The sequence below is a fragment of the Manis pentadactyla genome, chromosome 1 (genome assembly GCF_030020395.1).
Source record: "Manis pentadactyla isolate mManPen7 chromosome 1, mManPen7.hap1, whole genome shotgun sequence".
Lineage (NCBI taxonomy): Eukaryota > Metazoa > Chordata > Mammalia > Pholidota > Manidae > Manis > Manis pentadactyla.
In genome coordinates, this window is record NC_080019.1 from 29,256,875 (window position 1) to 29,328,963 (window position 72,089).

The window sequence follows — 72,089 nt, forward strand, 5'->3', positions numbered from 1 at the left end:
AGAATGAACCACATGATTATTGAGATCTCCTGTAATCATGAGGGGAAACAATTCTAGGTTGGATTGAGGCCCCATGTTTTGGGGAGAAAGAGGGTTTATGTGTGTGTGTATCTATGTAAAAGGGGAACTTACTCAAAATTTTTCTGAATTAAAATCCCTTCCTTTAAGTGAAAAGCTTCTTTGATTCTTTAAATGACCTTCCCATCTGCTTCTCGTGCACTATAGTTTATGCATGTGAATAATGCTTAAAGCCAGACCTCCTTCCAGGATACCCAATCGGTGGACAGTCCTTGTTTTTTCTTCTTGTAACTCTGCAAGTAGTACCAGTCACTGAAGTGTCTTACAGTTAAGTGTCACTTCCTCAGAAAGGCCTTCCTTGAGCTCATACATAGACCACGAGAGACAGTATTTCCCCTTTTGGAACGTCTTTGTTCATATCTGTGCCCCTAGCTACTCTGGGGTTACATGAAGGTAGAACTCTGTCTCGGTCGCTGCTGCATTCCCAGAACTAGCGGTCTGGACCAGTGCTGCCCAGGAGAACTTCATATAATTACCCACAGGCTCTACAGTGTGCACATGTGCTAAGAGCACTTGTAAAGTGTGTGGTACAAATGAACTATTGAACCTGTCGTCCAAATTTAAATTTAAATAGCCATATGCAGTTAATGGCTACTTATTAGACAGTGGAGGATTAGAACAGTGTTTCTCGAAATCTAAATCAAGATGTCAGGAATCTGCATTTAAACCCATTTCCCAGGTAATTTTTACTGGCAGTAAAATTTGACAACTGTTAATCTAGAATATAATTCTTAAGACTGGCTTCACATTGGAATCACCTGGAGGAGGTTTTAGAAGAAAATCATTCCTGAGCCATTCCACAGAGATTCTATCTCTATCAGTCTGGTGTGGGGTCCAGATATTAATTAGCCTTTAATAACAAAACAAAAAACTCCCAGGACGATTATAAATTGCAATCAAGCCTTCTAGGCCTAGAACATATGTTCTCATGGTTCTTAGTACTTATTAGATAAATATGCACACAAATGGTCTGGGTGCATTTATAAAGAATTAGTGATTACAAGTGAAATCTTGTGATGTCACAAAAGATGTTAGTGACATTGGTGGGTCCGTGAAAAAAAGAATTCAGCTCCAGGTAATCTTTTATAATTGTGTGAAATTCCTTGACCTTTTGTGTCACCCAAAAACGGTTATAGATGATACCGAGTTATGTGACATGTAAAAGATGACATGCTCAGAGTTCCCTGAACAATCACCTCTTAAACTACATAATCTAAAAAACAAATGAACAAATAAACAAAACCCAGAAGCAGGTTCATAAATACAGAGAACAAACGTAGTTGCCAGTGAGGAAGGGGATGGGAGCTGCGAAAAATTGTGAAGGGAATCAAATTTCCAGTTATAAAATAAATAAATCACAGGGACGAAAAGTACAGTATGTGGACAATACAGTAATACTGTAATAACTTTGTGTGGTGACAGTAACTACACTTAGGGTGGTGAGCACTTCCTAATACATGTAATTGTCCAACCACAATGTTGAACACCTGAAACTATCATATTATGTCACCTGCACTTCGATTTAAAAAGAAAATTAAAACGTCTTTCTAGTTGACTGGTTGGTGATAAAAGCGCTTATGACCCCTCGTCAGAGCCAGTGAGTCACCTGACCATGCATTCCTGCTGAGCAGCTGCAAGAAGGTGTTTCCTAACCTGTTGCCTTGGGCGAGCCGAGCCCTTCCTTTTCCCGCGGGGAGCGGCGGTATTGTCCCCGCAGGAGGTAGGACTGGCCCGGCCACCAGGTCAAGCCCCGGGAGCCGACCTCTGGGTCAGGGGTGCTAGAACCCCTCCTCCGCTCCCGCGCGCTGCATAGGCACTGTCCCCGCCGGAAGTAAAGGCTGGCCCGGCCTCCTGGGCTGCCGCGGGAATAAGGCTGTGCAGGCTCCGCGCTGCGCGGAGGAGGCGGATCGCGGGGCTGCCGAGCGGGACTGGGTTTCAGACTCCAGCCCTGAGCGCAGTGAGTACAGCGACTCAGAGGAAACCCGAGGAGCTTTGCAGGGGAATCTGGCATGATTAAAAAGCAAAATCGAGGGTCAGAAGAAGTATGTGCAGGCACTGCTAACTGTAGCCAAGACACTGGCACAGCTTGCCAGGAGATTTGAGGAAATTAACCCGAAATTGAAACTGAAATCTTAGATGAAGTAGAACAACAAGCAGCATTGACCAGCACATACCAAGTACTAAGAAAAGGGTCTGCAGAGAAGTTTACACTGATAGGAGAGATTTAGAGGACAAAATATTTAGTAGTAAGTGGAATAAAAGTACCAAAATAAAAATGAATGTAGCTTAAGTACGTATCAGTGGACACTTTAAGTAAACATTAAAAATCACCTTTTATTTATAAATAGTTTGGCACTTATTAATTCAACAGGTTTGCACTAAAAATAATTGGCAGTAATGTGCTAGGTAAGGTGATATTACCTTTCTTTTCCACAAAAATTTCATTGATTTAGAAAGAGGTAGTAAATTTGTCCTTAGAGATAGAGTATTGCCAATCTTTATTGAAATGCTTTCTGAAATGTACCAGAGCTGTAGGCTATAAATTCATTTGTCTTCAAGTAACGACTTTAACCAGCACTGGTTAATGTTCATTCAACAGTCAAAATGCAGTTCATGCCCTGGAATTCGCTCTTCTGCTTATTTCAATTGGGGTGATATCTGAGAAGGTTAGGTCTGTCAGTATTCTTTAATAGAGCCATCTTTTCACTAAAATAATTTGCCACCTCTGAAAGTTAGGTATTGTCTTATCAATGTGCTTATAAAGGTTTTATTTCCCTTTGCTTATTTTAATTAAAATGGAAAAAAAAAACAGTTTCTTAGCCAGAACCCAATCCTGTGTTCTTCTAGTCCCATGACAGCCTTCCCAGACATACCCTGGTCCTCTAGTCTGTTGCAGCTCTACTGTCTTAGCAGCAAACTACCTGCCTGACCCTTGAGCAGTTGCCCATGTCAGCCATCATGTGACTAAAACTCTCTTTGCACCTCACAGCAGGACATTATTAGTGCTATTATTATTATTATTGAAGTAGTGTTACTGTGTCAGTGTTTAAATGTGCCTTACTGCCTCTTCCACGGCTGCAAGAAGTTATCACTATAACATTAAATTTGGAGAAAAAAAAAAAGACTGGGTTATCCTAAATTCCATTCCAGAGGATTTAGATAGTGAAGTGAAGTGAAGGCCAGTGTGCAAAACGTGATTTCAAAATGGCATTGTGGGAAGACTTTGGTTACCTCCTGTGATAAAATGAGTCATGTTAATTTTTACTCATGTAGCTTGTACAACTGAACAGGTAAATTATGTTCAATAGACTTTTTCAAATATTATCTAATGACAAATGTCTGGTTCTTAGCTTTTAGTGGTTTTGTCCTTTACTTCATAGCAAACCAGAACTTTTTAATAAGCTTAGCAGTGACCTCCAATAGTGATGTGAGGTGCAAAGAGAGTTTTAGTCACACAGTGGCTTACATGGGCTACTGCTCAAGGGTCAGGCAGGTAGATTGCTGCTATGACAGTAGAGCTGCAACAGACTAGAGGACCAGGACAGTGATGGAAATGCTTTGTAACCTACACTGTCCAGTATGGTAGCAATGTGTCCAGTATGGTAGTGTGTGGCTACTGAGCACTCGAAATGTGGTCAGCTTGGCTAAGGAAGTGAATTTTTTTTCTTTCACTTTTAATTAACTTTAATGAAAACTGAGTTATCCATATGCGCCTAGTAGCTACTGGGTTGCACAGAGAGCTTACTAGCTGCCTCGCATTGTCCTGCTGGCCAGCTGATAGTATTGTGCAACACACCACTGCTGACCTACTTCTGGAGATTCCATTGAGAAAATTTTTAAGAATCTAGATCTTAAGAGATTTAGGAGGTCCTTGAAGAGATCTTTAGGATATTTTTCTATCTGTTTGGTTTTTAGTGTATGTCATTGTTGAATCACTATGTTGTACACCTGAAACTAAACTTCAATTTTAACAAGTCATAAAGATTATAGGATTTCATGAACTATTTAAACTATTCACACCCTGTGGAAGTACTACTGATAAAGAAAAGTGTTTTTACTGCTAGGGGATCTTAACTGTGTAGCAGGAATACAACCTAAATGTGCCCTTAAGCTCATGTAAAAAATGCTCTTGCTTGTGAGGCACTGATAGTTCTGAAAGCATTTGCACAAACTCTGTCCTTTGATTGTCACAACAACCCACTGAAAGGAATCCTAGTTCATAATTCTTTCCATTATACCAGTAGACCCACAAAGGAGAATTTTTTTAGAAAATAATAAAAATTGTATCCAAACCTTGGAAGAAGTTAAGTTTGTCTTCAAGCTCTGAAGACAAAGTTTGTTTGTTTTATTGAATTTTAGATTAGTGATCAAAAGGTACTTATTGATAAAATAAATGGAAAAAAGAAAGAATGAATGACCATGGAGTGTGAACATAGTACATAATTTCATGATGTCCTGACTTTTTATTTGTAAGAAGGACTCAGCATACTTTTGAAAACATAAATATCAAGTATTAATGACAATTTGCTCACAGATTCACAACTTCTTAATGGCTCCATTTTTCTTCTTTTATTTCAGAAGCTCTTGAAAAGTACATTAAGTCTAAAGTGAACCAATTCACTGTCAGGCAGTACTGGAACCATGAGCAGTAACGGGACAGACCTCACCATTGGCTTCTTCTCCTCTTCTGTAGCTGTCCTTTTGTATGGCTCAAACTTTGTACCACTTAAAAAATATGACACTGGTGATGGTAAGAATTTTTTCCTTCATTATTAACCTTAAATTATTTTCAATGTGAAGTACTCTTTTTTGATGGCTACAAAAATGACTTTTACTGTACCTGGTGCCAAGTGAATAGAGCATAAAAATAAATCCTTTGATAATGTCCATGCCAGTTTATCTGAGAGACATTCAGTGTAGGATAACCTTAAGATTGTGTTTCATGGTAAAGCTAGGCTAGGAACTGTCAGAAAGATTTTTAGCCAAATTCATTATGTTTACAAAAGAAGGTAGTCAATTCTACTGAGAACACTTGTTTTGAAAACACAAATTCCTGATATGACTGATACAATAGAAAACAATGTGGGCATAACACGAATTTTATGTTTGCTGATGTGCAGTTTTGGCTCTGATAAAACACTAAGTGAACATAGAAAACTGCGCCTAGATGAATAAAGATGCATAATAATACACAAAACATTCTTTAATATTCTCAAATCAAAGTGTCATATTTATTGTAACATTTGTGAATTTCTTGACCAGGTAAAACTGTACTACCACTTTTATTAGTACCTTCAAAAAATACATTATTGATGAAGTTTTTGAGTATTGTATTCTTAGCGCCATTTTCCTCATAAGATCTGCAGTTTTGTTGCATGATTTTGCATAATGCAGTGATTTTTTAGGAATGTATATGTCACATTGTAGTAGGTCTGTGATGTGAATTTTAAGGGGGAAGAGGCAACAGTTTTCATGTGTTTTGTTTTTGTTTTTGTTTTTTCATCAACATGTCTTCATATTACAGGCAGGAAAAGGAATTGAAGATGTTTTCATGCATACCTGTTGGAAAGCAATTATTGAACCAATTCCTTATGTTTTGATTACTTAGACAACTATATTACAATTCTTTTCTCCTCCAGGACCTTTCTTCTCTTTTCCTTTACAGTTAGTGTGGGAATAGAAAATACTAAAAGAAGAACAAAATACATACTAGGAGGTATGGGACTCAGCTTTTAGATGTTTACAAATGTGTGATCCTAGGCAAGTCTTATCAGATCTTTTGTTCCTAGTTTTTCATTTGTAAAATAAAAAACCTGTAAAACGAAGTCCCTTTTCATGACTATGATTCTACATTTTTGTCTTAGATGCTAATGGCCATTTTGTTTCTTCTCCTCCACCATGAGATTGACTAAAAATATACAAAAATCTCCCAGAGTTAGAGTCAGAAGTGCTACAATGAGTTATAAGTGCCTTAATTTTTCTTCCAACGTCAGCTTTTTCTTTATCCTTTTTATCCCTAAATCCTTGGTGATACAGCAGACTTAGAAATGTACAGATACACCTCATATCACCATGTGATCATCAGATAACTGGCAAATGGCAACCCAGAACATAGAAAGGAGAGTAGAATGCTCTAGACCTAGAATGACTTAGAATGCTCATTCTCATTCTCAGGTTTGCAATGCCTGGCTCATCATAGGTGTTCCTCTCTAACTAGCTGTATGAGGTCTGCATGTGGCCATAAATGACTTTATTTTTATTGGAAACATGGTATAAATGATCTCCAAAGGTTTAAGTCATTGTTGCACTATTCTGCAGTTCTTAATGTCATGTTTTTTTCGTGAGGGATGGCACTGACTGTGGCATCTGAATAAAAATATGTAGACTTGCTCTTGCCAGTAGTCTTTGGTAGAAAATTCTTGATTTGTCTGATAGGTGGGACTAAGTGAGAATGCACTGTGTTTAGTAAGCTTTGGAGTCAAACAACCTGGGTTTAAGTTCCAGTTCCAGAAACTGTTCACTGTTTGGACAAGAAGCTTCATCACAGATTAATTTTTCTCTACCTTTGAACTAGGGTTAGTATTGTAAAAATTATACTGACTGTGTTAAGTGCCTGGCATGTAGACATCCAGTAGATTGTGGCCATTCCCATAATAATTAAGTCATTCTGAACCACTGACATCGGTTTCTTTTATTTCCAGGAATGTTTCTCCAGTGGGTACTTTGTGCTTCCATATGGCTGGTTGCCTTGGTGGTCAATCTGATATTACGCTGTCCTAAGTTTTGGCCTTTTGCGATGGTTGGAGGCTGCATTTGGGCAACAGGTAATGTCTGATATAATTTACTCTTTAATTGTTTAAGACTATGGTCAAATTAACTCTGGTTCATAGTAGAAGGAAATAGACAAACAGTGACTTTAAATACTCCATCAAAGATACTAGAAATTAACAATTTAGTTTCTTTCCTTCAGATGCTCTATAAATATTTTTGAAGTATTTTCCAACTTTTCCTCTTAACAGTTACAGTTTCTTTCTTAATCCCTGATAGAAAATTATTATGGTAAAAATGTTTCAGTTGCTGTCTCTCTGTTCAAGCATAACTCCTGTATGAGTTTACATGTTCTTCTGGCATTCCTTCCTCTGGCATGTTTATCAAAAAATAATTTATTAGATAGTAGTCTCACTAATATAATTTTTAGAATTTGTCCTTTAAAGTAGGCAAGCAGACACATTATCATTTCAAAATCACTAGCAAAAAAACAAAAGCAAACAAAAATCCTCCCTCGGTTGCCTTATCAATACCTGAAATATAACTAATTCACAATTTATACCTTTGCTTGGCCAATCAGAAATGTTTTCCTTCATTAATATAAATACATTCCAGGAGAGTTTTTGTCTCTTTAGCAAAGAGAATTCTAAATATCAAGGCTCTTTAGAGGCAGTTTGACTAAAAGCAGATAAATTTTAAAATGTTAAAAATGTATTAGGTACCCATTTAATTTGAATCTCCTAAGAATTAAATGATCAAGTGAAATTCATGAATTAGGGGACAAAAGAGTTAACTTCAAATTTCCACCAGAATTTAAATCATTATACCTCACTTATACCCTTGTATGATTATGTTTATCATTCCTAACAGGGAGGGGGAACAGAGAAAGCATCTGTTCACCTGCAGATCTTTGTAACCACCATAGTATTTATGTTCACACAGCAGATTCCACTGGGATTCAGTGGGGGCAGAGGGTAATTCGAGAAGTGTTGCAGATGTAGATGCTACATCTAGATCATAGTAATTGATTGGACACAGGGAGTAGAGGAAAGGGAGAAGCCAAGGATGATGTGGGGATTTTATTGTGGGTGATTGCAAAGGCGGTGGTATCATCCACACATCTAAAGAGAATAGGGAAAGGAACACATCTGAAAGGGAAAGTGATGAGTTCTGCGTGTGACCCTCTCTGAAGTTCCCACAGTGGGGACATCTGGTTGGAGGTCTCTTATTGACAGTTTGGAGCATCCTACTAACCTCTGGAGAAGGAACAGGCTGGAGCTTTAGCACTGGGAGCTTGTGTCTCTAGTTGACAGCTGCAATCATGAAATTTAGGTAAAGTAGTCAAAGAAGAATATAGCATGAAGAGGAATGTGTTAAAGGGAAAATATGCAGGGGACACCTGAATCCAGATGGCATAACAAGAAAGGGTAGGCAGTGAAAGACCATAAGAGAGAGACAGGAGGGAATTAGGAGATAAAGGCATCCTGGAAGCCACAAGGGGAAACCTTTCAAGAGATTGTGGGACTGAGGCCAAACGACCAAGAGCTTGAAAACTGTAAAAACTAGTCATGCATTTGACCCTGAGTGACCCTCCAGGGGCACAAAACAATAAATGCAGGAATCCAAAGGCTACTCAATGAGCACCGAAGAGCAAAGTCTGGGGCCAGACTGAAGCCAAAGATCTCTTCCAGTGGATGGCCCTGGTTTGAGTCTGACAGCCACTGCTAATTTTATCATTGACCACTTCTGCAAAAAGACCTAGAACAGAGACCTACATTAAGGAAGAAGAGCATTGGTGCAATTAGGCAAGGAGCTAATTTAACATTTTTCTTTGTAGGATTTTGCATTAAGCCTAGTTTTTTTTGAAATCATAATCATAAGTTTAATGCCAAAAAGTGTGATTGTTTTACTTTAAAAATGAGGAATTATGCTTTACTAAATTTTTCCAAATCCCATAAGCTTCAGTTGAAGTTAAAATGAGAATAAATTCAATTTATAAATGCATTTTTTTTGTATTGGAAATAATATATTTCTTCTGTATGTTACATCTGCAGGGAACATTGCTGTTGTCCCAATTATCAAAACCATTGGTTTAGGCCTTGGAGTCTTAATCTGGGGATCATTTAATACCTTAACAGGCTGGGCAAGCTCAAGGTAACACAAAGAGAATTATTTCAACTAAGATTCTCTGCACTTACGCTCTGTGTAAGACACGCGTTAGGGGCTGGGCTAGCTGAGAGGAATGACATAGTTCTGATCCTCACACAGATCACAGCTGGCATGATGTACACATAAAATATGCACCTTTAATTATCGTTGGCCCTAAATTCTAATGACTCATCTAGATACCTGGTCAAGATACAGTAAAGAATTACCTGTAGGGAATAGAAGTAGGGAGAAAGGGGAACTGATGTTTATTTTCCATTTTTTTTGTGTGACAGTTTGCTGGACACGTTACATGCATCATTCTCATCTCATTTTACAAATACATGAAGTAAGCAATTTCTTATCAGAGGGCTGATAGACAAAGAAGTTGAATACTTGCTGAATGTCAGAAAGCTAATAAGCCAGGCTTCAAATCTGGGTCCTCTGCTTCTATATTCTTCCTTCTAGAGGCTGAGGCAGGATCAGAAAACCACCACCCAGCTTTCCAGTCATCTTTATGAATAAAGTTTTATTGGAACACAACCGAATCCATCCGTTTAAGCATGGTCTATGGCTGCTTTTACACTACAATGGCAGACTTGAGTAGTTGTAAGAGACCATCTGACCCACAAAGCCTAAATATTTACTGTCTGGCCCTTTAAGGAAACATTTGCCAACCCCAGCTTCAGATATGGGCTGTCCTATGTGGCGGTCACAAGCCACATGTAGCCAGTTAAATTGAAATTGAAATTAATTAAATTCTGATAAAATTAAGCATTCAGTTCCACAACTGCACTAGCTGTATACCAAGTACACGGTAGCCATATAGGGCTAGCAACTCCCCTATTCTCACAGAAGTCCTGTTGGGTTGTGCCGCCTTCAGTACGCAAATTAGCAATCAAGTCAGGTTTGGGAAAATGAGAAGGAAGGATGTTACCCTTACCTTACTTTCTGGAAGTCTCTTACCTCTTAAAACATTATAACAACCTCAATAATAACAAAACAAACTAACCTCCAATCCACTCTTTCCTGTCCTTCCCACTTCCCCCCACTCTCCACCTGCTTTTCACAGGTGCTCTTTCCTTTTTCTTTTTCTCTTGCCCTGGGTGGTTTACAGTGATTGCTGGCAATGATCACTACAATGTCAAGGCATGAAGAAAATAAGTTTAAGGTAATGCCAAAAATAGTGATCCTTAGCCAAATGGTTTCTAAAAATTTGTTTCAGTACTGCACAAAATTGCAGGCAACTCATTAGTATTCAGTTCGCTGCTTAATCTATTGTCTCTTCTTTCTTTCTGAGTCTTAATAAAGGGACACTCACAAGTACTTTTCATGTTAACACACTAATCTTCATTATAAACCTATAAGGTAGGTATCTTTATTATCCCCATTTTAAACGTGGGAAATTGAGGCACAGTGAAGATAGTTACCTTATCTGCGTCACAGCTAGTAAGTGAGGGACCTCGGATTTGAACCCAAGAATCTGACCCTGAGTCCATATAGTTAAACACTATGATGAACACATTTTCAACAATATCTACTTTAATGTAACATTCTCAATTTTCAGGTATGGCTGGTTTGGAACAGATGCAGAAGAAGTATCAACACCGCTGCTAAATTACTTTGGAGCCGGGCTGTCAGTAGTAAGGTGCACAGCCATTTCTAACAATTTAGCTCTGCCAAACATTTGGAATACTTTGCAAAGATCTTGATATGTTTACATTTTTATATCTACATTGCATAAAATTGACATGATTTTTCCTCAGATTCTTCATTTGTGTGGACAGGCTTGGCTTCAGAGCCCTGGGTCAGGAGCCCCAGCTTTAGTTCGCAAAAGATGTGAGTCCCTGAGAAAACTGTTTAGCTGCTTTGAAATGCACTTTATGATCGGTCATATTTAGAAAAACCTAACAGACAGCTCATAAATTAGAATCAGATGGCACATTCAAGTATTTTCAAACTAAAAGTGCTGTATAAATAAATGGTCTGCTGGCTTCCTGATGGCCCTGGAATAGCCACTGGGTCTCTCTCCTTCTTACTGCTCACTTACTCTTTGTCACCTGGTTTCCACTTCCCTGTCACCTCATTCAACTCTTCCTAACCCCATTAGATAATCGTTCTCTCACCCATGAAGACACACACCCATTTAAATACCTATTTTTGGGTGTATCTGTGTCTAGTATGCACAATGTGGATAAGGATGAAAATGACTTTGAATCTCTATATGGCAGTGGCCAATCAATAAAACTCTTTACAGGAATTGGGTCATGTTAAATGCAGTCCCTTTTCTTCTCTAGACTTCATTTATATTCCCTGTGAGGGTTTCACATAATGGATAACACTGCCTGGAAAGATTTTAGGACTTTTTTTATTTTTCACGGAAAGAACACCATATTTCTCATTCTCCTGCAGTGATGGCTTTTCCCCAGCCACATTCAGGAACAATCTCTTTGTCATTGAAATGTTGCCTTAGAGAGTGGTTCCTGGCCAATTGGAGAAGAAATAACATAGATTATTCTAAAATAGTGGATTCCCGACAGTTTTGGTTAGAGGCAATTTTTGTATTTTGTACAATACACAAGGCATTGTAGTTTTGAATAGCTCTCTCAAAAACAATTTCTTTACACCCAAAATTGTACTGTAGCATGCCTTAGTTTTGGCTTCATGGTAATTTGAGGCATTTTATTCAATCCATCAGGCATTGTTTTTCAAAATATTTCTTCTTTAGAAATGGCAAATTCTCTAAAATTGCAAATTGTTCTATTGCTTCTTCCTCTGTAACCTTAGGAAAATCACTTAACTTCTCCAAGCTTTGGTTTCATCATCTGAGGATAAAGTGTGGATAATAATTGCACCAGTCTCAGAAGATATTTTGAGGATTAAATGAAATGAAATAGGTTAAGTGCTATGTATAGTGCTAGGTACCTGGCTACCACGCTGTATGTTGGGTAATTTTCATTATAATAATCATTATTTCTGTGAATAACTATTTCATTTTCAATTACTGTCTTCCCTTTAGGCATGAGTTGTCCTACTCTGCTACACTAGGCAGCGCCCCCAGGGAATCATGAAGCTTGGTCTGGGGCAGGGAAATGCAATGATCTCTCCCTGTAGTGCACCCAAGCTCCCCTCTGCGTTTCGCTACTGTAACATTTCATTTCATTCCTTTAACTCAATTGAACCAGTTTCCTTGAAGGACATTCATTGAATAAGCTTGGAGTTTCATGGTCAGTATAAGGAAACTTGGTCTATGGTTACATTGGTTTAGAATGTTGCTTTTCTTTTTAAAATTGAAATTATTGCTCCAGTTTTTAAAGGATTGCTTAGATGGTTCTAGCTTTGTGTTTTCGCTATATAATATCTAAAGTAAGTATCAGTCGGTCTCTACCACCAAAACCACTCTAGGTATTTTAGACAGCAGAGGATCTAACCCAGAGAGTTGTAAACGAAAGTGTCCTAGGGCCAGTGGAGCCAAAGGAGGAAGGTGGCATCACGGAGAGCTGGGGACCACACCCGGCTGGCGCTGCTGAGGCAGCCGCCCTGCCCTGGGCCCTGCTGCTGCTCTTCTCCCAAAGCGAAGGGCTTCTCCCACCTTTTAGTCTTACTCATATGCTTCCTGTTGGCAAAAGCTAGCTGCCAATCCAGTTTGGGGCATGATTTTCAGTTGTCTAGGCCCCAAGGTTCAGGAGAGAATATGTAAGGGTGGAGGGGGAGCTGACACCAAAAACAGCCAGAGCACTCTTAAACGTGGTTCATAAAGGGTGAACTTCCTTTTCAATTAAGAAAATACTTCGCATTGTCCTTGAGTCTGCCCTCTGCTCTTCCCTCTTCTCAAGTAATGTATCTGCTATCAAATCAGGTTGTCACTCTTAAGAACCTCTGAAGGCTCCTATTAGATTCAGAATAAATCTGTCTCCTTATTCTGGCATGTTCTGCACTGTTATAGGTTCCTGGCACATGTCCCTCCCTGCACTGTCAATCACTGACCCAGGATTATTCACCACACCGGATACCAGACTTCCCTCAGTCTAAAAGGCCCTTTCCTTGCTTGGCCTCCTTGGGCACCCTTAAATATCAGTTGAGATATTTCCACCTCATGTGATGTTTTCTTGCACTTATTTTTCCTCATTAAAATGAACCACCCCTAACTTCCTTGTGCTTCTCTTATCAACAATCTCAGGGTCTGTTTCATGTCATTCATACCAAACCCTTTATCCTTGAACTATGAGATCCCAAAGGACAAGGTCTGTTATTTCTTTTGTATAACATGTCTCCCACCGTCACTCTTAAACTTTGCTACATAGTACCTGACACACAATAGATGCTCAATAAATGCTTGCTGAATTCCATTGTCAGTGTAAACACACAGATGGATTTTGCCAATAGTAAGATGTGTAGTAATACAAATCTAGGGAAATTGCAAAGGTTGGAAATGCAGAGAAGCCCCTTTGGGTATAAGATACTGATTTTCTTTTTTCTAAATTTCCCATGCTTTTGAGAGCCTTTATCCATAGACTTTATTGTGCAGCTTTGTGTTTGACACAGTGTACCAAGTCTGTAGCCACAAAGGCTTTGTGATCTTTTAGGTTTTATGTTCATATACTAAAATAAATCTTACTACCTTGTCCTCACTTAATGCCACCACACCCCCTTTGGACAAACTGATACGGGATTCTTTTTTCTGACTCAACCTATTTTGTGACTAGCTCTAGTTACATGGGCTCAAAACATCTGCTTTCTCAGTCTTGATTTCTTTCTCATGCTCAGTGCTCGCCTCTCCTATCCAATTTGTAGTTACAGCTATTCCCTGACATGTTCTGAGATTTCACCACGTGACAAAAATTTCACTGAGAATTTCATAGGCATTATTATTATTTAATTCTCATTACAGCTCTGTGTAAAGTGGGTATATTCCCATTCCTTCAATTGAAAAAGTAGAGAATCAGAGAGGTTAAGTAATTTGCTGGAGGGCCGTACAGTTGTTTGCAGAAACACTCAAGGAATTTAGCTCTCTCCTTCAGGTGTTTCTAACAAATCTTCCTGGTTGTTATTAGAAAAACATTATGGTCTATACAAAGTAAAGGGTTTTCATTGTAACGTCGAGAAGAAAATGCAATCACCATGTCTAATGTTAGCTTTGCAGTTAACATATATAAGTACACACACATACTTATTTAATTAAGATATGCAGATATAATTAGGTCTTATACATTCAATTATACTGAGTGTTAAGTATTTTGTGGGCCTTGAAGGAGACATAAGATGCAGCTCCTATCTTCTGTTGAATTAGAACATCTTCAGAGAAAAAAATTTCCTTGGACTTGCAGCAAATGTTCTGGATTGCGTGATGATTATTCTGTGTTGTGGGAATTCAGAAAAGGTAAAGATTGGGTGAGGACTGGCCACGGGTTGGGGATGTTGTCTTCCCACATTCAGCACTTAAACTTTTCTTTGGTTTGAATAAGAAAAGAAAAGTATATAGAGTGTCCAGCTAAGGAAGAAACACAAGCAAAGCAGGTCATGACAGATGGAGATGGAGGAGAGTCCAGAGCAGGGCCTAGTCAGAGTTAGAAGACCATGCAGGGAACGTGCTGAGAATGACAGGGTAGAGCAGAATGCAAGCAGCACAGAAACAAAAAGGAAAGTTAAATTTCCTATGGAAGGGAATATGGAGGCATTCAAGTTTTCAAAGCAAGTAACAGACTAAATGAAGGACGCTAACAAGGAAAATTTTAATTTTTACACAAAGATAGTGTATCATATGCACCATGCTGCCCTTAGTTACCTACACTATTTCAGCCTCATATGTCCTTTGAAATCTCCTTATCTTGCTTTAACTTTTAATCCATGCAAACATGCTAACAAAGGAATGCCAAAAATATACCAAAGTTGTCAGTTTTCTTAATTTAGTATCTGAACATATTTAGTATATTTGCATGGCTCAAAAGTCAATAGTGAGTGAGGCATTTGTTAGAGATTCTGGACATGAAAGACAGTGCGTTATAAGACAGGTATTAAAAGGGGGAGATTTCCCAGTAGGATGATACATGTATTTTACCTTTTAAAATGTATTATGGAGATCGTACCAAAGCAGAATATAGAGAACATTCTCTTTTTTTAAAAACTGCATAGTTTTCCATTGTGTGACCGTCAAGGTCACCTCACCTAAGTGTGGGTTTGCCCGTGTCCTAGGGCCTGGGGTGGGACTGGCAAGGTTGGGAGCAGACACACCAGAGTCCTCCACAGGGATCGCATAGTTTGCACCAGCATCAGTGGTGCCACCACCTATAGTTTGTCCCACTGAGGATGTTGTTAAACTTTTAGGGTCCTGTCAATATCACAGGTGAGAAAAATTATTTCAAGGCAGTTTTCATTTATTTATTTTTTGCCACGTAATTCCAAGGTTCAGCAGGAATAAGAAGAAAGATGGGGCCTTTGAAACAACAAAATCAGGAAAAAGATCTGATTTGGGGGGAAAGCTTATAAATTTAGCTTTTAACCCTATGAGTTGCTTATAAATTTAGTTTATCAGTTGCAGTTAAGGACAATGAGAGATGTCAAAGAGGATAGCAGTCCTGGAGAGTTGTCAGGACCACTAAGGGGCAGGTTGGAAGTAATTGTCATATATCATTAGGACTTGATTTAAGCTGTGTTTTCTCTTAAAATTCAGACAAATTGATATGAACTGGAGTTATGATAATATCACTAAAGTTTATTTTCTTTACAGTGCTTTCATATTTTTGTTAATCAAAAGTGAAATACCAAGTAACACATGTTCTGTGGACACCACATCATTATTAACAGAGCATGTGAGTACAGTGTAACAGACAACTGGATTTGAAACATGGATTAAAATTTTTAAAAATGCATAGATTTGAAATACAGATGAGAATGTGGTGTTGTGTTTTTGCTTTTGTTTTCAATCAGGGCTATCTAAAATATCTTAGCAAAGGTATTATGGCTAGATCTGTGTAACAATCAGTCAGTATCGTCCCAGTAAGGCTTCTCAGCAAACAAAGTTCTACTTATTTTTTATTAGCAGTAAATTCCTACTAAAAGATCTATATACAAACCCTTATTCTGGAATGCCTTAAGGATATCTGCAATAGGGAACTCTAAACACACTGAAAATGAATAGGAATGTTACTTTAGAAAGAAGGAAGAATGAGCTTTTAAAGTAGGCCCAGGGAGGCAGTGTGTTGGGGGGTTGGAGGAGCGGAGGGGGAGTGGATCAGAGAAAGCCAATGAAAGGATAAATAAAGTCAGCTGAAAGGAGGCATTTGGCTTGATTTTCTTTCTATTTCTCTTTTCTACCATATCCTGTGTCACTCAAAGTTAAAACAGGAAATATGTGAGGAGTCACAATTTTGATCTTGAAGAACCTAAATTAGTCTGAAATAGCAAATCTAGGTTAAATAGGGACTACTTTTAAAAGAGATCTCCACAGCAAAAATGTCAGTGGCTATATGTGCAAAAGTGCTCTAGGGGCAAACCCCAGCGCCGCGAGCCCACGAGCCCGCACCCCAGCCTTCCCGCCCAAGCAGCTCTTCTGTCTGCCACAGGCCCGCCACCCGCCGGCTGTCCTCTGAATCCAGCATCCCACGGAGGTGTTGCCTCCCTAGAAGGGGCTGCCTCTGCTCCATGATTCAGAAATTTCTTCTCCTTCCCTTCTTCTCCTGTAAAAACTATCACTCACTAAGGTAGCTTAAACCTTGGTTAAATCGACTCTAAACTTAAATAATAATTTACTTAAGTGTTAGAGAAACAAGATTTATTAATCCATAAGCATCTCTAATCAGGGAACTATTTCAGAGAGAATGGGGGAGTTGGGACTGAAGGGTGTCTGGTATCCTATGACTACTTTAGGGATCCAGGTACCTCCTAACCAACCACCCTTCAAACAAAGGAACAAAAAAGAACAATAAAATAAATGCAACTTGGTAGAAGGTACATAGTAAGCTAACTGCCTTAGAATTTTTTAGGCAAGATGGGAAGATAGAAGCTAACTAAGTTTAAAGATATATACAGCATGATTGGTTTGCTTACAACCACACTGTGAGCTCCTAAGAAGAATATTTTATTACCAAAGGACAACTTGACTTAGCACATGACAAATAATTCAAATCTAGTTCCTTATCTCTTACAAAAGCAGTAGGAATATAATATCAAGGAACCTTAGCTAAGAGACAAAGAAGATTATATTCAATAGCAGAAATATTATGAATTTACTCATAATTTTCCTGTCTTAGAGTATTAGCCTAATCTTGAAACATGGCTGGAAATGTTTTATTAACTAATCCAGTAAAAAAAATATGAGTAAATAAAATTGCCTATTTATCTTAAGCATTCCATAGCAGAAGAGTCTGAGTTTTCCTTGGTTCTAATTTGTTTACAGATTATTAAAATATGCAAATGAAACATAAGCACTAATAACTTAGTTTTGATAGGTTTATCAACATAGCCATATATCAAACTGTGAAAAAACTTGACAGAGAAATTGCCAACTACCAAACATTCTGAATGGAAGAGGAACAGAATCAGAAACATTTGAGTCTAGAGATACCCACAAATCAGAATGCATAGGACAGCATGTCCATATTTTAAAGTATGTTTGAGAGAGAAGAGAAAAATACTGAAAATCTTTTAGTTACCAGCTGACAACTATTTTTGTTTTTTGGTTTGTGCCAATGTTTTCAATAGGTGATGAGCAAAACCGAAGAATCCTGTCCTGATTATTCCTGGGTGGATAAACTTTCTGCAGCGCAACACCGCATAGTGTAAGAAGAGGTTCTGTTATTCTGTTTCATATTTGGTTAAAAAAAAGATTATTGGAATGAAGTCATGTTCATCTGACCTCAAGAAGAAAATGGTAGCACAAGGTTTGACTTTAGCGCCACGGTGGAGAGACTTTCCAGTACCTGCTGAATTTTTAGGTGTACAGGCCCTTGGTCCCAGTGCTTTAAGGAATTTTTAGTCCACTGTAGTATCTCTAACCAATAAGTAGCTCACAAAAGCAATCTCATTTTGCAAGACTTTTGTCCCTAAAGTAAAAAAGGCACTAAAGGTCATGGGTTAGAATGACCAGCACCCTCAACGATCACAGTCGAGCTTGGCAATACTCTTCTCTAGTACTGTACTGTCCAGGATGACTGCCTCCACCTCGGAAATCCACCCCCCTCATGGGTTAAACAGTCTTATAATTCCACAATATTCATAGTCAACCATAGTAGAATATTTTGTATCCATATAGGTCCTACTCCCCAACTCCTGCCATCTCATAAAGACCAGGAGAATTAGGCTCAACATCAGCTCCTACATTTTAGGGCTTTTAAGGGATGATTTTGGCAAAGAAATATGAAATTAAGTAATAGTACATAGCTCACATTTTACAATTGACAGCACTTTTAGACTTTATGTGGTGACACCTTTTGTCTTGAGAATATAAAGCATTTCTTCTGTTAGTATATACACTGTCTTCACAGTGGGAATGAGGCACTGCCTGGTGCATAATAAAAGCTCAGTAAAATATTTGAGTAAATCAGTGAGTCAAAGAATGAACTAACAAACTGAAAGATAAATACGTTGCTGTGTTTGCTTCAAAATAAAACATCTCTCAAAACATTTTTTCACAGAGCATCTCCTTTGTTAAGAAGATCACGTGAAAATACAAACCGCCCTTTATAGTTTTAGTCTTCAGTGCCTTTCTAATTTACCACTGACAGTGGAAAAGTAGGATCATATCTATGTACCAATATTTCCTCTGAAATATTGTTAAGAAAGCATTTTCAGTTGCCTCATGGTTAGCCAGCCTGGTCTGTTAGTCTGGTTTGCACCTGAGCCACCCCTCCAGGACCGTGACGTCCCGGCTTCACCGTGACGCAGGGCTTTCCAGTGTGAACAGAGCTCATTGACAAGCTGGTCCTATCGGTCCCTAGTCTCACATTCCTTGAAGCACTATTAACATAGACTTTGGGAATTTGTTTTTAAGCTTGAAAAGGAATGCTGTTTGCCTAAAACTCTTTCCTATTTCATGCCATTGTGCTTTGCATTACGTTCAAGGCATTGTTCCAAAATATTAATCACCTCCCTGCGAAATCATTGGAAACGCTTACCGCATGTAGGTGCGGCCCAAGCCTCAGGACTCAGCATGATCCCACTGCTAAAATGAAACATTTTCTTCTTACAAAAAGTCATGTTTTACCTGAAATAGCTAGGTTATTTTATTAATCAGACCTTCCTCTTGGCTAAGGCACAGATAGGCAGGTCTGTGGATATCAGTAGTTGTTCTGAACAGCATGAATTTTGTGCTATTCTGTCCTAGCCCTGTGCTCATGTATGAGAAGCGAGGGGCATAGTGTCAGTCCACAAATACTTCATATTTAATTAGAGAGCCACGTTCATGTAGACTGTATAATAAGACAGCAACAGTCTCATCTGTGTACTGACAATTTATATTCCATTATAGCTTCTGTAAATCATGTACTTCCAAAATTAGACAGTGAAGGACAGAAGCTGCCCTCTTAGTCCTGGAAGCACCTTGACACCTGCAAGATATTTCTTTGACTTCTGCCAGTCACAGAACTCGAGATAGATGAGTGATTTCTGCATAATTGCTTGTGATTTACATTTTTGAGCATGCTTTAGTTAGGATTCCATTTGTGTGTTTGTAAAAAATATTGCTGTGGGCCAAGATTAATCATGACTTATTTGTTTTTTAAGGGGCTGCAGTCTTGCGGTGGTGTCTGGAATACTCTATGGATCTACATTTGTGCCAATCATTTACATCAAGGACCACAGCAAAAGAAATGACAGCACATATGCAGGGGCAAGCCAGTATGGTGAGAGTGAGAAGTTACTTCATCAGTAAACTCAATACCTGTCTTCCACATAAGTATGTAAAAAGAATGTGATCATAGGAAATATTGGTAAATAGATATGATCCTACTTTTTCACTGTCAGTGGTAAATTAGAAAGGCACTGAAGACTAAAACTATAAAGGGCAGTTTGTATTTTCATGTCATCTTCAGCACACAAATATAATCAACTTTAGTCAGGATTCATTGAGCTACTTGCATCTTAACACATGGTTTTAGCTTTACCGTAAGATTTAGAGATTATTTTCCACTTAAATGGTCTCTGGGAAAATATGTATTCTCCTCTTTCTAAAAAAAGGTAAAGTGCAGTACACAGTACTTTAAAATCAAGTAAAGATCAAAGCACAGTCTTCCTAAAGGTCAAAGGATAGCCTATTTAGTCAGAAGATATTATTTTTTCAAACAGAGACTAGTGCATTGAAAGGCTCCCTCATTATCTCAGTTTCTTGTGGTAGAATTAATCTCCCAGGTGTAAACTCAATGCTACATGCAGTAGCTTTGTACAGGCCAAAAGGGAGATAAAAGAGTGTCTATTTCAGGGGGTCCTATAATTATGTAGAAACATGGCTTATACCCATGAAATGATAAAAGAATGAGATCATGGATAATAAAGTTCTAAATCAGATAGTATGAAATCAATGTGATCTATGTTCAGATCAGGGTGAAGGTTGGAGGGCAAAAGTCATGAGGGAAAGATAGAGAGGCTGGGTTTGAACTCAACTTTAAACAAGTGCATAGACTTTGAATACATACCATAGTTTCTTCCTTTTTATATTCGAACAATACTCAAACCTTTTATTAACTTCTTTTTCTTAAGATTTTACACAAATACTTTCTGTGTTTTAATACTTTCTGTGTTTTATTCTTTTCATTCTTAAAGGATAAAGCTATTCAAAATAGAAGGAAAAACAAGGGTGAAAAAATAAAATGGAACCAGGAACAAGTCTAAAATCTGTGCCACACCTCCTAGAAATGAGCCATAAATTTGGCTTTAAGATTTCTTGTAGCCACAAGGGAAATCAGTCCCACAATTCAGAGAACATAAGATAAAAACAACTAATTGTCCAGGAGTACAGTTGCTCTTGGTACTGGGACATAATAACCCAATGTCCTCAACAACCTCTTTACATAAATAGTACAATCACTTCTTAGAGTTCTTTCTTATGACAACTCAAATGTAGTCTGATAGGAACACGTTTTGTTCTAATTTATTCAAAAATAATTCTGGGAGGGGCATAACATTTTATTTCATTTATTTAACAAACACATAAGGAGTGCATGATTTCTGCTGGGCACTGTCCTTAGCACATTATAATAATAGATCATTTGGCCCTCACTAGCAGCCTTACTGGGTGGATCTCATTAGTAAATTTGTTTTGCAATTAAGACAGAAAGAGATTAGATAATTTTCCCTAGTCTCAAGTTAGCAAGTAGTGGAGGACTCCCATCCAGGTGGTCTGTGCTCTGATCACTAGGCTGTGCTGCCTTTGCGGTGGTCCATAGATAGATATGTTGTTCTAACATTGTCCAGAAGTCAGATTTAAGACTTTAGAAGAATAGAGAAACTTGGACCTTCAATCATTTCTTCCTAAACATGGCCATCTTCTTTGTCAAAAGTTTAGTTGAGAGAAACATTGAGTCTAATCTGTCCTTGCCAGTCGAGAACCTGTAGCACACCCATCTGAATGGCCAAAGCACAGCCTGCTTAAATAGTCAGTGGAGTTGGGGTTTCTCAGATATTGGGCCACTATCATGTATTACTAACTCTCTCTGTAATTAGGTTTATAGTAAACAAGTGAATAAGACTCTCTTTGGGAAAACTTCCTGATTATCCTTCTGTATAGTTCTCATCTGCAATAGAGATGCTGGTCTCCAGATTGATCAAGAGACCATATCAAGTTAGCACTCCCCAAGGTTCTTCACACCACTCCCCACTACAGACTACTTGGAGATTTGCTACAGTTCCCATGGTCATTAGTAAAACTAGGTCCAAAGAGCTTTTCTTAAAAAGGTAAAATTAGCATCATATTTACATAATTATTTTTATTGCCTATTTAGCTTTCCAGGAAAACTGTAAGAGCCAGCTTTTAGATTTGATTATAGTAACTTACTATTTACTATCTCTGGGTTTTAAGTATGTTAATTAAAATTCTATATAAACAGCATTTAGAAAACCAGGATGATAAAATAAAATTAATGGTTACTTTACTTTCAAGGTTAATTTCAGTGAGTTTGATTCATTTTTGGAACCCTAAATACATTTGAAATGCATAAAATGATGTGCTTGAGAGTTTTATAATCTTTATTTTCAGATTTAGATTATATGTTTGCACACTGCAGTGGCATCTTCCTTACAAGTACGGTCTACCTTCTGGTGTACTGTATAGCCATGAAAAATAACCCTAAACTATATCCTGAAGCAGTGTTGCCAGGTAAGAATATGTATTATAAAACAATCTTCTCACTCTCTAAAACTATCATTCTCTACTCATTTAGCTTGAATAATAATCTCCTATAAACCAAGCCACCCACACTGAGTGGTGTGCCTGTGTATGTGTTCATTCTCTTAATTGCCTTGGCCCAGTTCACACCAATTATGAAGGATTTAAAAACCATGAATCTGGATATGAAGTGGCACTCACAACAGAAACTAAAAATTGAACAATGAATCTAAGATCATTTGCTAAATCTAAGATCTAAAGATCTAAGATCTAAATCTAAATCTATGATTGCTGCCAAAACATCTTGTATATTGACAATCAGATCTTATTATTTCTTCTTCACTATATAAGGACTCATATTAAAAGTTAAAGTCCTATGATTCTATTTTTTAAAGGAATTATTAACAGGAATCTGCAGTCATTTGGGAAAACAAACATGTTCTCCAAAAACTAAGGAGAAATTGTTTTAGAGTGCAGAAAAGGTATATGTTAAATTCATATGCTTTTGGACTTAATCCAATAGGCACTGATGGTAAAATATATGCATAGATAATTCCTTGTGTATTTAGGAGTTTGCTATTGTTCAAATTGGAATATAGGTCCACAAGTAACATTTTTTAATAAATAAAATAGAGCATAGATTCATTTTGAGTGCTTTATTTATTTAAGTCAAAATGTGTCTCTATACCTCTATACCATTATAGAAAATGGTAGAATATTTACTGAATGCCTAGCTTATGTATCCTGGACATTTTAGCTCATATTTTCATTCAAATTGTGGGATTTTCTTTCCCTTAGCTATAAGCATCATTCTGAATTTCACATATTTTTATGTTCCTGATTTAGAGTAAATGGTGTTTGCAGAGCATGCTTAAATCCATTTTCTTCCCTAGGCCCCTCTCCACTACCCAATCTTCACCTCAACTACTACTTGGGGTACTTTATTTAATTTTGATAAAGTGAAAGTGTTGGTAATTATACCCACAGCAGTTAAGAGCAGAGAAATCACTTGGTTTCCAAAATGATCACAAAACACAGCTCAAAAATCCATGTGGGTGCACAGTGTTGATAGCAATGCATTGATGTGGGCCCTTTCCTATTCCTACCATATCTAGAGGGGAAATGTTTCAGGAGAGGAGCGTGGTTTGTAAATGTGTGATGTCTGTGTGTGTTTCAGGATCCTTGTCTGGGGTACTTTGGGCAATAGCTACCTGCTGTTGGTTCATAGCTAATCACGCTCTCAGCGCTGTGGTCAGTTTTCCAATAATTACTGCTGTAAGTAGCTGAATTGTTTTTCCAAATTTTTGTTTCCCACTGTAAATCTAATTTTTCTGATACCTTCTTAGTGACTCACCAAAGGCTGTCATGGACTTTGATTTTTAGGAGTACAATTAGTATAATAGATTCATGTAGATAAACTGACACCCTCCCATCTCATGTCCTTGATCGCTAAGGAAACAATGCTACCCTAATTTTAACAAGTGTGTTGATCTTTGGTATCCTCACAGTTTCTTTGGTCATTTACCTAATATCATTTTGGATACATTATAATTTGCTATTTGAAACAATATTCATCTCTATATAACAGTTTGTAAAAATCCTTCTGTGTATATTATACCTGAATCTTACGACAATGTTATGGGACAGGAAGTACTTCAGATTTCTCCTCATCTAGTGCTTCAGTATATTTAAAGGCTTTCAGCAAGTGCTAAAGCAAAATATTGTCCCTAGATGGTGCCATTTATCACAGCATTTTGCTTCATCTGTGCCAATTATGTAGCATGTAGTCAGGTAACAGGGAAAAAAACTTTCCTTTGATATAAGCAGGACAAGTAGTGATAGATTGTTCACATTTTGAAGATGAGAACATTGAGGCTATTGCCTCAATAAAACTGAGGCTAAAAGCATTGTCTGAAGTGACAGCTAGTGGAAAACTCAAGGCTTCTAAGTGCAGAGTTTCCAGTACATAGTGCTCCTTTCTGCCATCAATTTAGAATCCAATTTAGAGTTTGTTTCACGTTCATTATTGTACCAGGACTGAGATACACACCCAGGAATTAATTGCTTCAATGATGGGCTTTTATGTCTTGTTTAAATATCTTCTTGCTGACAGTTTTTCACCTGCATCCCCTGCTTCCTAAATCATCATGATAAAGGATATTTGCCTAAAACAATTTAGCAGCACTCCTGTGAAAACCTAGAACACTGATTTTTTTTAAACACATTGTCTAGTCTAAAACCCATTGCATAGAAGTTTGAAAACATCCTTAAATTTTCATATAAATTCAAGGTTTCAAACAGTATATTTTGACAGTTCTGTGTTCATAAAATAGCATTAAAGTACATCTAAATTCAAATAAATAAATTTTTTTTGTAAAAAGAATCCACATGTTGACATTCTTAATCTTCTGCTGAGAGGAACTATCAAAACTGAGCAAGTTACAAGGAATTTTTTTAGGTTTAAATCCTCGTCATTGGAATGGCAAGGGACCCAAACTCTTTCCCAAAGGGGATTTGTTTCTCATAATTTCAAGGATATTTAATGCTAAAGTCACCAGATAACATAGGAAAGTATAATATGCAATATGGGGAACTTACCAGTTAAATGCTTAAAAGTAAATGTAAACAGAAAAATATTCATTGTGACATGCTTCTCACTGAGGGATGCATATGTCATTTGACAGTAATCCCACCACATAAGAAGTGATTATTAAAACAGATAGTCACTAATCACATCAAATCTAAACTTTTTCATATGGTAATGATTTTGTCTTTTAATCAAGTTATATTCTTGAACAAATGTGGGTTCTCCAAAAAGGGTTTGAAGAAATTTTATATAAAGTACACAGATACAATTAAGTCACAGAAAGACAAATAGAAATACAAACACAAAAGAAAATAAAAAATATGATAAAGATGAGAAAGGAAGCAAATGGCACAAAAGGGAAATAGTTGTGTGATTACACACTCAGTTTTGCTTTGTGCTTGGTAAAGGGGGTAATTCAATGGAGTATCTAATTCTTTTTAACTGGTAGCATATTATTTCCTGAAAAAAGGCCAAGGATTTCCTAACATCAAATTCTTAATAGAAGTTATCATATCGGGCCTTTTACAAGGAATATTGGACAACTGTAATATTCCTCACAAAAATTTTATAGTAGACAGAGATGTGGTTTTCCTGCCACTCTTTCTTGTTTTAAATTATGGTCAAGACAGGACAAACACTGAAGGCTAAATCTGAGGTGGACTGGGTGTGAGCAGAGGGCCAATGGGAGTAGTCGCTGTAGCTTTTGGAGACTTTCCTGTCAGATAGATTGTTCTTGAACTACTGTGATGTAAGCAATGTCTGCCTACCCACTAGGCACAGCTTCCTCTAATGCTTAGGGACTGTTACCTGGGAAGGAGGTATTTCTAGGAGGTGAGGTCTTTATTTCTAGTATGTTCTTGCTTGGTTTCACTTTATTACTCTATTTAGGCACAACTTTTTTCACATGCAGAAAAGATTCAGTCATTACCCTGAAGGATCTTACACTCATCTTTATTTTCTTGGAAAGCTGGATTTTTTAAACTGTTTTTAATGAAGGTTTCAAACATGCTCATCACCCAATTTCAACAATTGTGAATATAGTCAATCTTATTCTATCAAAAGAGTACATTTTTTAATCTCATCAGCACTGTTCTTCCCAGGTACATAAATGTCCATTGGTACATGTCCACTGATAACTAGACTGTGAGTTCCTTGAAAGCAACATCTGTATTGTTTATTGGCACATAACATTCAATAGAAAAGCAAAAAAGGAAAAAGAAAAAAAAACCACAAAGTAGGAGAAAGGACTTGTCGCCTCTGCGCTGAGTCTTCCCTGATAAGCCTAAATGCCAGATCAGCTCATGCAGAACGTGCGGCTTCTCAGGATGGCTCAGCTCTCCTTATTTTCAAAGGCTGATTTGCAAATGTGTAATTTATACTAATTACAAAAGGAAAATATGTGATCCCAATTGCCAAAATGGTTCTTTCTCTTCCCTAAGATGTCCTTCCTATTTGGCTCCTCCCTGCCTGAGCCCACAGGATGTGCCACTTTGACCTAAGCACGCGTCACTGACACACCACTCCTACAACCACGTCCCTCCTTGCAATGCTCCTAAGGCCGTGTCTAGCCTAATGTTTAGAAAATCACAAACCAAAAAGTCTCAAAGGTCAATGATACCTTTTGGCATTGCCTTCTTCCATGTTCTTGGAAGGGAAATAAATTCCCAGATGAAAGAGGATAAAATTCTTGAGCAGTCGGCATGATAACATTAATATTATATCCCCTCTTCTATTGTTTTCTCCCACGCTGTCCAAGGTCGCTACAGAAGTGACTAAAGGACCCAGATGCTTCTTGTTTGGTTTGGATTTTGAGGCTCAGGGCCTTGCATCATTGATAAAAGGCAATCCCTTTGACCTATTTCTATGACTTTTTTGATGTTGACTTTTCCAGATGCTGATAAACAGAGAGTAATGTATTTTCATTGCTCCACTTCCATGCCAAGAGTAGAGTCAAACTTTTTGTTGACCCAACCATGCAGACAAGTGAAGTAGTGGAGGGGGAAAAACATGTTGGAATTGTTTATTTGAAAGTTTTCCAGAATTTGCACAGATCTTGAAAATGGATCATAAAAATGCTGATATCATATACCTTCTCCACAAAGACAACAAATAATCCAAATTCCCATTTCTTCCCTTCTCAGCTGAAAGAATTAATAGCTTTAATAGCTCAAGTTTTCCAATTGCAGAATCATCCTTTTTTCCATCTCAATTCTTTTCCTTTCCTTTGTCCTGTCCTGTTATTTCATCCCTGTCTTTGTCCCTGCTCACTAACCCATTGTTTATTTTTCCTTACATGCTGTTTCTGTCTTCCCGTAACAGTTTTTATTATTCACTAGAGTTTAATGTTTAGACGTAGTTCATTACCATGCAATAGTATCAATAAAAAACTTTTTAATTACATGCTACTTCCATATGCACACTATTTGTGAAGTCCAAAGGAACATACTCAAACTTCTTCAGTTATGAGATTGTCTCATGCCAAAAAAAGTTATAGCATGCTCATGTACTTTTTCCTATTAATTGCATGTTTAGTTCCCTAAGGAACTAAATCACTAGAAGCAATAAACTATTTTATTATAAAGCATTGTATTATAAATAGATCACATTAAAGAAAAGCATTCTATGGCACAAAATGCAATAGCATCATCAAAAGAATCAAAATGAAAAACATAAAGAACAAAACAGAAAAAAATAAAGCCTTTGTTTTTTTACCTGATGCTACTTAGTTTAAATGTTGAGTTAAGGTTGAGATTATGAATAGTTTTCTCTGATAATATTATTATATTGTTTTCACAATAGAAATTATTTGACTAATGGGTCAGGCCAGCTATCCAACATCTACATGGAGTCCGGTCACAAAAAAATAACTAATTTAATTAAAGTTCTTACTTTTATTTAAGGGTCCAGGACTTATAGCTGCAATGTGGGGTGTCTTCGTGTTTAAGGAAATACAGGTATGTACAAGGAAAGATCCATAACAGAGACGGATCCAGCTAAGAAAGGTATTTAATGGTATGTTTGAGTTATTTTCTGAAAACTACATGTGACTTCTAAGCCCAGAGCAGAAAATATACATGTGTGGGTTTGACAGGTCAGATGTTCCAAGTGTTATCATCCCCAACTAGGAAATAATATCCTGAGGATTTGAGAGTCATGAAATGTTTCTTTCCACCCTAACTCCCAGTAGATTTGTGCTTTAGTTGAATTATTTTCCCTTAAAAGATTTGGTTAAATAATCCAATAAAACATGATATTTCATGTAAAATATGGTAGATAAACAAGGTAAAAGGGTTTTTTTAATCCCAAAGGTAAAAATGTCCCTAGGGCAAATGGAATTTGGGAGTAAATATTTTTCTGTTGGTTCTCATGCCTCCCAAAGGCCTCCATGTGAAACCAGCAACTTCATAAGAACACGTTATGGTAACAGTGTATGATTTAAAGTTGTGTTTGTCAGTAGTTCTAAGATGTGTGTATTTTCATTAAAAATTGTTTTAGAATTTTTTCTGTTTACCTGTATTTGTGGAAAAAGTTTTCAATTGATGAATATATGTGAATAGTATTTTGTTATAGTTTTTATTGAAAACAAAATAAATCAGATAATATGTCAAGTCATTATATATATGTTTTCTGTCTTATTATGAAGCTATCCTGGTTCTAAGATCTCATGCTGCTGATCTCTGAGAACCACAAAGTGAACTGTGACCCTGGTGATGATTATTCAGTTTTAGTTTTAAAACATAAATTTCATTCATTCTAAATGAAATGTGTTGATTTAGAAAGCCATAATTTGATAATACCAATAAGATTCTCAGATTAGATAAGTAATAAATTCATTTAGAAGATATTTGGACCATGATCTTAATTTTTTTTTAAATACACAAGACAACTTAGAGCATTTATAGACCCATAAGTGACTGTTATGTTTCTCATTTATTTTGGTTAGGGTTGCTTCTCACAAAAATAATTTTATACCCAAATGCAGTGTAAATGCACTCTTTGGAAATACTTGATCTGCCTCACAAAGGATAATGATTTCTATATAAGAACTGGGTATTCTTCAGTATAACGTGGTGAAACTTTAGAAAATCACTAGTAAGTAACCACAGCTTATTTGCATTTTTAGATATAAAGAAGCACAAACTAAGAATAGATTTATTATAGAGCATTTGAAAATTATTTTTGGTCACTACCACAATAATAGCAATACTGAATTTAAAATCCTCTTCCCTTGTAGATACAAAAAAGAACTCGACTGAGAGAGAGAATCCCTAATCATTGAACCTAGCGTTAATTCCTCAGAGCCCTCTAAAAAAATAATGAAAGACATACATAGTAAGGTTTTTTTCTAGTCTGCTTTACAGAGAGACTCAGACCAAACAGAGAATCAACTTTTATGAATGAGAAGCTATGACCAAGTTTAATTCAAGGGTTTAGTTCAGAAATGGAAGGATGGTTCATATTATGGAAATTAATGTAAGTTATTATAATATTAGGTAAACAGAAAAACTGTGTGATAATATGTATTCAAAAGGCATTTACTGTTAAAAACCATTTTTATTAAAACCAGTTTCTAATTAAGAAAACCTCTTAATAAAGGAGAAGCTTTAGTTGATACAAGATGTCTATCAGAACAACAATGGCAGGTACATAATTAAGGTGAAGCATAAGAGTTCCTTACTGATCATATGCCAATAAACCTGAAAAAAAAAGATTTCTCTATAAGTTGAAAGTCAAAACTTTGCCCATCATTGTTTTCTTCCTCCAACAAACTGTTCAGTATTTCCTGGAGATCCTATCTAGTGTGGTAAGATATACGTAAAAAGTAAGAAGAATAGATATAGGAAAGAAAATTATCATTTGCATATAACATTATCTTTAAAAGTTTAAGAGAATCAGCTCAAATAATATGACCATTTAGTAAGGTACTGAAATATAGGATAAATACAAAACCAATAACTTTCCAATATGCCACCAATAACCAACTTAAAAGAGGACAATAATTACTATTAATTGCTACAAAAATTATAAAAATGAGAAAATAATTAACAAGAAATGTCCTAGATTTATAAAATCACTTTACTACAAAAGTTTGCTGTAGGACATAAAAGAATATCAGAGCAAATGGGGAACAAGTCACTATTGTTACTAGGCACTCTTTCCAATTCCATCTAATGTGATTCCTGTAAAATCCCAATGGAATTCTTTCTGGAATTTTGAGAGAGAGCTCTAAAGTTTCACCAAGTATGTATGTAAAAATAATGTAAATTGCAATGTAAAGAGAGGGAGGGAGGGCCCCACTAAAGCAAATAGTGAGTTTTATTGACGATTTTAGAGTCAAAACACATTATAAATCTGTCTACAAACAGAACTGAAGGAGTGGCCAGTGATGCTTAGCATTCAGTTCAGGGACCTCAGCGCCCCTTGACAGCGGGTTTGAAAGGAAAGTTCTAAATAGCTTACATGCCAACCAGTTTAAGAATGTTATTAACTAAACACTGAAACCAAAATCCTATCAGAATTTTTAAAAATTATTTTTCTTAGAAACAGAATGAAACATTGGAGGACAACAAAAGTGAGATGGCTTTTATCTCCATGGCTTTTAGGTCCTGTCAGTCGTGTCTTGAAGCAGTCCTCAAAGACACAGTTAAAAGTCTACACCTACATTGGCAGGACTTAATCTGAGATCCAGGCTTTTTGTGTGAAGAAGTTTAATGATTTCATTTCATTTTAATGCCATCGACGCATCAGTCAGATGCTTTGTACTTCTGATGTTCTATTGTATCTGACACCTCTTCTACGTTGGGAAGTTTGTTTTTTAGAATTTTAAGTTTAGGTATTGTAAACTAGATAAACATTATATTTTTAGCAACACACTCAAGTTAATATGTCTTCAGTAATAACCAATGCAGGGAATTATTACCACAACAAAGTATAGGTCAGTAGCTACTGCCAGATAAAGAGTGAGGCGATTTGGTATCTTAGTAGCCATTTCAAAAATCCAAGTTAGAAACTTTTTGCTTTGAGGGGAATGTTTGCATGATCTTTCTAAGAGTTAACATTCACCTTTGACAATGGAAAATTATTGCTATTGCCCAAATATAATCAATCTTTTCTCTAGGAGACTTGGGCAGATTCTTAACATTAAAGGAGAAAAATATTTTGCTGCATGACATTATTCTTCTGTCTACCTAGAGAATAAAGTACCTTAGTAAAACATTCATGTAATTAGGTGGCACAGTGCCAATAACTGAGGCCCCATATATTGTTTTTTCTTATATAGATAATCAAATCCGTTGTCCTATTAACAAAAGACATTTGGAAATAACCTGAGTGTGTTCATTCTTTGAACAAATATTTGCTGAGTGCCTGCCCTGCAGCAGGGCAGGTATCTAGGTAAGGGTGCAGTCAAGAAAAAGTTGTCAGGGAAACTTAAAAGCCTTAAGGCAGAAGAGGCGGGGGGCATATATAAGTAGTTCTGTGCTTTGAAATCTTTGCAGTGCTGTTTTACACTTGTAGAACTTCTAATAAATAGAGTGACTCCTAATAGTGTTGATGACAATGAATGACAATTCACCTGGCCCCAACCCAGCTTACAAAGACCACTCACTGGTCATCACATGGAGGCCAATTAATCCACTCGGACTCAACTGTTTTATTAAGCTGAAGAAAGGGCATATACATTTTGGGAAATTTTAGCTACGTATTAATCAGCATTAATTTAAATAGAAGCTAATAATAATATTATATGATAAGACTGTTGGGAGATCTCAATGTAGTTTTACATAATATATCTAAAATTAGAGAGGTGCTGTCCTGTTTTACTCTGTGATGCTCAAATGCCTTAGAGCATCCGGGTCTATATTTATAGGGAGACAAGGGCAGCCCAGCCATCATTCAGAGGGGAGCAGCCAGCACAGTGGGGGAGCTTGGAACCATTCCATATGAAAAATAGTCAGAGGGGCCAAAATACTGACCAAGCTAAAGTCACATTAGGGATGTAAGACAGTTATTTTGTGATGTTGGAGGGTTTATCTTGTCAGAGAGATTAGAATCGATCTGTCCGTACCCTTAGAGATAGAATTTACAGGAAAAAAAATATTTCTACCTAACACAGAAAGATATTTCTTTGCTAGTCTAAAGATGGGTTGGCTACCCTGGGAAGCAATCAGCCTTGCCCATCTTTAAGGCCAACGCTCTATGCGTGGCTGGGCAAGTAGAGCTTAGTGTCTCTTTCTTCCTCGCCCTGTAGCTCAGTCTCTCTCTCTCTCCATCGGACTTCGTCGCCTCTCCCCAGGAGGACTATAGTTGCCTCCTTATTGCTCCCCTCACATCCAGGCTGACCTCCTCCAGTCTGTGCACCATCTGCAAAAAAGTATGGGCTCTATGAAATGCAAAGCCAGTCTTTTCACCACAACCAGCTACATCTTCCTTTAATGTCTTCCCATTGCTTGGAAAAATAAACCCGAGAAATGTAACCTATAAGATCCCTGTCTGCTCAGGCCCCTGGCCCGCCTGCCTCATTTTCTTCCACTTAACTCATTGCTCTAGTCACACTGACCTTCCAGTCCTTGGTGAGTACCATGCTGTCCCTTGCACCTTTTGCTCATTTTAAGCCCAGTGCATATTTATGCACAGTGGATGCCCACATGTATTTACTGAATGGGTGAATAAGAAAGCATCTTGTGTGTTTTCAAGAAACACTGGATGATTACTTGGAGGGATAGCCAAAAGCATAGGTTACTAGAGCAGGTGGTTAAAAAGGTCCCTACCAATATTGAGAGTCTGTGTTTTTTGTGTATTTGATTCAGATTTTCTTAATTATTTTTATTACTTTATATATTATTTATTACTTTATTATATTATTTTATTACTTTTTTATTATTCAGGGTCTACGAAATTACCTCTTGGTGATATTTGCATTTTGCATCATCCTGACTGGAGCGTTATGCACGGCTTTTTCTAAACTCTAACAATCACAAGACCAGCAGATGGCAGCAGTGGTTAAGAGAATGCATCTACTGGACACTAGCAAGGTGGTGCTGAGAACAGAGTTCATTTTCATACAGCAAATGAATCTAACCTGTCTTGAACGGGTAAATGATATTTATCACAAATATGAAAATAAAGGAAACCTGAGTTTCAGTCAAGTATAAAAATGAAAAATTCTTCTAATGAACTATTTATGTAGGCAGGACTTTACTGGGTCACTAAAACTATGTTCTTATAGCATTACATCTGAGAGTGTGCCTTTTACCATGGTATGTACTTAGTGTTGTATAATCCAGAAAATAGTGTGGAGTTCACATACAAAGAATTGTTTATATGTCCAAATTTCCAACATATTACCCTCACTAATGAAGAGAGGCAGAAAACTGGGAGGAGGGGAGAAGAAGAGGACCTACCTTATCATGGAATGAGATTCTAAAGATATCTGGGTCCTTTGCTTGAAAAAGTAAATGTCAGAGTTGGTAAATGAATGTTAAAAAGGCCATTTCATTACTTTTAACTCAAACTTATTTTTACTTCAAATTAATATTGCCCAACTCTCTGTCACCCACCTATCTTAGCTCAAAATGCTTTTGATAATCTCCAGATAAAATCCCTTTTCAAAGAACAGAAATTTCCCAACCAGTGGGAATATTTGTATAACACATATACATACATATGCAAATACATGCAAACGTAAATACACACACATATATGTATGTACAAGTCTATATTTCGGGGAAATTCTAGAGTTGCTGAAGTGAGAGTCTACCTTATCAGAGTGAGAATTTAAAGGGATCAAACACACTTTTAGATGTTTTTTTTTTTTCCTGAAATAGGCTTTTCTAAAATATTATCTTCTAACCAGAGATTTTCTTCTTGTTTTAACCTGTGGTTACCACTAGGCCAAAGAAAATGGCATTATTCTGTTTTTATTTATTTAAGAAAGCTGAAATGGAACTGCCAGCGCAAAGTTTATAGCAATGGTAGCCAAATTCTCAAAATAATAGAGCCTCTAGTTAAGTGCACACTTCTCCGATTTCACCCAATGGTACACCACTTTGTTATTCCTGCAGAGACAGAATAGCATTCTGCCTCAGTGTACAAGCTCTGGAACTAACCTGTATGGATTTAAATCCCATCTCTGCTTCATCTTAATTGTATGACTTTGAATAAGCCCCTGAGCCCCCTTTATCAGGTTCCTCACCTGTAAAATTGAGATGATAATATCCAGCTTATGTGGTTATTGTGAGGTTCAAGTTAATTAAAATCTATAATGTATGTTCAATGATTGCCTGGCACTTGGTAAACATTATATAATTCTTAGCTATTATTACCTATTGAAAAAGAAAATATGTGTCTATAGATGGGAGAAAACCTTGTAAGAGCTATTGTCCTCATCACTACCCCACTGAAACAACTATTATTCCTCTATATGAGTGCAATTTAAAAATGATACTGGAGTCCCTGTTTAATTATTGAATTGCTAATATAAATAAATATTTGATCATAACACCTTACAAAAATTTGTTGTAATTTTAACCTCAAATAGTCATTAATTATATTGATAACTGAATAAACTGACATGATGCAAAAGCTATTTTACTCATTTAAATGTATTTAAATTTTTCATATTGATAACATTTTGTTATTCTTTCTATGCAAAGTAAAGCAATTGCAGAAACATGAAAAATGAAAATATCCTACTACTATACAGTTTCTGCTACCACACACTTCCTGAAGTGTTAGTAAGAATAGTGTGGAAAAACAAGATTTTGCAAAATGGTTCCCAAACCAACAGCTTACTGTGTAGAGGTTAGTCTGAACTGGCAATTGACAAACCTCTACATTCTTTGCTCACCTTCAGAACTTAATGCCTATCTCTTGAATTTCTAAGGCTTTATTTTTCCTTGGCACCTATGGTCAAATTCTTGTGTTTATTGTAACTTTTTCTGACTTGGCTTTCTGTCTCTGGAAAGGGCACTACCCAGAGGGTACTACCTTAAGCAGGGAACTAGCAGCCCAGTGAGGCTGACTGAAGAAATTCCTAATGAGTTTTAAAGAATTAATTGTACAATATTTACCATGAGATACCAAATGTCCTTTTATTCCTATTGAACAGATTTGTTTGTCCTTGGAGTTGCTAACTACTAGACCTGTACTAATATTGGCAGAGCTGAAAACCACATTGAGTAAAAAAGGCAATTTGTAATACCATGTGCACAGTATGGTACCATTCAGGAAAATTCTTAAAAATTGAAGTAATATATTTATTTTCTATAAATGCGTATATATGCAACAGTAAGAAAAAAATGTACACAAAACTCAGAATAGTGGTTGTTTCTAGTAAGGATACAGAAGCTCAGAATGGCAATGGTGAGATCAAGGTGAACTTGAGCATTATCTGTAATACTTTAACTTTTATGGCAATGAATCCATATATGTGTTCTTTAATACATGTTGAGGAATCAACAGCATAAAAGCTCAAAAGCATATATCTAACTGTTAAAGTAATTAAGTCTAAGTAAATAGAATATGATGAATGTTATTTTCCTCTTTATTCCTTTTTGGTGCTTTTAAAAATTTTTAAACAAGCATGTACATACATGTACACACAAAAAAGACAAAAGTCAAGGCAAAGTTGATAAATTTTCCAGTTTACATGGTTACTGTACCTCCTAAAGGTAGAAACCAGAAACACTTTCCTATATTCCCTTACAGTAGGATACAAGTGTTGTTCCTGACTATGAAGCCTCCAAACCCAATTCTGTAATCTTGTTGGGGATTCTGTGAGCTACCTATTACAGTTGTTTCAGAAATTTGGCCTCACTTAAAAAAAAGTCACAAGTATAGCCTATTTTGATCAACTTCAATGAGGCATAATTGCATCCAATAAAATTCTCCCATGTTTAAATGGACAGTTCTATGAGCTTCAGCAAATATGTAACTCATGTAATCACCACTACAACTTAACTACAGATCATTTCCAGCAACCAAAAGTTCCATTATGCCTCTTTGTAATTAACTCCCATGCCCCAGGCCACCAGGGATCTAGTTTCTGTCATTCTAGATTACTTTTGCCATTCTAAAATTTCATATAAATGGAATCATATAATAAATACCCTTTTGTGTCTGATTTCTTTCATCTTATAGCCATTTTTAAACTATTTTTACCAACCTAAAACAATTATAATTCATTTTCACTTATCTTCCCTACTGGAAGAAAGCATATATGTGTATTCAAATTAACCACTATAGCAAAAATGATTAATATTTGTACTTGTTTTATTTAAGTGTTTATGTATCATGTTCCAGAAATTTACTGCTTTAAATTAATAGCATAGTTAAGAATTCTTAGCTGTCCTTTGAGTCCATCTCCATGCTATATTGTTCTCTTTGTAGATCACCTCCATTTTCTGTGTGTTGGAAAAAATGCATATATTTTGGGGTTTCCTGCAACAACCTAGTGGATTATAACCTCTGGGACTAGAAACTGTGAATTTGCTTTTTTTACAAGTACCTTGGGATTCTTACCACATTGTGCTCTAAATTTTTTTTAGTATTTGTGACTTACACCTTGATATTTAAAATTTTTCAGAGCTATTTTAAAGTTAAAAAGAATATTCTGCCTTTCACTCCTAGAAAGGGAGAAAATTTTTAAAACATATGTATCCATTTAATTGTATGAAGATATTTTTAAGAGGAAAAAAATGAAATGCTTAAAATCAATCTGTTGAAATTGAATTTTTTGTCAAAAAATAACAGTAATAAAAACTAGGCATCGTATCTCTCTTTTTTGACTCAAGCCACTTAACTTGCACATGTTGAAACATCTCCAAGACGTTGACAGCCAAGTCTCGTTTTTGCTTCAGATTCTCCAGACTATTTATTTCTTTTTCTACTAATAAAATCTCTAACACAATTCATGCTGTCAAGATCCCACGAAAACAAAAACCCCAGTTCCCAAATGGAGATTTTCCAACAAGGCGTAATGAAATAAAATCACTGAAAATGAACTGGGAGAAAGGTGAGAATAGTTACTGGGTGGAGATGGTGAACTATAAGCTAGAGACTTAAGAACTCACTAAAGCAATCCACATGATGTTCTGAAGAGCCTAATAGGTCCTGCTAAAACACTTTTTTTTCCCCTTAACAGCAAGGTACTTGTAAGCACTGTTTCTAAGTCATTCATATCTTACATAACTAATGAGTTTATAAATCTCTCTCACATAGACCATAAAGTTTTGACATATGAAACTCACCTCAAATAACTTTTTCCAACATAGAAGTCTGTATTGTTTCCCTTTCCTCCAAAACTATTTAAGAATTATATTGGCTTTATCTACATATTACAGTTAAAATTCTATGACCTCCTTGAAAGTTGTTGATTCATCTTTTTATTTCAAGAACCTAGCAAAGTGTGTGGAACACAAGAAAAAAAAATGTGGGTTTTTTTGCCATGTACCTTGAAGAACATCTTCAAAGTCTAAAATGTATTGACCGATGATTCTTTTAAAACAGTTCCTTAGTATTTTACTGTCATACATTAAATATTTAGTGAGTAGTTTCATCTGTTTATTGTCATATTTAATTACTAAAATTGTGTTTAAAATTTTTGCTTTTGTGTTCATGTATTTTTCAGCTGTGTTCTGGTATAGTTACTTGGAAGCAGTTTGATCCTTTCAAGGTTTGTTTATACACTTTGGTTAGGTAGAATTACATCAGTATTTAGTCTAGGGTTTATTCATCCCACCACTACTGATTACCCTTCTGAGTACTCTGGTACTCAGATGACTTTAATATTAAGGGATTTTTTTTTGTTCTTGGTTTTGTTTTTGTTTGCTTTTTGTTTGTTTGATTGATTGTTTACTTTGGCTGTGGTGAACAGAAAATCTTCCAAGCCCGAAGACTTTTAGTAATTTTTTTCTACCTGCACCCTCCTTTCCCATGGTTCTCTGCCCAGTTGCTGTATTTTTCTCCCACATAAGTGCTAATTATTAGTCAGCTGATGATTTGAGAAACCCTCTGCATATTTCTGCATCTCCAGTTCGTTCTCTCTCTCTCTCTCTCTCTCCCCCCCACCCACTCCATCCTCCCTGTTCTGGCACTTTACCCTATGTATTCTACCTGCCTTGGTCATCCCAGATTCTCATTTCTATCTACTCAACTCAGGAAACTGCTGAGCTTGGTTTGTGTTCCAAGTTGCAAACTTTAACCAGGCAGTAAAATGGGAAAATTGTAGAGCTCAACTTATTTGTTTCTCCTTCTGACAGAAATCATAGCCCTGTCTGTTCAGCCTGTGCTCCAGTGTTTGATATATTTTATCCATTTTTTAATTTACTTAATATGGAAGGACTAACTTAGTTCCTGCCACTCCATCTTTGCCAGAAGCAGGAGTCCTCTGATAAGTATTCTGTTACATTTTCATTGCAACTTTTGTCACATTTTCACAATCAGCAATATCAAAAAATAATTAGGCATTATTCTAGGTTGCATATGGCCCCCCAAGAAATATTTCCAAGTCCTAATTCCTAGAACCTGTGAATATGACCTTATTTGGAAATATGGTCTTTGTGGATGTAATTAAATAAAGGATCTAAAAATGAGAAGATTCCAGATTTAGGATGGGCTCTAGAGAAAGAGAAAGGAGATGGGTGCTTGACATGGAGACACAGTGAAGACCACATGAAGAAGGGGGCAGAGACTGGGATGATGTAACTACAAGCCAAGGATTGCTGGAAGCTGTTAGAAGCTAGGAGACAAGCATGGAAATGGATTTTCCCTCAGGTTCTCTGGGAGGAGCTAACCCTGCCAACACCTTAATTTCAAACTTGTAGCCTCTATAACAGTTAGAGAATAAACTTCAGCTGTTTTAAAGCATCAGGTTTGTGGTAATTTATTATGGCATCCCTGGGAAACTGATACAGTATCTCTGATCCAGTGAGCAAACAAGACACTGCACAAAATAAGATGCACAAATGCAACCCATGATCATTAGTACTGGAAATGCTGCTCAGCTGAGGATGTAGGCTAAACTGCAAAGCAAATGTAGGATAAGTGGAAAAAGTACATGTTGTGAAGGTCTCAGAGAGTGTCTTTTTGCACCTGAGCAGTTCATCTTTAGACAGTATGGGGTGGGGCATACTTCTCTTCCTCTGTGAAATGAAATAGAATGTATCCAGTGGCTTTTTTGTTTGTTTTGTTTTTATGAAAGAAATGAATCAGATGACCTGGAATGTTGCGTAAAGCATTTTAGGCAGGCAGCTCTGTATAGAAAAAACTGTACGAATTAGATAAGAAAAATAATAGAACTTTTTACAAGGTTTCTTGATATTGACAATAAATTTCTTTTAGCAAGCAGAAGACATCAGAGTGAAATCAACTTTTTTTAGTGACTGAAGTGCTCAGGTGAGAATGCAAGTCATTTTTTTCCTATTGAAGACAAACTGTCTCTGGAAGACAATTATACTCCTACCTTTCTAAGGATCCCCTGGAAAGTGAAAAAATAAAACACAGAAATTTAATATTTGTTCTGTAACTTCCACAACACCTGTTGGTGTTGATGCTGGAAAACCTTTTTAAATATATATAAATATATAAATATATAAATATATATATATCTATCTATATATATATATATAAAATATTACAAATAAATGGCTCACATGATTATGGAAGCTGAGAAGTTCCAAAGTCTGCAGTTGGCAAACAGAGACCCAGGGGAGCTCATGGCATAGTCACATCTTAACACAAAATCTTGAGAAGCAGAAAAGCCATGGTGTAAACTCCAGACTAAGTCAGGCCGGAGAAGCAGGAGAGCCAGTCAGTGCTCTAAGTTCTAGACTGAGTCTAGGTCTTCCAAAGGCCAAAGACTCACATCCCAATTCAAAGACAGTCAGGCAGAATGAATTCTTTTACTTAACCTTTTTGTTCTATTCAGGCCTTCCTTGGATTGGATGAGGTCTGCACATTCAGAAGGGCGATCTGTTTCATTCAGTCTACCGATTCAAATGTTAATCTCTTCCAGAAACACCCTCACAGACACCCAGAAGAATGTTTAAACAAATATCTGGGCTCCCTGTGGCCCGGTCAAGATGACATATAGAATTAGAATCACACATTTGTAGGCCATTCTATGGTATTTAGATCTTCAACCAGAAAAATAATATGAGCTGAAACACTTGAATGCACTATATGGTAATACTACTCTGTGGAGATCGCTTCATAATGTCTGAGCCTTCAGTAAAAACACATTTATTATAAAAACCCACAAAAGAACATACAATTCTCAGAAAGTTTTCCTCTGGATCATATCTGATCTGACATTAATTAGAATTTCTCTCACTTAACATTGAAGTCAAATTAAGTTCTAGACAAGTAAAAGGGGAAAGGCATCTAATGAAAAAAATATGGTTAGAACTTTTAAGAAATGTGCCTGCTGTCTGAAAAATGAAAATATATCCTCTTCACATGTGTAATGTATCTCTGAAAACATGGCAGAGCTCTTGAAAGACAAAGAAGCAGACTAAGTTGTTATTCACTTGACTGGGCACAGAATTATGAGTCTGTTGATCAATTGATTTCTGATAAATTTTTTAAATACACAAAATGTTTATAATATGATAAGATAAAATTCCATGAATTTTGTGGGAAAAAAATCATTGAAAAATCAATTCAAAAACAATGTTTATATTTGTTTCAAAATATGATACAATGAGAGAAAGAGATTTTGGGGAACTCTGAGGATAACTCTTATTGATGCAATTTGTGAAATTTGCAGGCTGATAGAGCACAGGTTAGAGAAGCTCAGCTTTATGTGAACTGAAACTGTACCTCTTCAGCAACTGCTGCTAACAATGTCTGTTGTAGGGAAGAAGGGAGGTGAGCAGAAAGCAAATGGATTGTTGCCCTTGTCTAATCTTGCAAATAGTTCTTAATTAGTTTTAACTAGTTCAATGTATAGATACCTACAGAGAAATTTCTTCCCCTCTGTCTTTGTGCTCCAGTGCACAGAGTGGACACCTACACTAATGAGTTCAGTGACTTGCCGAGGGAAAAGGCGAATAAGAAAATGTCTTTTGAGAAACTCTGAGGCTTAAGGTCTAAAGCCCCATATCTGAGTACTTGCCCCAAAGGGATTAGCATCTGAGATAGGACTGAAAGCAAATTGGATCAGCACATTTTAACGAAAAGCTATTTCAAAGGAAATGTTACATTTTTGTTAGTAATACAAAATACAATTAGCAGACTATAGAAAATAATCACTGGATTCTGTTAGGGCACCATACTACCAGCAATGACACTGTGGGCAAATCATTTGATACATCTTGATTTCATGTGTTTCCTTTTAAAAATATATTTTTTTATTGTGTAGGTAATGAAGTTCAAGTGAGAAAATTTTAAAACTAATGATCTAAGTGACTATATTGATATAATTCTTCCAAAACTTTTCTACTTGGATATATATACATATATGTACTCAGTTTGCAAAACTAGATTATGCTGTGTATATTATTCTAAAAAATTGGGTTTTTTTCTTTGAGTATGTTGTAGATATATTTTCATGTCCCTCAACATACTTCCACAGTATCACTTCCAAGTATACATAGCATAGTCCAACAGTCCCTAGTTTAGGGGGTGTAGGTGCATCTGGCAACCATTTTCATTATAAAAATCTGTCATTCCTGTGGAGAGCCCATTCTACTCTACAAGAGTTTGGTTATGTGGAGCTGTCTTCATCCTCCATCTTCACCCTCCCAATACTATTAAAAGCAAGCGTGTGATCCAGAGCTGTCCAATTCACGTGCTCTTTTCCAAATTTCAGATGCCAGAGTCAGTCTGGTCTCTCCTCCAAGTAACTGAAGAAACTCATTGGTGACATCTGGAAAGCAGACTGCTTCCTAAAGCCATTTTGGTTCGACCTCCCCAGATTTACTGAGCTAAGGAAGAGGAGCTTTTTGTTACTGGCTTACATCCAGAGCTGGTGGTGCATGTGGTCTTTGCCTCCCAAATTTCGTTAACTGCTAATAAGTTATTTAAACATAATTTAAAACATAAGGATTGATGTTTAAAAGACAATAATACCCAACAAATAGAAAAATTTTAAATGAATATTATATTGTCTTTATTGAGGCACAATTTATATAAGGTAAATGCCTACTTTGATAAGTTTTTACAAAGTTATACATTAGCCCTACCATCACATAAATCAAGTGTTAAGGCATTGTTTTCCTGACCCAAGAAATTTCCCTCCCGTCTCTTTACAGTCAGTTCCCCAGCCTTACATCTTCTACCCCACCCTACACACACTGCTCCGGGCAATCACTGTTCTGTCATTATAAATTTTGCTTGCCCTTACAATGCACATACTGGAATCACACACTATGTTTCCATAGTGTTTGACTCTGTTCTCACTGCATAATGTTTTTGAGACTCAAATATTCTGTATCAATAGTTCTTTTTTATTAACAAAGTGTATTCCATTGCATTTTGTGAATATATCAAAATTGGTTTATCCATTCTCCTGTTCGTGGACATGGATTTATTTCCAGTTTTAAGCTACTATGAACATTCCTGGGCTAGAGTTCCCATAGATACAAGCACTTTTTCCTCTTAGGCATATATCTAGGCATTTACTTGCTGGATCGAGGTAAGTGAATGTTGAGAAAAGCACCCTAATATCTTGGAGCTGGCCTGGTACTCTTAGCTGGGCCTTGGGGTTCTGTTGAACATAAACAATTTCACAGAAATCACTGCCACTCATGGCCGCTCTGTGGTCAGGACAGCCCAAGACAAAAACTCCCAGTCATGTCTGACGCAGGCAGAGCATAAATACAGTCCAAGCCACACAGTACCACGGTCTGAGTGAGATGAGTGGCTGCCCATGCTTCCCAGTGAGAGTTTCAGCCTCTCCGTGGCCTTCATTCTTCTTGGAGAAGATTTATAAAGACACCCAATCATAAAATTACCCCACTTCCTGACAGTATCCAAACCAGAGCAAAGCCCACTTAACTCAACCCTTCCCCAAACCATCTAACACAAGCCTCACTCCTAAAATGTCTTTTCTAACACCCTGTAATTGCCAGTATACACAAAACAGGGAGAAGAGGAAACTGTTAAAGGGTATCTCAGGAATGAAATCAGCAAAATACCAAGTCCACAGGACAAATGATGACCTGGTTCCTTCAACAAATGTGTGTGTGTGTATAAAATGTATATTTAGCTACTTATACATACAAGTGTGTTTAGGTGTACATGGAGGGACAGGTCTACAGATTTAAAACAACTTTGGAGATGTGGACCAAAGCAACATCTGAAACTTATTTCAGTCCTGACTTTAACAAAAAAACAATTGGAAATTTGAAAATTGGCTAAACAAGGAATTATCTTTAAATATGTTTAGGTTTGATAATGATATTTTGGGTGTTTTATTTAAAGCCCTTTTTTAAAAATATTCAAACTGAACTACTTATAAATGAAATTAAATGTCTGGGATGTGTTACAAAATGATCCAGGGTGGGGTTAAGTGGGTGGGCATTTAATGAATAAAGCTGAACATTCATTGATAATTGCGGAAGGTAATTGATGATTATGTGGGGATTCATTATGCTATCATTTACACATTTGTGTATGTTTGAGATTTTCCCTAATACAAAGTTTAAAACATTTTTTCAAACTTAACATACAGTAGACTAAAACTAGCATGTCATTTAACTTGCCTTTTATTACTTGTTTTAGCATTTTCCAGCTGTAGTTTTCAATGAATTGACATTGTATCACTATGTTTGTTCTATTAAAATATTAATTTTTTCTTCTGGATTTGCATATACTCTAAATTTTTTTTAAATGCACCTCTTTCTAGTTTATCAAGTACCAAACTCCTCAAAAGAGCTTATATTTCAGCTTAAGCACTTAGCTCAGTGTCCTTTCTGCTCTGCCCTTCCAACTAAGACATCTCACAATATCAAGCATGTCTTCACCTTCCACTTCTTAGTCTCACTCTCTTTAAATCCTTTGAATCTCTCCTCAAAGACACAAGAACCTTAATCCCAACATACATTTCTGTAGTTTCCCCTCACTGATTTAGACAGCCAACACAATATCTTTAGAAAATAGGTGCAAATACTTACTAAATAAATTAGATAAGTTAAATCTTAAAGTCCTCATATTTGGTGCTAAAATTGTCATATCATGTATTTAGGTCTTAAACTGAAAGAAGTTTGAGAAAAATTTAAGACATGAAAATTCCAGACAATTTACAGTTTCACTGTGTAACTGCCTTTTTTTTTTTTTTTTGAGAGGGCATCTCTCATATTTATTGATCATATGGTTGTTAACAATAAAATTCTAGGGGACTCAATGCACAATCATTAATCAACCCAAGCCTAATTCTCAACAGTCTCCAATCTTCTGAAGCATAACGAACAAGTTTTTACATGGGGAACAATTTCTTACACAGTGAATAATTTCTTACATGGTGTACAGTGCAAGGGCAGTCCTCACAGAAACTTTTGGTTTTGATCACGCATCATGAACTATAAACAATCAGGTCAATTATGATTATTCGTTTGATTTATATATTTGATTTATATATGAATCCCACATTTCTCCCTTATTATTATTATTATTATTTTTTTAATAAAATGCTGAAGTGGTAGGTAGATGCAATATAAAGGTAGAAAACATAGTTTAGTGCTGTAAGAGGGCAAATGTAGATGATCAGGTATGTGCCTATAGACTAAGTATTAATCCAAGCTAGACAAGGGCAACAAAACATCCACGGATGCAGAAGATTTCTCTCAAAACAGAGAGGGTGAGGTTCTAAGCCTCACCTCTGTTGATCCCCAATTTCTCACCTGATGGACACCCTGCGACTGTGCCTGTCTTAGGTTGTTCCTCCCTTGAGGAATCTTACCCGTCTCTGGCTAACCAGTCATCTTCCGGGGCCATAGAGGGAAATGTAAAGTTGGTAAGTGAGAGAGAAGCCATATTGTTTGAAAAGGTTAGCTTTTTGCTTCTTTGCAGATTTATGCCCTGTGGCTTCTATGCCCAGCATTTGTCTTGAGGTATCTTTACCACTTGGAAGAATTATGATACTCGGTAATTTCAATATGAGGCACGAATTCTACTTAGGGGTTGTAATTATGAAGGTAGAAGAGAAGCTATAGAAGTAGCAGACAGAAGAAAGCATGGGAAGATTGATTATTTCTTTGACATATCTTCTTGTAGTGTAACATAAGTGTGTATAGGTTTTAAATTACTAATTCATTTCCATGCACACATTAACATAATAGGAATACAGCTACACAACCAAAGCAGACCTACAATTACCAGCCATATCCAGTGAAACCAAGAAAACCAGTTAGGCACCCTAGGCATTTGTGAAAACTTATCTATGATATGATGGATATTGTCTAACTGAATTTGAATATTTTGAGAAAAATCAGACAAATTAAAACAACACATTCCTGGGAACTGTTCACAGCCCATATGTTCTTTTAACAGTAGATAGTCTATACTCGCAAGATTTTGGAGCACTGCAACTTGCACTTCTCCTAATTCTTGATTGAGTTCCGACAGTATAGATCCAGTCAAATTTGTTGCTTTACTGTATGCACAGGCCAGCTTAGATATCTCCTTCTTCATTCCAATGGCAAGTCCAGGAACCGGTGGGATGAATGCAGCTACAACTGCAACAGCGCCAGGATCTTTGTTGAAGTTTTTTGATGATCATCTTCTGGAATGACTCTTCCAGAGAATGTTGATGTTGGAAGTTCTTCTTCATAGCGTAACTTAATTCGTTTTCTGGGTAGCCAAATTAGGCTTTGATCCTCTGGAAAAACACAAACAAGCCCTTTGCCCACACTTTGATATGCCCTTTATACCATTCTGAAGAACTTATTGGAGATCACCACACAGGAACTGCTTTTTTTTTTAAGAGAAAGGAATATTATCAGAAAAATGTACTTCCATAGCCGATCATCTGACACCCTTTAAATGATCAAAATTAAGGATATTTAAAGCATGCATTAATTGGTGATTTGCAGTTAGTTTTATCCTATCAGGGAGTAATCCCCCTTTTCTTTCTTTTTTTTTTTTTGTTATCATTAATCTACAATTACATGAAGAACATTATGTTTCCTAGGCTCTCCCCTATACCAGGTCCCCCCCACAAAGTCCCTTACAGTCACTGTCCATCAGCATAGCAAAATGTTGTATAATCACTACTTGTCTTCTCTGTGTTGTACAGCCGTCCCCTTTCTCCCCACCACCATTATGCATGCTAATCATAATACTCCCTTTCTTCTTCCTCCCCCTTATCCCTCCCTATGCACCCATCCTCCCCAGTCCCTTTCCCTTTGGTACCTGTTAGTCCATTCTTGGGTTCTGTGATTCTGCTGCTGTTTTGTTCCTTCAGTTTTTCTTTGTTCTTATACTCCACAGATGAGTGAAATCATTTGGTATTTCTCTTTCTCCGCTTGGCTTATTTCACTGAGCATAATACCCTCTAGCTCCATCCTTGTTGTTGCAAATGGTAGGATCTGTTTTGTTCTTATGGCTGAGTAATATTCTATTGTGTATATGTACCACATCTTCTTTATCCATTCATCTACTGATGGACACTTAGGTTGCTTCCAATTCTTGGCTATTGTAAATAGTGCTGCGATAAACATAGGGGTGCATCTGTCTTTTCAAACTTGAGTGCTGCATTCTTAGGGTAGATTCCTAGGAGTGGAATTCCTGGGTCAAATGGTAAGTCTATTTTGAGCATTTTGAGGAACCTCCATACTGCTTTCCACAATGGTTGAACTAATTTACATTCCCACCAGCAGTGTAGGAGGGTTCCCCTTTCTCCACAACCTTGCCAACATTTGTTATTGTTTGCCTTTCAAATGGTAGCCATCCTTACTGGTATGAGGTGATACCTCATTGTGGTTTTAATTTGCATTTCTCTGATAACTAGCGATGTGGAGCATCTTTTCATGTGTCTGTTGGCCATCTGCATTTCTTTTTTGGAGAACTGTCTGTTCAGTTCCTCTGCCCATTTTTTAATTGGATTGTTTGCTTTTTGTTTGTTGAGGTGCATGAGCTCTTTATATATTTTGGATGTCAAGCCTTAATCAGATCTGTCATTTATGAAAATATTCTTCCATACTGTAGGGTACCTTTTTGTTCTATTGATGGTGTCTTTTGCTGTACAGAAGCTTTTCAGCTTAATATAGTCCCACTTATTCATTTTTGCTGTTGTTTTCCTTGCCCTGGGAGATATGTTCAAGAAGAGGTCACTCATGTTTATATCTAAGGGGTTTTTGCCTATGTTTTTTTCTAAGAGTTTTATGGTTTCATGAGTTACATTCAGGTCTTTGATCCATTTTGAATTTACTTTTGTGTATGGGGTTAGACAATGGTCCAGTTTCATTCTCCTACATGTAGCTGTCCAGTTTTGGCAGCACCATCTATTGAAGAGACAGTCATTTTGCCGTTGTATGTCCATGGCTCCTTTATCAAATATTAATTGACCATATATGTTTGGGTTAATGTCTGGAGTCTCTAATCTGTTCCACTGGTCTGTGGCTCTGTTCTTGTGCCAGTACCAAATTGTCTTGATTACTATGGCTTTGTAGGAGAGCTTGAAGTTGGGGAGTGAGATCCCCCCTACTTTATTCTTCTTTCTCAGGATTGCTTTGGCTATTCGGGGTCTTTGGTGTTTGTAACTGCCTTTTAGTAATAGCTCACACCCAGTTATACAGTTGATAAAACTTAGAAAGTATAATGGTAAACAATTTTAAATTAGCTGTAATTAAGAGAAAGAACAAAAATAAAACATAATTTCTGTCCTATCTTCCTTAGTTTAAAGTTGTTTCACGGTTAAGTAAAAAAAAGGAACCAAATAAAATTATTTATAAACTTTTCTTTGTTTTTCTCTTTGAAGCTCAAGTACATCTAATAAAAAGAAATTCTATTGGCTCCCATATAAAATTATCCAAGATGATATTAAATAAACTAAGCAGACAAGAAACACGTTAGAATGCAGACTTTGATTTTCTTTATATAGAAAATATTTGAAGTAATCTTAGAATAACAATCTTATATTTCTTAAAGCTATAATGAACTATACATCTTTTTGTTAAGGATAAAACTGTAAGATGTGTCTGATATTTACACACAGTAGCTGCCAAAAAGCACCAGGTTTGGTTGTTGAGCTAAGATTCTATAGCCTGATATTCTATGGTAATAATGCATGTGTCTGTGTTCCTAAAATTTTTATTTTAATATGAATGATAAAACAAGGCATTAAATAATACAGTTTAGTTTCATAAAATTATGTAGTCTAAGAAATCCAGGATAATATTATTTCCTATTATCTCTGAATAAATTGTAACATACATGAATACCTAAATCCCAAGTATATAAATAGCATCATCTAATACAATTTACTTACAGCCCCTACAATAAAGTTGAAAAGAGTAGAAGAATTTGGACTTCTCCAAAGAGAAGTTATTCAATATTAATAATTTGCATAAATGCTGTCAAATGAGTTGGTTAAAATGGGATATTCACACAGAGTGAAGAACATGGTTGCCTTACCTTTATTTATATATGTGTATGAAATAATCATTCATCTGTATGAATACATTTTCAAAGTTGACCACCAGGGGCCAGTATAGGTTCAACTGTAATAGTGCTTAGGCTAAAAACTGTAAACTTTTAATAAGTTTGGGGTACTTATTTTTTCTTTTCTTTTTTTTTTTTTTGCCTTCTGCATCTCTCCATTGAACTGATTATACTTTCCCATTTATGGATTTTTAAAACCTGAAATAAGAAAGAACACATCTATCTTATATCTCGTGTGCCTCAGTCTAATTCTCAGTATCGTGTGTTTTTCAGTCACTGCGTTTTCATTACTTTCGGACTTTACTACTTGGATTGTATCATTTAATTTCCTAGAAGTTGAACACGTCACAAAAATAAATTTGTTTTTAGAGTTATTTAAAGAGAAGAGTATGTTGCCTTAGAACAGTCAAGACAGAAGAATTCTCACGGCCAGTGCTAGTAACACTGGTAAAAGTTGCTGAATAAATATTAAGCTAGAAACCAAATTATCCTCTGACTCAATGAGAGAGACATCATTACTAAATCATTAGACTGAATGGCCTGAGGTTTCTCGAAGATGGTCTAATAATTCTTTTGCTTCATTAGACATTTTAGGTCACTGAGACCTGGGACTGTTTGCCCTGTTATTTTTGAAGACCTTTTTTGCAACCAAAAGGCTGAAATGTTTTCCCAATAGGCTATTAAATAATCATTTGCTGTAATTGGATGGATTCTGAATATGGATTCTTATGGTTTTTACCATCACTGGTAGACTGGCTTCAGGAATATGTGTCTGAGGTCCTATTTCCTGGGAGCACAATGATGTTTTACCAGGGAAAATGTTTGACGTAAAGTAGGGTAGCAAATGAGCTGGTCTGTTTCAGCTCTGAAACGCCTAGTGGAAAATTACCATGAAACAAATTCCAAGGAGAAAGAAAAGTTGGTCATATCTAAAATTCTCAAATCATAAGCTTAGATATTTTCCAGAATCTTCACTTCACTTCCCTCATACAAAGAAGTCATTTAGAATCATGTTTCTTTACTTATACCAACTTAATCATGATGCTTCCTATTGAGAATTTCAGGTCTGAAATTCAAAATCCCATGTATATGTCGTGTTGGTAATAAAACCATCACCGTTAATATGGGAATGTGACAAATTTCTTAAACACTTGGTAAGAAAATGTACAAAAAACAATCTCATAATATATTTCAATAGATTTTAGTGCATTTTATTAGAGGAAGGGATCAGAAGGCCACTTGGTATTGGACACTTTTGTACAGGAGGGATTTTATGCAGTACAGGCTCTTTCTACAAGCTGTACTCTCTCATGTAAATGTGGGTCTCTTTTCTATGGTAGTTGCAAAAATGTTAAAGACCTAATCATTGCTTAACTTCCATGCTTTGTGGGACTGATTTCTCCTCCTGAAGATATTTCAAGATCATAAATCAAAGGAAGAAAATGTAATTTTTCTTAGCTTTTGTGTGTTTTTACTGGGTTCTATGGCCCAGCTGTTTGACTTACTATTCATTCAGGAAAACTTTCCAGAAGCATCTCTGAGAAGTCCAGCAGAGCCAAAGCAGCCCATCCTTACACAGTTTGCTTCTCTGAGAGAAGGACATCAACATAAATTGCTGTTCCTATCGACTGGAGTTTAAACTACATTAAAATAAAGTTCTTCATAGAATTGTTGTTGGGCAACTGCATCTGAGAAGGTGTCTCCCTGTACATCAGGTGAGCCCTCAGCCTGGACGGGGGAGTGTTCTTGACTCTGGATGAGAAATAATTCTTGAGCTGGTCGGAGAGTGTAGGTAAGGAAGGAATTCACTAAAGCAAGAGTAGCCAGGAATGGCAGCAGCCACAGAGGCAGCAGAGAGCAAGGAAGAGCAGAGGGAGGGAAGGGAAGCTCATTGAACCCCTGCTCAGCATGGGGCACATCCCTTGCCAACTCTTAAAGCCAGGGTCACCTGGCATCCAGTGTCCGATTGAATCTGCACAATGTGGGGACTAAGCCCCCTACCACCCCAGGATTTTGGGGAGCCACAGAGCACCGGATGGAGTGAGGTATGTTCTGAGAACTCCCCAAAGGCAAAGAAAGGAGATTTTCAGGGAGGCTACTAAAGAGAATGATCAGACAGCTGCAGTCCTGTTGGGGTCACTAGGGCAGTGGGAACTTGCAAGCCCAAATCAGAGATCTTAGTAGCACTTCCCCACTTGTCTGAAGTAGGACAGAGAGACAGAATGCTTTTGCTTAAGTCAAGAAAATTGAATGAAATAGCAAAGTAACAAGGGTGCTTACCACTGGAAGAGTGCAGAATACAGTAAGTTGAGCAGCAAGGTTTTATTTAAGGCTAAAAGTACTCAAAGAAAGGGGAGTGTAGGCAACCTTAGAGAGGAGGTGCACTTAGGACTTAAGATTCTGTCTTTAAAGGCTTTCAAAAGGTGGGGTGAGGCAGGTGTAGGCTTGTCATGTGGTTTCATGATGTCTATCTCCAGTGAGAGACATTATGTCACCTTTCGTAGTCTGTTCTATAGATACTCTATAAAATAAATGTAACACGATGAATTTCTTTATCTTGTTCCCCCCCTAAGACAGTAGTTACCCTCAAGCAATGGGGACATATCATTTAGGACTACTTGCCTTGCCTTAAGATAGGGTAGGTTATTGGCTGATCACCATAAAATATGTTAGGAATCTTACCTCCTAATTCTCTGGGGGTTTTTCTCAATGAAATTTTAGCCTTAAGATGGAATCCCTCATTATTACTCTTTATATCTTAGCATTTTTAACCACAAACAGGAAATACTAATCATGATGTTTGTCCCATGTCCCTGTCTTATCTCAGAAAAATTCTGGCTCTTTTTTATAAAATGTAACTTATTATGGCATCTAAATTCTCTCTAGAATGGACATATATTTTAAGTAGGTTTGTTTATTTTTCAATAAAATAAGTTTGTTTTAAAAACAATAAAAAAACAAAATTATAAATTGAAAATTAAATAATATCTTGATTCCTGTTCTGATTCTCTGCCAATCTCTCAATTTCTGTCTTTTCTACACACACACACACACACACACACACACACACACACACGCACACACACACTCATAAAAAAAACACACAAGATCTTAGAGATTATTTCCTGTGTTTGTTACTAAAAAATAAATAAAACGCTGCCATTAATATCTTTGCAATGTATTTTTATGCATTTATGTGTGTATGTTTACAAGACATTTCTTAGTAGAATTATTTATTTTAAATTATGATAGATACACCCATAATGCTCTGCAAAAAGTAGTAACTAAAATATAACTCTGCTAACAGATTCTCCATACACTTACCAAATGATTTTTATTAGTTTTTTAAATTATTTTCCAATGTGATCTAATTAAAATGCATGTAAGCATATAAGTGTGTACTAATTTGTGAGCAGAGTTCATCAATTCTATGTGTATTGGCTCCTTGTATTGTCTTTTTGTGAACGTTCTTCTTGTTCTATCTCTTGACAACTTTTTCTAGCAAGTTTTGGGATTTAATATAATTTGTAAGGTCTTTTTGAATAATAAAGGAACTCATCCCTTTATATATGGTGTAATTTTTGTAAAACATTTTTCCCAGATTATTCTTTATTTTGGTTTTGACAATGATTACCATACATTTAATTTTTATATGGTAAAATACATCAAATGTTTCCTTTAAACAAATATATTTTGGTCACACTCTTAAGATGATCTTTTATCGCTGATATTTTTCTCCACATTTATTTTCATGTTTATATTTAAAGTTTTAATCCACATGGAGTTAATTTTCAAATAAGGGTAGAAGATTTACCTATATTATTTTTCCAAACACTTCATATTATTCCAGCACAGATTGTTGAACAATTTTCTTCAATGATTTGAAATGTTTTTAATGTATACAAAATACGATAGGTACTAGAATCAATCTCTGGATCATGTAATCATTTTTTTGAACTAGGACCATAGTTGTAATTACTTAGTATGTCTTATATACATATCCTATGTCTTATGTCTTAATAGTATATCTTAAAATTGTTTAGCTCTCCCCTATTATTACTCTTCCCTTTCAGCTTATTGCAGCTCATTCATATAAGTTTACTTTTTAAGATGAATTTGGAAGAAGCCTCTCAAGTTCCAAGCAAACAAAAAACAAGCAACAACACATCTGTTGGTGTTTTTATTACATAGCATCTGTATTTGTAAATGTAATTCAGACACAAATGATATCTTTCATATATTGAGTCTTCTTATTCAATAGCACTCAGCATCTTTCCATTTTTTTTTTAGTATTTTGGTGTGCTGCATGGCTTTTTATTTTATTATTGTTGTTTTAAAGCAACAGTCCTTGATTTTATTTATCAATTCTACTATTTAACTTTTATATCTCTGTTTTAATCATTTTACTCCTGTTTATTTTTAAACTGAGTATAGTGCTTAATTCAATATTTTATTCTATCTATTAGAAATATAAGTACTGAAGTCTATTACACATATTATAAGTACTGAGGTTTGTGAATATAGTTTTAGACAAGTCACGTAAGTTTTAATATCTAGAGTTTTTTAATTTCATTTTCTAGATGCTTTGCACTGTCAGTTTCAATATCCTACTTTACACAATAATAATTAAGGCAGCCTTTAAAAATTTTCAGGTGCTAAGAGTTTCAAAATTTTTATTTTTGCAATTTATACTTTTCATATAATTAATGTAATCTATATTTTTTCTCTTTATTAACATTTATTGAAGCAGTTTTTGTTCACTAAGATAGGATCTATTTCTTTAAATGTATAAAAGAAGCTGGGAAATAAGATGTCTTAACTGTTCTCAGGTTATTAAATTCAGCATATACCTATTAAATCAGCCTTAGTATCTTCTTCACATCCTTTAATCCAAATACTTGTTTTTTTTATTTTATCTGTCAGTTTGTTTCCTGAAAATATTGTTTTTCTATTAATTTCCTTTTGTATTTCCTGTAGGTTTGCTTCTTGAATTTTAGTTAAATTACTTAGTTCAGAAAGATTCATTCCAGCTAGACCTTTAATGCAGAAGGTAAAATTTATAAAGATCCACTCTGAGTTTTGAATGCATTTTTTTCACTTAAGTTTAGATGAGTTGCTTAAAAGCAGCATATACTTGAGTTATGTTTTTGATACAGTATAAAAGTCATCATTTAACAAATGAGTTTATCCTATTTATGGTTATCCTTATAAACACTCTGGCTTCAATTCTTCCATCACATTTTGTTATCTTTTCATTTCTAATAACTTCCTTTTCCATATTTTTTTCTATAAAAAAATCTGTATTTCTGACCTTTCATCCTCCTCATAGTTTAGAAAGTACATGTGCCCCTCTTAGTTTTTCTAGGGTAGAATAGTGTTTCTAACAGTGTGGACCATGGACTTACAGAGTCCTCTGAGTCCTTGTCACAGAAACAGACCCAGACCTACTGAATCCGGATCTCAAAGGTGGAAACGAGGTAAGCATGCTCTTCATAAGCATGCAAGATCTTTTGAACTCCACCAAGCTCTATTTTTCAAAGTTCTAAATCTATTAAAACTTTGTTCAACAAACCCAGGTTGGAAATTCGAAAGAACAGTAATATAAACATCTGTATACCACTCATCCAGCTCTAGTAATTGTATTTTGTTCCCTTCGCTTGCTCTGTCTCTCTCCGGTCCCTCCTCTCTCCTCCCTTCATCTGCCTCCTTCCTTTCCTCTAGTTTATCTGAAAGTAAATTCCCCCAATCATGACTCAAATCATGTCATATTACCTTTAACTATCTCAGCCTTGATTGCTTAAGACTAGAATATTGTCCCTCATGACCACAATATGATTAACACATCCAAAATATTTAACATCGGTCCAAAACTATTATCTAATCTCTGTGGTTGACTGTTACATTAATGGACCCTATGAACCTCTCCTACCCCTATCCAAAGCCATGGGACATCACAAAGGACCTTCCTGCAGAGACGGAATAAGGATATGCGTATTGGGACCTGCTGTCTCAGGTACTGCAGAGGAAGCCTGTTTATCCTTGAGAATAAAAGAGCAAATGAAGACAGAAGTCCAGAAATCCAGTGGTTCCCTCCAGCTGCGTGGTATGGGTGAGCGTGGGCAATACCAACAGAAGAAGCCCCACGTGACCCACAGAGCCCTGAGAGACAATGAATTAGTTTCTGTTAGCTGCCGAGTTTGAATTTGTTGTAAGGCAATAAATATCTGATACTTACTCTAAATTTAAATTAACCTGTTAAAGTAATGTCCTTCATAGATGCTTATCACCATTTTAATCCAGGATTGATTCCAGACTCACACACTGAGTTTATTTACCATGTTTCTTTAGTGCCTTTTTATTTATATCTGTCCCCTTTCCTATTCTTTTTGTCTTTAATGACATTGAGTTTTTATTAAAGAACCTATGCTTGTTGTCTTATAAAATATCCTATAATCTTGATTTGTCTGATTATTTCCTCATGAATAGCTTCAGCTCAGGCACTTCTATCAGAATACAACAGTTAATGTGAGATACTTCACACTGTGTCACAACAGGAAGGATGCTGAGTGTGATAATTTGATTAAGGTGCTTCCCATCAGATTAATAGATTATTAAAAAATAATTTAAGAGTTTGTTAATATCTCATTCACCAACTAATTTTACCTGATGGCTATAGCACCCAATGATGATCCCTGCCCAAATAAATGGTTATATCAGTGATTGAAAAGGGTGATTTTATAATTCTATCATTAATTGTGTATTTCTTACCCAGCATTTTTCTGTGAAAATAAACTTTCCCTGCTCCCTGCCTTCTCTCCTTTTCTACAGATTTGGAAACTTGTTGTTTGATGTGTTAAAATCCATTGTAATCATCATTTTAATATTTAAATGCCTCAAAGCTGGCCCGTGGGAGCCCCCCGATGTCTCCATAAGTCCTCGTGCACTTCAGCGCCTTCTGGTGACTCATCTTGTTCTCTCACCCAAACCTTTATGAATCTTTTCTTCAGACTGGTTCCTTTTACTGAGAAATGATATTTAGAAACCAAGACTTGTCTAATTCTCTTGCATCCAGGAGACATCATTCTACTTACGTGTATTTTTCATTTGTCATTTATCGCCATGCTGCTTTTTTGCGGTTTTGTAGTGCTTAAGGAAAGGTCATACGTTGGACCTTGTTGAATGTCATGTTTTTAATGAGGCTGTTCTATTTAGATACGCAATTAGCTCAAGAATATTGTTGGGGAGGGCCTGGGTTGGTAAATTATAGCTTTAATTCCAGCAATGACTTTCAGAATCCTTTACATTTACTGGGTTCATGTTGCATGAGTTATATCCTGTCATCTTTTGTTGTTTCCTCTTCAAGGAGAGACAATAACCCCAGCAAAAGATGGACCTGGCTCAGACAGAAAGCATGTAGCTGTCAGGTCTGCACTTCGTCATTAATCTCTGTCCTCCTGACTTTGTTCAGCAGCCTGCTTCTCTGGATTAAGCGTCTTGATCAAATAAAATAAAGATGACACTTCAGTGCTTTTCCTCACTCTTCGGTGGCAAAGAAGAGACCCCCACAGAGATGTTTCCATCTTCCGCTGTGGCCACCCTCACTCCATTTCTCAGTCTTCTTAATAAAGGGTTGTTGGTTGAAGCTGTAAAGATAATAATATAAGGCCTCTCATTGAGAAAGAAAAATAGGAAATCAGAAATACGAGTCTCCCATAGGGAATTAGCTAAAAATTAAAAAGGAAAAACAACTATGATCACTACCTTCAGAAGTTGGGGTTGGACACTTTATGAAGCTCATCCCTTACATTATCCTCTGAAGCAGCTCCCTGTCCTATGCCTGAACTTCAAGGACAGAAAGGATCGACTAAGAATGAAAACTCTTTCTATTAAAATCCCCGTCAGCCCTGAGAGTGGCAGCCTTTCTCTGGAACCTGGGTGACACAAAGCTGAGGGGAGCAGGACAGTCCCCTGCTTTATCGAAAGGGCGAATCGGGGGCTGTGTTGTGTCTGTATAGACGGGAGCCCTGGTAAATGGGCAGCATCAGTCTAATGTCCGCAGGGCTCACGGAGCGGCCAGGGCTCCTGATTTTAAGGCACAAAAACCCAACACAAAGCAACGTGAGATAAAAGAAGCTTCCGGTTTATATAAATAGAGAAAGCAGTCATTTTTGGACATGACTCAGTTTAGAATTGGTGGATACTCTGTCCTTTGCCCCCTCTCCTCCCATCTTCCTCCTTTCCATCTCTGCTCCCCAAATTTTCTATGACTCTCACTTATCTCTGCTGGGTCTTACTCTCCCTGCCCTCAGGCTGTCTCCTCATGGTAGGAGAACCACAAACAGCTTCAGCTGTCCTCCAGTTTAGCCCCAACATCTCTTAAAACACCTTCTACACCAGCTATAAACTGAAGAGTCCCATAGGAGGACTTCAGCACATGTCACCCTTGGACCAGTCACGGCAACCAGGGGGATGCCATGAAGGGGTGTGTGGACTCTGATGTGAGGAGGCAGGAATCTGGGTGGCACCCTCAGTAGAACATGACTGAAGAGAGAAGACCACTTCGCTAAGGAGACAGGAGGCACATCAAACAAAACAGCGTGTCTCCACTGCAGCTCAGCTTTTTCAACACCAGTAAGTACTCCCCACACAGAAGATAAGGGGCAAGACAGTTTAGTACTGTTATAGCAATTTCAAAGGTTACAGAATCAGCTGGTCTAGTGTATCAATGGCTTTTCAAAACCAAACATAAGAAAAGAGCCAGAGTAGAAAAGAAAGAAAATGAAAAATACTGAAAACTGTCTCATTCAGTTTAGGCTAAATTATGCTGCATTGCCAAATAATCCCAGAATCACAGTGCCTTACCCAAAAAGGTCTCTATCTTGATTTGAGGTTTGGTGTGGCTTTGTTCCACATCTTCTTTGTTCTGGGACCAAGCCTGATGGACCAACTTCTATCTGGAACATTTTCTTCCTGTGGCAGAGAGAAAAGTGAGAGTGCAAGGCCATGGATGGTACTGACAACCTGTGTCCTGACGTGGCACCATTACTTTCACCCACACTCCTCACCCTTCACTGGTGAATGCAAGTGTCTGGCCAACCCTGATATCAATAGGGTAAAAAGTAAATTTTTCTTCAGGGGCTGAGCAGAAAAGTGCCTGGTAGGAAGTGGTTCAGTAGAGAGGGGCAACAATTATTTTCTCAATAATATAACTTATCACAATTAAAAAATACAAAGAAAACTGTCTTGTCGAGCAAATGTGAGCTCTCCTTACAGCCTTGTAGAAATAGTTTGTCAGTGAATTGTAAGGGGCAACCAGGGCTGCAGTTTCTCTAACACACCATCCATCATAGCCAAAGAGATGGTTTCTATGATTGGCATGGGGAAATGTTGAATATCCTGAGCTAAGCCAGTGTGAAAGGAAAAAGGAGAGACTGTATATATCTTTCCTACCTCAATAAAGAATGATTTATTCTTAGGGTGACCATATCATTTATCACATGAACTGGGATACTTTTGAAAATAAAAGGGAGGCTTTTGATAATTACATTGGGTCAATTAGTAAGCCTTAACAACTTAGAATCTATGATCACTCTGCTTTTATCTCATAATTGCCATAGATTATAATAATAAATTTTTTCAATATTCTAATTTATTTATTCTAGAGATGGTCCCATCATTGGACTCATCAAATTCTAAAGACACACTGAGACCTTATCTATAGAATTAAAATCCCCACAGCTGGGTTGTGTTAACTTCCACTGGGTGTCATCAGTATTCCTTCAGATTAGCCTCCCCCATTTCTGGTCTCTCCTGCAGAAATATTGTACTTCCAACCCCACTGACATGACGCTTAGCCACATGACTTGCATTGGCCAATGAAACGTAAGTGGGGTGAAGCTCTGTCACAGAAGGAGCTTTAAGAGCCATAATGGAGTCCACCTTCTCTTTTTCCCTATGCTGGGAAGACCAGCAATGTTCCAGACAGGGACTGCTCTTTTAGCCTTGGTCCCCAGGTGAAAAGGGCATGTATCACACAGTCACAGATGTCCCTGAGGTAATGAGGTAAGTAAAGTAAAAATACATTTTTGGTTAAGTAACTGTGATTTGGGTTGCATTGGCTTCTGCAGCCTGACCTAGTAAAATATGTCCATATCTCATTTGAAAGCTCTAATCAGATTAATTATTGATGCTTAATTAATCTTATTCAATCTTCAATTATATTTTTTACCTAAGCATCTCACATAGGACATTATACAAATGATGTGCCCAATAGTTATTAACTGTTTTCTTTCATCTGTTTTATTAGTTATATTTATAGTACTATCAGATTTGCTATCAATAATCTGTACTAAATAGTTAGAATCTACTCTTTAGTACTTTTTATCCTGATAGAAGGAACACATGCACACTGTGGACAACTTGAAAATATAAAAGGGTATAAAAAAGAAATCACACACCATCCCATAAAACATAGACTATCACTGTTAATCTTGAATTTAAGTGCTTTCTAAAGATGTTTTAGTCACTTAATCATACTGTGCAGTATCAATATCATTTTTTCATTTAGTCCAACATGAGTTTTTTCTTACACTGTAAACTTTTATCTTATATTAAAGTCCCGGCAGGTGAGTTAAGGGACAAAGAATACAAACCATTTAAAGACTTTTAGTATGTATTGCCAAATTGTTTTACAGACAAATTTTATCAAAATATAAACCCACAAGCAATTGCCTCACTGCACACTTACCAACATTGAACCTGACCATTATTTTAACATTTCCAGTTGGATTATATTAAACCTAAGTTCATTGTTGTAATTTTCATTTCTAATGAGCTTCAACATTTTCTTATGTTTGTTAACCATTTTAATACAATTGGGAGTTTTATTCAAAGTTCCCATGACATGCAAGTGAACTTTCAGAATACATCTCATTTGTAAGTTAGAAGCTACTTGCATTGGCTTTATATTAGGGTGGAACAAGAGAGAAAACACACTCCCAGACTTTCTTTCAGCACTATCCAACAGAACTCTCTGCAAAGTTGGAAATGCTCTAAATCTGCACCACCCAACATGGATGTTGCTATTGAATACTCGGAATGTGGCTAGAATAATTGAGGAAGGAACTGAATGTTTAAAAATTTTATTCCATTTCCATCAGTAAAAATTTTAACTTTAATAGCCACATGTGGCTAGTGGTAATCATATTTGACATCACAGCTCTAAGCAATTTACTCATGTTGGGAAATGGGTCAGTTCAGCTTTCATACTTGACCTACTAATCCCTCTGCAAGATGGGGAGAAAAGATCAAGGGGCAAACTACACAGTGCAAGATAAATCCTATATTTAGTATACTCCCAATATGTTTTTCTTGGTTTTTCAATTGAAGTGGCCATGTTAACCTAGTATGCTCATCTATGATAGTAATTAACACTTTTTGAGTGCTTACCATGCATCTGTCCCAAGTACTTTTTCACATATTAATACATAATCCTCAAAATAAGCCTATAATGTAGCTACTGTCAATTTCTCCACTTTTCAGATTAAACAATTGAGGCAAAAATAGGTAACTTGCCTAGAAACGTACAGCCAATAATATCCAGTGGCAGAATTCAAGCCCAACTTTCCAGTTTGAAACTCCATGCTTTTAACAACTGCCTGATACTGGTATATAATCACTATGGGTGCATAGTATCTATTGTATTTAATGAAATCAAATATGTCATTGCCTGAAATGCCTTGTGTGGATAAAGTGAAGGCTCCTGTGTCCAGGATTCTCACCTGGCCCTGGTTAGCTAGCTCACTACATGTGTGGGCAATACATTGTTATTGACTCTATATAAAGAGCTCCGCTCAGCGCTCTGGGCAGAGGCAGAGACGCTAGTGCTCGACCTACTGCTGGGAGAACAAGCTGGGTAATAAACTCTTTCACACCAAGATTGTTCTACTGTCATTTCTTTGGTCACATTGAACCCATAGTGAACTTGCCTGGGGCTGAAACCCATTGGCAAAGTCAGAAGGGTTCATTGTTGACCAAGGAAAAGAACAAGATGCCCTTATGGGAGGGGTGCTTCAATAGGCTGCCCCTATGAATGGGGAGAGAGTGAATTGTCCCCCAATGGGTATGTGGTCTGAGGTGGCTTGCCTCCTAGAAGGCTAAGCCCCACCCCAGGACTGAGGGAGGGGGAGGTAATACCTGAGGAAGTACGGGTGGCCCTTGGTATAGTAAGTAGGTCTTTTTGACAAACAGAGTGCCCGTGAGGCAGCAGGCATGGTGGGCTGGCTGCTTCTCACAGTATTAAAATAGGAAATGACAGTCTCTTCAACATACGGTGCTGGCAAAACTGGACAGCTACATGTAAGAGAATGAAACTGGATCACTGTCTAACCCCATACACAAAAGTAAATTCGAAATGGATCAAAGACCTGAATGTAAGTCATGAAACCATAAAACTCTTAGAAAAAAACATAGGCAAAAATCTCTTGGACATAAACATGATCGACTTCTTCATGAACATATCTCCCCTGGCAAGGGAAACAAAGGCAAAAATGAACAAGTGGGACTATATCAAGCTGAAAAGCTTCTGTACAGCAAAGGACACCATCAATAGAACAAAAGGGCATCCTACAGTGTAGGAGAATATATTCATAAATGACAGATCCGATAAAGGGTTGACATCCAAAATATACAAAGAGCTCATGCACCTCAACAAACAAAAAGCAAATAATCCAATTAAAAAATGGGCAGAGGAGCTGAACAGACAGTTCTCCAAAGAAGAAATTCAGATGGCCAACAGACACATGAAAAGATGCTCTACATCGCTAGTCATCAGAGAAATGCAAATTAAAACCACAATGAGATATCACCTCACACCAGTAAGGATCACCACCACCCAAAAGACAAACAACAACAAATATTGGCGAGGTTGTGGAGAAAGGAGAACCCTCCTACACTGCTGGTGGGAATGTAAATTAGTTCAACCATTGTGGAAAGCAGTATGGAGGTTCCTCAAAAAGCTCAAAATAGAAATACCATTTGACCCAGGAATTCCACTTCTAGAAATTTACCCTATGAGTGCAGCACTCAAGTTTGAAAAAGACAGATGCACCCCGATGTTTATCGCAGCACTATTTATAATAGCCAAGAAATGGAAGCAACCTAAGTGTCCATCAGTAGATGAATGAATAAAGAAAATGTGGTACATATACACAATGGAATATTATTCAGCCATAAGAAGAAAACAAATCCTACCATTTGCAACAACATGGATGGAGCTAGCAGGTTTTATGCTCAGTGAAATAAGTCAGGTGGAGAAAGACAAGGACCAAATGATTTCACTCATATGTGGAGTATAAGAACAAAGAAAAACTGAAGGAACAAAACAGCAGCAGAATCACAGAACCCAAGAATGGACTAACAGTTACCAAAGGGAAAGGGACTGGGGAGGATGGGTGGGAAGGGAGGGATAAGGGCAGGGAAAAAGAAAGGGGGCATTATGATTAGCATGTATAATGTGTCGGGAGGGCATGGGGAGGGCTGTGCAACACAGAAAAGACAAGTAGTGATTCTACAGCATCTTACTATGCTGATGGACAGTGACTGTAATGGGATTTGCTGGGGGGGACTTGGTGAAGGGGGGAGCCTAGTAAACATAATGTTCTTCATATAATTATAGATTAATGATAACAAAATAAAGAAAAAAAGAGGAAAGAAAAAGTCTACACATGAGAACATGTTCCTGAAAGAGATCCAAGAAATGGCTGCACAAGAATGTGAGCTGCAAACTGCTGTGGATTCACTGAAGAATGAAATGACATTGATATGCAAGGAGGCAGCACAAGAATGCAGGCAGTGAGGTGACATTGAAGAGCTAAAAGATTCCTTACAGAATGAGAAAGCAACACTGCCAGGTGCTCTGAAGGAGGAAAAGGCTATTGAGGAAAAAAATGTACTCCTGAGGGAAGCACAGGAGGAGGCAGCACAAGAACATCAGCTGCAAAACATTGAGGTGAAGGTAAGAAAGCTGCTGAGACTGAGTTGGCATTGCTGTGAGGCACTGTAGAAAAGGTAAAGGATGTAGCAGAGGAAGCACTCAGGGGAGGGAAGAGAAAGATGCCATCAGCCCTGGAAATGAGGGAGCTGGGGAAGGATAAAGGGATAGTGCAGGGGCTGACCCCTCCTCTATTGAAAGCATGCCCAGTGGTTGTAAAGAAAATAAAGACACAGCAACTGAGGGTTCCCCCAGAAGAGCAGCCCTCTCCCCAGGTCATGAAGCACTCTATGCTCCCCACCTATACTCAGGCTGAGCTGGTGGATTTTACTGGACCACCCCTATACTTAGGTTTGACCTCAGAGTCAATATCAGCTTGGCTCCTAAATCTGTGGGAATTAGGGGTGGATGGAATTGTTCTTTCTGAATCAGAGATGGGTAACTGGTTTCCCTAACAATTCAGCCTGCCTTGAGGCAGCAATTACAAAATGCATCAGACCTCAGGAAATCAGTTTCTCTTCAATTGGCTTATGGCTGCACTTCGTGCTGTGTGGCCCAACCAGGGTGATCTACCATCCTCCTCTGCTAGATGGCAGATATATGCTGAGCTCCAACAGGTGTTACAGGAGCTAGGCATAAGAAATGTCATCTATCATTCAGCGAATCATGGCACAGATGAGGAGCCTTTCCCTAAAGGGATGAGAAATGCTGTGCTTCAAACTTCTCCCACATACCTCTTTGGGTCTCTAGTGGCCATACTTGCCCTTCACTTAGGGCAGCCCATATGTGAGGTTACACATACAGTAGCAGACTTAGGAGAATCTGAAGTGGTGAGAACATGGAAAGAAATAAGTTCTGTTACTCACAAGAAGAATTTAAGGGTCCCCATGAAGGTTACAAAGACCCAGATGTGGGTTGATTTAATAACGGCAGGAAAAGACAGAAGGAAATTAAACGGGAAGTCAAATAGAACCTTACTGGAGCTATGGCAACAACTGAAACAAGAACAGTCAATGGGCAGAGTTGTGGGCAGTGTGGCTTGTGATCAGCCAGGAGCCCTCCCCTACAGTTATCTGCACTGACAGCTGGGCTGTCTATTGGAGCTTGACCCTGTGGCTACCAACATGGTGCTGTGCCAACTGGTTGGTTGGTCACTGACCCCTCTGGGGGCAAGAATTGTGGCAAGACTTATGGGCATGTGGTCAGACTAAAACAACTACAGTATACCATGTAACAGGTCATTTGCCACTGGCTTCCCCAGTAAATGATGAAACAGATCAATTAGCCCAGATAAATTGCCTAGAAGGAAAGCCTACCTCTGATATGCCCAATGGTTACATCAGCGCTTGTTGTATGCAGAGCAAAAGACAATGTGGGCTATAGCCTGTTGGTGGGACTTGCCTTTGACCTTTGAAGAAGTTAGCAGAGCCCAGCAGGAGTGTGTCATGTGCTCTAAAAGGGACTTACACCGAGTTCCACAGCACCATGGGACAATAGCCAAGGGGCCATTGTCAAGTGGCAGATAGACTATATTGGGCCTCTACCTGTGTCAGAAGGACATCGGTATGCCATGATTTGTGTGGACACAGCTACTGGACTTCTGGTTGCTTTTCCTACACTTTGTGCAGACCAGCAGGTGACCAAAGAGGCCTGGAGTGTCTCTTTGCTGTCTATGGCTGACCACTGGTAACTGAGAGTGATCAGGCCACCCATTTTACTGGACATGCACTGCAAAAATGGGTACAACAGTTGGGAATCAAATGGAAGTTTCATGGTGCCATATAATCCTACTGCAGCAGGCATGATAGAGAGGCACAATGGCTTGTTAAAATCTGGACTGAAGTCAGATACCAGTAGTCTGCAGGGATGATCAGTCTGCTTATGGACCGGGCTATGGCGTCTGAATGAGAGACCCCCAAAAGGGAGCCCTGAGCCCTGTAGACATGTTAACACATATTGCTGCCTCCCCTATACAACTGCAAGTACAAACCAAGGAAGAATCGTTGAAGCCAAGGTTCAGTCACCAGACTGATATCTTGCTGCCAGAACCTACTACACTAAACCCTAGAGACTTCATTGAGTGGACATGGCCTTGGACCTTTGACACATGGGCCAATGATGGCTGGCTCTCCTGGCACCTTGGGGACTAGGCCTGAAAGCTGGCCTCCTGTGTATTCCTGGAATAACAGCAGAGTGAACCCCAAAGTCACAGTGTTACATCCTGAACAGCCAGAAGTTAGGAGCATCTTATTGGAGAGTTTTGTTTTATCATTATGGCCAGTGCATGAACCTCCAGTAGCACTATATATATAGACCCTTCAGTAACCCCCATGGGGAAAGAAGTAAAAATATGGTATACTAGACCTGGATGGGACTCTCTTCTTTCTACAGTCCTATCACAGGACCAGTCTCTTGCCTGCATCCTACCTGATGGACAAGATTTGCCTATGTTGGTGTCATTAAAACATGTGTCTTATTGCCCCTAAGGTCTCTGTGGATTGGGAACCTCTTCTGGCTTGAGGATTATTATAATTTTTGTTACCTGTATCAAAATCTTGTTGTATCTTAATTTTTGTTATTATCTATAAGTTGTTATCCTCTGTTGCTGTTGTGGAATGTGGTTACAATGCTCTAGCTTTCTCGCACAGGGACCATTGCAGAAGGTTGAGAGTGAGTAGACTGTGAAGCGAGAATCCTGGAGGGGTGGAGTGTGGGGAAAGTTGGGGTTCCTATGACCAGGATCCTCACTGAACCTAAACCACTTGATGATGTAACTGGCCTGTTCCTAAGCTACTGCTTCCACACCCATAGGCAATAAACTACTATCGACTAAGTCACTATATAAAGAGCTTGGCCCAGTGCTCTGGGCGGAGCCTGGAGAACAAGGCAGGTGATAAACCCTTTCACCCCAAAAACGTTCTACCGTCATTTCTTTGGTCTCATTGAACCCATAGGGAACTTGCCCGGGGCTGAAACCCATTGGTAAGACACCTTGACTAAGGGACAAACCTTTTATTTCACAACTTAGATTTACAGTCAAATCCCTGGCTAAAAACAAGAATTGTTTATGAATGAAAAAACTCACTAGTAGAAAGCCAGTCAACCCATACAAGAACAGATATCAAATCATTCCCTAAAGTATTTGTCTTCACAAGAAACAAACCTCAAAGACTGCATAGCTTGGCCAAAGAATGGCCTTGTCTAGCTTCAGTTTAGCTTCTGCTGGGTGAGGCAAATGGAAACTGCTTTGTGTTACTTGCCCTGCTCAGGAATTTGCTCTGCATGGTCCGTGAAGGTGTGTCTGTTAAACATTTAGAGGCTTTGCTCTCAGGGGATTGTGTTATTAAGGCTATGTCCTTTCTCCTGTGAAATATATGGTTAGTGATTAGGATGATGTTTTGACTAACTCTTTTAATCCATAGTTTTTCCAAGCATGAAGTTAATCTACAGTAAATTGGTTCACCGTGAAGCCAATCACAAAGGGAATCAAAGCTCTCAAATAGGGATCAAACTTGCTTTGAGTGGAAAAAATATTTGAAGAGGTGTTTACACTTCTTCAATATATAATTCCAGGAGTACTACTGCAAACATTTAAAAAATTTAAAAGCTTTGCAAAAGGAAAAATTAAAGTGACAGGGAAATTAATGTGATTGATTTGGAAACACCTCATTTCAATGTCATCTCATATTCCTTGAGTACAGGACTGCGCACACCACCTGTTTACATACAACTGTGTTACGCAAAACTTTAAAACAGTCCATGCTGTGGTGATGTTCCAGCTTCCAGTTAATGGAACACCTGGTTGATGAGGGGCTGATAGAGAGAATGCAAAAGATCCTTGGGCCCTAGTTAGAATGTTGCTTTGACAGTTTACTAAACCCTAGTGCTTTCTGTCTTTGACATGGAAAAGTTACAATTAAGGTTTTGCTTGAGCTCTGAAAGTATCAGTATTATAATTAACACAAAGCACTCTGCACATGGTTATGTTCAAGACTTGGAATTTTCAGGATAGCTCATTGGAAGAACATGCAGTTTAATATAAGGCAAAAGTTAAAAGCCTAATCCTGCCATCTACTAGCAGTGTAGTACATAATAATTAACCTCTCTAGACCTTGGTTTCATCATTTATGATGACACACTACTTGCCAGACTGCTGAAGAAAACAGAAGTGGAAATGGCAAAGTTCCAGAGATTTATCACATAAAGAAGCAGAGGATTAACACTTAAACTGGGAGCCCAGAAGACAAGACGGTATCAGCAGTCATTAGAACAAGGATGAATTCAAAAGAAGGCCAATTCCCAAACTGAGTTAACCAGGCAGCAGGGACAGAGCAAACATCAGCAGCTAGGATGATGAAGTAGTGTCACACGCACATCAAAGTCTATAAAGAAAGATAATGGATTTGTCAGAACTCATTTTTTTCTGACTGCCTTGTGCCAGATTCCACATGCAGGATTTTTTAAAGGGTCTGTGAACCATTTCTGACAATATAAAATTCAGTTTTCACAATGTAAAATAAAAATTAAAAATACCAAACCGTCCAGCACATGATTATTTGAAGGAACAAGGGAAATAATGCATATGAATGCATTATGTCAACTAAAGTGCTGTGCCACTAAATGCTCATTATTATGTTCTCATTACTAACCAAGTATACTTAGGAGAAAGGCTTTACTTACATCCTTATCCTAGGAAATATAAATGTTAAGTAGTAGTCAGATTAATAGCTCTTGTAAGAATATATCTTTCTGTATAAATTAAACAGGATTAAGCCATGAAATCATGGCACTTGTGTTTATATTGTTAAGGATTTTTATATATTCTATTTTATCTGATGGTTATTTAATTCTGTATTTTTATGATATGTAGCAACTGAGCTTTGCTTATACTAGATGAAGGGTGAACAATCATCTACAACAAAATCGGTCATATGGAATAATAATTTCTAATGACTTCAGATCCTTCCTGCTTCTATATATCTCAGCACTACTTATGAAAATATGTACAATGCAGTGACTGGTAAGGATAAACTCCAGCACTTCATAGACCTGGTTTAAACTCTAGTTCTGCCACTTGTCATTGGGTAAACTTTGGCATATTATACTTACTATATTTATTCTTCATTTGTAAATTAGAGAAAATACACAGAAGTGGCATTGATCTCAAGGATTCTACCACAGTTGGGTCCTGAAAGCTCAGAAACTAAAAATCATAGCACCCCAGAGTAGACTGGCCTCAGCTGTTCTGAGTCAAGCTATCAAAACACGGACTAGTATAAATTGTTTACCTAGTGCATTAGTTTTAATGAGAGCTCTCTGCATGTGAACTTTCTGTCCCTAAAGTGAGCTACATGGAAAGCCAACTAAACAGAAACGTTCTTACTGAGTGAAGAACCAGAATGAGGAAAGTTGGTTATTTGATTGGAGTGTATATACTGGATGTATCTTTATCTTTGTCCACCATGAGGCTATGAAAGTGATCAGAACATGCTATCCCCCAACATCCTACTTTGGCACATTGGTTACTTTGAGCCTAAAGCAATTGAGAAAAATCAGATGCAGGAAGGGCTCCCTGAACTTCCCTCTCTACCTAAAAGCAGGGCATAAATTTCTGATGAGATAGATGCCTTCCACGTCCCAAGAAGAGAAGGATCTTCTTATCACTGGAGATGGAGCACTGATGCCAAAATGACTCTGTACCAACAAACCTACCAGAATAACCCTTATCTTCTATTAGTTTTCCCATACATTTCCCAGTCATGTTCCAATAATTTACCATCCTAGGGCAAAACCCTTACTCCTTTCTCTTATCGTACCTTCACAAGTTACTGTTCTTTGTTAAATGGTATATAAGCTCTCAGAATTCTTAAATATGAAAATCTCTGTGTGGATGTACAAATACTAACATCAAATAAAATTTGTATAGTTTTCTCCTATTAATCTGTCTTGTCAGTTTAATTCTTATGTTCAGCCACAGAAACTAAGAGGGTCTAGGAAAAGTCTTTCCTCCCTATATTTGCCATGTTGACGTAATACTCCAGCCATTCCAGAGGGCTCCTGATGCATACTTAGATGGACATTCTAAATATTTGCCTCCACTTTCTGTCTTTCAGTTTCCATTACTAATCACTTCCCTTTTGATTGGTAACACCATGGAGAAAGGCAAATTAGCTTTCAGTTATTTTACAACCAAGTCTTGTAGGCCTAGGAGTCCTTATTTCTTTTTTAGGATAGTTTTTCCAATTTTGTAGGTAAGTTCTCAAAAAGGCACTCTTATTTCTCCCTTCATAGTTTTTGGTTTATTCTTCAGTTCATGGTCAAGCACTGACTGAAATACCAACTTCATGTTACCTGGCATTCAGTATGATATGTAGTTTAACTATGATAAATGCAGTTTATTGATTTTCCCTCACCATAAAGATAAACCATGAGTTTATCTTCACATATACCCCTACTCTAGGTTGAAAAATAAAAGTCAAATTTGGTCTATGACCTCATTTATCTACAGTTTCATTATTTTCTCTCAACTGATATTAGTTACTACTAAAACTACTAGCATTGCCTTTCAGCTGCTGCTGGAAGCCACAGTGTTCAGAACATATTGAAACATTTCCACTTATTCTAAGATTAGAAAGGTGGAGAAGAACACTTTCAAAGGACTTTTGTTTTAGAGGGACAGCAGGAAAGAAATCAGAAGCAGTTATATAGTATTTGTTGAATACTTCTTCTCCTTCATTACTCAATTTACAAAGATAAAAAGAAAAGTGGGATATGGAAAAACCTGAGGCACAGAAAGAAAGGCATTTTTAAAATATCAGCCACAGGTACAAAATACTCCTGATTTTGCTCTGGAAACGGTCTCCAAAGCTGTAGCTGATGATGGTGTTACCGTCCCATTCTCTGCTGCAGCTGCTTTACCGCCTTAGCCACCTGCCCCCCCCACCCCACAAACTGTGCCTTCTAAGTGAGAACATTTTCCTCTTTTAGCTTTCTATGTACTAATTAATTCATTAGAGTTCAGATGGCTTATACAGAGGCAAGTAACTGTAAACAAAAGACAACTGATTATCAAAAGAGGAATAAGACTCAAAAAAATAAGCGAGATCTTTGAACGTTGCCAGGAGAGCTCGCAACTGAGTAGGCTTCATCCTCCCCTACAGGTACTGAATGTGGAAATGCCTCATGCAGCGGGCAGAATACACTAGGCAAGGGTACAGAGGGCAGACTAATTATGATCAAATTATGATCCGTTTCAATCAACACACGAGTGATGGGTGGCAAATAGGTGACTTTAGCGGAACCAATGAAATGGGAATCCTCAGAGAAGAAACCACTCATGCCTAAGAAGTCCAGAGACCTTCATGCAAAGCCACTGGAGAATGCTCATCAGAAGGCATGATAAGTCATCATTCTCCCAACTTGGACAAACTTCGAAGCTACTTGGAAGCAAGAATAATTTCTAAAAACCTTTAGATGTTTAACATCCCATGAGTCTCTGAAAAAAATGCCCAATTCTCATTTGGTTATATATGAGTACAAAACACTGGAATATAAACTAGCAAATGTTTTTCTTCCTCTGGAGGCATTTACTTAGATTCCCATGGGCTAGGACCCAAAGACCTTCCTCTTTTCTTCCCAAATGGAATTTGCTTATATTAGGGAGATTGGGTTTCTTTTTGTCTCTGCAGAGGGGATGGGGCAGGTGTCTTGCTCCTATATAAGCTCCCAGGTTCCTGATGCTGAGGTTCCCTTCCTGTAATGCAAAGAAAATACCTTTGTACGTGCAGGTCTGCTCACCTGCCTCTCATCATTGTCACGGAAAGTGAGAGTCTGTGCAAAGGGATGGGATGCAGTTATTGCTCTAAGAAATAATAATCTGCCTTGAGCCAGAAATGCATAAAATGAATAACTATAGATGCTAAAGACATATGCTAGATGGATGGATAAACAAACAGATAATACATAGCTACAGAAAGATAGGTAAATGGTGATATATATTGCTGTATACACCTTATTCATGCTATGTGAAGACATGCAATTTTTAGGAATTAAACTTTCCACCATGACTATTTGGAAGTAGAATATTATATGGAAAATAATATTAAAATCACAATGGGTCTAAAAATGAGGCTTGATTCGCATACACAAGCTTTTGCACTGGAAACCAAAACTGCTTAGTTTACTCTACAAAGGAAAACCCTTAGCACTCAAGATAGCCATGAAATTTAAAAAATATGTATTTAGATTCCTTATTAAAACTGTCAGTCATATTTATGCATAAATCACTGGATTTTAACTTTACGTCCACTTTTTATAGATATGGACAATGTCTAAAAGAAGTTATTGTTCCATCCTGGCTTTTTTGCACAGTAAGTCCTTACTGATCTTCTGACTTACCAAGACATTCAAGATTATTTTTGGACAAACCATTCAGCTTGAGAGATCACAAGCTTGATTGGGACTTGGGTATAGAAGCAGATTTTAGAGACTTATTCTCACTGCTGAACAACCAAAATTTAGAGGGTATCAATTTCCTATGAGCATACAAAGTGAATGTGATAAAAAAAAAAAAAAAGAAACTGATGATGTTGTAGTAAATTCTTTCTATTTTTTAAATGAACATGAACAATTTTAAGTCATGAACAACTTTTTGAACAAATTGCCTGAACATGAACAAATTGCCTGAAACATTTTTAATATTATGAAGAAACACGAAAAAAACACAATAAATGATCTTTGGAAGGCTGCAGTGAGTAGACAGCTAAAATTTTTTCCATTACTTTTAGGACATTACAAATAAATTGACAATTCAGGACATTGCATTATGGACCACACTTCAAGTTTCTTGAAACAAAACTTGCTGAATAAAAGTCATTGAAGAATTTCAATCTGGTTTTAATGTGAGCCTGGATTCCCTGTGCTAATTAATATTTTTAAACTGGAAATTGTTCTAGTTGAGTTGAAATTTCCTCTGAAATTAGAGACATTAAGCTGAATATCCTTTTATTAATGACAGTTTAAATTAAGTCTGTTCTTGTATGCATTTTATAAAACTGATTAGATTTAGTGTTAGTTATACTTGGTTTTATTTAAATATAAAATTTACTTAAATTGTTTTGGTTTTCATATTTATTTTGTTGTTACTTTTTATTTATTATAGGTGATTCATTATGGTAAGGAAATAATGGTACTTTTTCAAAGTATAATTAAATTAAAATTGTAAATGATATTGTGTCCCTGATTATGGTACCTGGCAGACTTTATGAGCACTTGACTTTGAAGTATGTAAAATTTATTCATTTCATTTCAAGTATATGAAAGGAAAAGAAAACAATATTTCAGTAGACTATTCCTAATGCTGCTGCTTTGGCCTGGAGTTCCCTTTTATCTGCCATAATTCAATTACGTTTTCAAGGACAATTTCAAATAGAAATACATTTTTCTGAAGAAAATTCTCCCCAGGCACTACAGAGGAAATTAATTGCTCCTCTAGTAATGCTCCATTCATTCCACCAATCTGGCATTTAGCCTGCAGTACAGATTAGTTTATGTGCAGAGATGATAGCCTTATAGACTGGAAACCTTTCAGGACTGGGACAATCTTT

General features: G+C 37.1%; 1 protein-coding gene across 2 annotated transcripts; it reads left to right on the forward strand.

Moving 5' to 3' along the window:
• Positions 1 to 1,716: 1,716 nt before the first annotated feature.
• On the forward strand, positions 1,717 to 34,471 carry TMEM144 (transmembrane protein 144). Of its 2 annotated transcripts, none has more exons than XM_036887926.2 (12): positions 1,717 to 1,798; positions 4,657 to 4,828; positions 6,780 to 6,902; positions 8,901 to 9,000; positions 10,559 to 10,639; positions 15,719 to 15,800; positions 17,692 to 17,768; positions 19,711 to 19,829; positions 22,178 to 22,297; positions 23,484 to 23,581; positions 27,794 to 27,847; positions 32,780 to 34,471. In XM_036887926.2, the coding sequence occupies exons 2-12, from the start codon at positions 4,720 to 4,722 to the stop codon at positions 32,861 to 32,863; spliced, it is 1,047 nt and encodes a 348-aa protein (XP_036743821.2). In that variant the 5' UTR covers positions 1,717 to 1,798; positions 4,657 to 4,719; the 3' UTR covers positions 32,864 to 34,471. The 2 variants fall into 2 exon arrangements, with proteins under 2 accessions (XP_036743821.2, XP_036743820.2); XM_036887925.2 differs by lacking the exon at positions 1,717 to 1,798 and adding an exon at positions 1,969 to 2,035.
• Positions 34,472 to 72,089: the final 37,618 nt, after the last annotated feature.

Excerpts from the sequence above, each read along its gene's own strand:
- TMEM144 (XM_036887926.2), top strand. The coding sequence starts at position 4,720 with ATGAGCAGTAACGGGACAGACCTCACCATTGGCTTCTTCTCCTCTTCT. Across the intron at positions 17,769-19,710 it reads GCAGCGCAACACCGCATAGT|GGGCTGCAGTCTTGCGGTGG; the intron begins GTAAGAAGAGGT and ends TTGTTTTTTAAG. Across the intron at positions 23,582-27,793 it reads GTTTTCCAATAATTACTGCT|GGTCCAGGACTTATAGCTGC; the intron begins GTAAGTAGCTGA and ends CTTTTATTTAAG.